Source organism: Schistocerca nitens, chromosome 9 (assembly GCF_023898315.1).
Source record: "Schistocerca nitens isolate TAMUIC-IGC-003100 chromosome 9, iqSchNite1.1, whole genome shotgun sequence".
Taxonomy (NCBI): Eukaryota; Metazoa; Arthropoda; class Insecta; order Orthoptera; family Acrididae; genus Schistocerca; species Schistocerca nitens.
In genome coordinates, this window is record NC_064622.1 from 431,616,167 (window position 1) to 431,677,114 (window position 60,948).

The 60,948-nt window shown below is 40.0% G+C and overlaps 1 protein-coding gene across 1 annotated transcript; it reads left to right on the plus strand.

Moving 5' to 3' along the window:
- Positions 1-26,251: 26,251 nt before the first annotated feature.
- LOC126203702 (cell cycle checkpoint control protein RAD9A) lies at positions 26,252-60,319 on the plus strand. The gene is made up of 6 exons (XM_049938072.1): positions 26,252-26,391; positions 27,916-28,121; positions 28,217-28,538; positions 41,850-42,021; positions 51,301-51,554; positions 59,274-60,319. Exons 1-6 carry the CDS (start codon positions 26,358-26,360, stop codon positions 59,711-59,713), a joined length of 1,428 nt encoding a protein of 475 aa, XP_049794029.1. The 5' UTR covers positions 26,252-26,357; the 3' UTR covers positions 59,714-60,319.
- The last annotated feature ends 629 nt before the right edge of the window (positions 60,320-60,948 follow it).

The window sequence follows — 60,948 nt, forward strand, 5'->3', positions numbered from 1 at the left end:
GGTTAATAATGGAAGCAAGGCTAAAGAAAAATCAAGACACTTTCATAGGATTTGTCGACCTGGAAAAAGCGTTCGACAATATAAAATGGTGCAAGCTGTTCGAGATTCTGAAAAAAGTAGGGGTAGGCTATAGAGAGAGACGGGTCATATACAAAATGTACAACAACCAAGAGGGAATAATAAGAATGGACGATCAAGAACGAAGTGCTCGTATTAAGAAGGGTGTAAGACAAGGCTGTAGCCTTTCGCCCCTACTCTTCAATCTGTACATCGAGGAAGCAATTATGGGAATAAAAGAAAGGTTCAGAAGTGGAATTAAAATACAAGGTCAAAGGATATCAATGATACGATTCGCTGATGACATTGCTATCCTGAGTGAAAGTGAAGAAGAATTAAATGATCTGCTGAACGGAATGAACAGTCTAATGAGTACACAGTATGGTTTGAGAGTAAATCGGAGAAAGACGAAGGTAATGAGAAGTAGTAGAAATGAGAACAGCGAGAAACTTAACATCAGGATTGATGGTCACGAAGTCAATGAAGTTAAGAAATTCTGCTATCTAGGCAGTAAAATAACCAATGACGGGCGGAGCAAGGAGGACATCAAAGGCAGACTCGCTATGGCAAAAAAGGCATTTCTGGCCAAGAAAAGTCTACTAATATCAAATACCGGCCTTAATTTGAGGAAGAAATTTCTGAGGATGTACGTCTGGAGTAGAGCATTGTATGGTAGTGAAACATGGACTGTGGGAAAACCGGAACAGAAGAGAATCGAAGCATTTGAGATGTGGTGCTATAGACGTATGTTGAAAATTAGGTGGACTGATAAGGTAAGGAATGAGGAGGTTCTACACAGAATCGGAGAGGAAAGGAATATGTGGAAAACACTGATAAGGAGAAGGGACAGGATGATAGGACATCTGCTAAGACATGAGGGAATGACTTCCATGGTACTAGAGGGCAAAAACTGTAGAGGAAGACAGAGATTGGAATACGTCAAGCAAATAATTGAGGACGTAGGTTGCAAGTGCTACTCTGAGATGAAGAGGTTAGCACAGGAAAGGAATTCGTGGCGGGCCGCATCAAACCAGTCAGTAACCTGATGAGGAAAAAAAAAAAAAGAATCTTCCTATGAATCTCAGTCTGGCTCACTTACTGTTTGTTTCACGTGGTCATCGCACTTGATGTCACTCTGGACGATTACCCCTAGGTATTTCCGGTAGGTACGGTTTCCAGCAGTTTGTCACAAGTAGTGAAATTGTACACCAGGGGATTTGTTCTCTTATTTATGCCCAATATGTTATTATTTACGTTCAGGGTCAAGTGCCAATCCCTGCATCAATCATCAATCCTGCATCATCTGCAAAGAGCATAATGGAGCTTCCGACGATAGTCACTAAATCCTTTATACAGTATATACTATAAATTGTAACTGTCCTATCACAGTTTCTTTGGGTATTCCTGGAATTACAATTACATCTGTCGATTTTGATCCATTATGAGCGAAGTGTTGAATCTTGAATCCACTCATAAAGCTGGTCCTATACTCGGTAGGGTGGTATTTTGTTCACTAAACGACGGTGTAGGACTCTATCAAATGTATTTCTGAAGACAAAGAATATGGCATCTACTTGACTGACATCAGACAGAATTGACTGCAAGCGGGAACTGATTGAAATCAATGGAGAAAGATGAAAATTTGCGCCGAACCATGATTCGAACGCAGGTCTCTGGCTTACTAGGCGTATGCTCTAACCACTGAGCCATCCAGACACTGTAGTCATTACATCAGCACAGATTACCTTAGCACGCCTCCCATAAGACAAATTCTTAACTTATCCACATCCTACTGAGGTAGTGCTATTGCCCCTTATCCTCATTACATGCAGCGTTTTGCCGATTCCCATAAGTGTTTGAGCCTGGTCTGCACCATCTGCGCTGAAGAGATCATTGACTGTCTCTCATTAATTTTTAGGCATATATCTCTGTGTGTGTGTTTGTGTGTGTGTGTCTATTATTTCGGACATGTCAGAAATAACAGAAACGATACAAATACATATGTATATACATAATTCCTTATCAGGCAGTCCTTTTACATTTTATCGGTGTATTTGGACTTGGGAATGTAAATTTTGCATAGCTTTGTTTATATACAACAGATCTTGACCATACCAGAATACAGACAGCTGGCAGTTCTCTGTGTAAATTCACATAAATGATTTGTTTTAAAGTGTTGAATAGAAAGAACAGAGGAGAGAAAGTGGATTTTGTGAAATTAACTGTTTCTCTCTGAATATACATAAGCAAATAGAAATTAATTTAGAGGTATTCACATAATTATCAATATGAATAGATCAGTACTACATCATAATTTGTTGTTAGTATAATGTACACAAGTAGCCAGCAGTAGCTACTTTCGTCTGTTAATTTACCCTACTAGCCTGCGTCAATAGGATGAATAGCAAATAACGAAATAATACATATTGTGTGCATACAGTATAGTATTTATAGTAGTATTTATACAGTATGTACTATAAATAGTAACTGTCCTATCACAGTTTCTTGGGGTACTCCTGGAATTACAGTTACATCTGTCGATACATGATCATATTTGTAGCTGATGTGGAGATGTACAAGATACGAAATTTTGTAAGCAGAGCCACCACCTCTGAGAGCAACGACAGGTCTAAACCACCTGGACATGCAGTCGAACTGAGTGACAGGCACAGACGAGTCATTCCCTGCTGCATCAGCTATACATCAGAGTTCATCACATGTAGTGGCTGCAGCACTTACTCATGTGCACCGCCAGCCGCCTCTCGCCTTTTCGATGTAAGTAACATTCCAGATTGGACTTCCGACTTGGTTAGACGCAGCTGTGGTGACATGTTCTGTCGCTGACTGGAGGCCAAATGGTGTAGAACAATGGAGGTGTTGTTTGCATTTAAAGGCTTTACGGGGGAGAGTTAACCTCAAGTGGAGGAATCTGTTGGTTCCAGGACAGCGAAGTGCTAAGGGCTCCAGTTGGTATTTGTTTCGATAAATAAACGTTTCTGTCCCATTCTATCCTATAACGTGCGTGCAGCGGTACTTGCTTAAACATTTTAAGTAAAGTGTTTACGATAATCTACATATATCTTCGAATGATGATGTTGTAATGTTTAAATAATGCACTAAACCATGTCAGTAATTGTTTTAGCAAACAAACTGTCTTGCATTCTTTTAAATTTATTGTGATTTTGTATGTAGCACAGCGCTGAATGTTCCTGTATAAATAGACCATGCTATCTCTCTCTCTCCTTTTTTAATCTTCCACCGTTTCTTTTTTACAGTGAGCTATGTCTACCGTAATATCATAATGCCCTACTTATTTTGTTCAACAATGTTTCATTGTGAAATCGTTGTGTGTCACAAATTATACTAACGAAGAAAAGGCTATTTTGGAAATTAGGTCCTAAGTAAATAACAGATAACAGACTAAGTGATCTACATGGAGAGAGAGAAGGGGTGGGTGGAGGGGGAGATAAGGATGACAGAAGGAGTATGTTTACATAAGGCTCATAAATCAAAGGGCTGAAACCTGATTTGTTCCACTACTGTGATATTGTTGTGCGTTTCCTTCGCTGAAATGTTACCAGTCTAATTCGGTCAATGGATTATAGCGTAATATCATCACTTAACTGGCACTACCATGAGTTATTTTTTAGAACCATCCAGCATGACACTGATATGCAAAACAAACACGTGAATGAAGTTGTGAAAACATAACAAAGTGTCTGTGTGTGTTTGTAAAATTTTTGCAGTGATAATGTGTTGCAATTAATATTCATTATGTGCGCGATAAGAAAAGAAAAAAAGAAAAATTGGCCATGTGCGAATAGAACTCGCACATCGAGGGTCCTGTAAAAAGGTAATTATGTACATACATCAAAAAAAGTTTTACATCACCTCAGTTCCCAGAACGCCTGAAGATAGACGTTGACTGTGGATATTGTATCACAGACACACTCCCTTTGACTGTTCAGAATGTCGCTAAACCCGCCCAAAGATGTAAACACCCATGCATTAGCAGCTCCCATTAGAAGGAGGGGATCCGACAGCCGATCAGTTCCAGTCATTCCACCAGGAAGAAGGTACACGGCTCGTGTTGTGTGAAGTTCAACAATACCTAGACGGTCAATACCGCGGTTCGATTACGTCCGCATTGTTACTTTGTGCCAGGAAGGGCTCTTAACAAGGGAAGTGTCCAGGCGTCTCGGAGTAAACCAAAGCGATGTTGTTCGGATGAGGAGATACAGACAGACAGGAACTGTCGATGACATGCCTCGCTCAGGCCGCCCAAGTGCTACTACTGCAGTGGATGAGCGATACCTACGGATTATGGCTCGGAGGAAACCCTGATAGCAACGCCACCATGTTGAACACTGCTTTTCGTGCAGCCACATGACGTCGCGTTACGACTCAAACCGTGCGCAATAGGCTGCATGATGGGCTACTTAACTCCCAGCGTCCATATGGAGGTCCATCTTTGCAACCACGACACCATGCAGCGTGGTACAGATGGGCCCAACAACATGCCGAATGAACCGCTCAGGATTAGCATCATGTTCTCTTCAACTATGAGTGTCGCATATGCCTTCAACCAGACAATCGTTGGGGACGTGTTTGGAGGCAATCTGGTGAGGCTGAATGCCTTAGACACACTGTCCAGTGAGTGAATCAAGGCGGAGGTTCCCTGCTGTTTTGGGGTGGCGTTATGTGGGACCGACGTACGCCGCTGGTGGTAATGGAATGTGCCATAATAGCTGTATAACACGTGAATGCCATCCTCTGATAGTGCAACCATATCGGCCGCATTTTGGTGAGGCATTCATCTTCATGGACGACAATTCGCACCCCCATTGAGCACGTCTTGTGAATGACTTTCTTCAGGATAACGACTTTGCTTGACTGGAGTGGCCAGCATGTTCTCCAGACATGAGCTCTATTGAACATGCCTGGGATAGATTGAAAAGGGCTGTTTATGGACGACGCGACCCACCTACCACTCTGCGGGATCTACGCCGAGTCGCCGTTGAGGAGTGGGACAATCTGGACCAACAGTGCCTGTCTGGACCAACTTGTGGATAGTATGCCACGACGAATACAGGCATGCATCAATGCAAGAGGACATGCTACTGGATATTAAAGGTACCGTGTGTACAGCAATCTGAACCACCACCTCTGAAGGTCTCGCTGTATGGTGGTACAACATGTAATGTGTGGTTTTTATGAGCAATAAAAAGGGCGGAAATGATGTTTATGTTGATCTCCATTCCAATTTCCGGAACTGAGGTGATGCAAAACTTTTTTTGATGTGGGTATATATACATAGTTCATCCGTCCTGGGAAATGGGAATCTCAACTATTTTTGTCTGTTATCGATATCGATACAGGCTTGATGTTGGTCCCCGGAATTCCAAAACTGTATCAAAATTTCTACAGTAGTTCCTCATTATAGCAATGACATACAGGTTCGAATCCTGCCTCGGGCATCGATGTGTGTGATGTCCTTAGGTTAGTAAGGTTTAAGTAGTTCTAAGTTCTAGGGGACTGATGACCTTAGAAGTTAAGTCCCATAGTGCTCAGAGCCATTTGAACCACTTGATTTGACATACAAAAACAAGCTAGCAAGGGACATCAGTTTCTATTTGTTGAAAGAGAAGATTTAATAAAACGGTTTTTTATTTAATTACTAAAACATGACTACAACTTTCATTTTATGTTTGCAATCAGTAATGTCCGTCTGTCACACTTTTGAATGACGATGAACGCAATGTATGTTCAGATGGCTAAACATTTTTAATGTGATATAATTACAGTTTAAGAAGTTTCAGATTTTTTTCTTGTACTGTGAAACACTGATTCTTGCCGAATTTCATGATCCTAGGTCAAAGGGAATTGCGTTATTGGTTTTGTTGGGTGAGTTTGCGATTATCAGAATATGTAACATAAATGACCGAATCTTTTGATTACATTGACTTAGAAGCTTACAATTTTTACACCATAGACTTTAGCATGTGGCATAAATCTGAACTTGAAATGCCAACCTGTTTCATAGAAAAAGGGCTATTAAAAGAGAGACGTATAAAAAAGATGACAAAAAAGTTTCTTATGATATAATTACAAATTAACAACGTTTGGATTTTTGCTTCACTTTTACTGTGAAACTTTGCTTCTTGAGAAATTTCGAGATCCTAGGTCAACGGAAAGCATCCTGTATACTTAGATGAGTGAGTTTTCGATTATCAAAATATGTGACATAAATTGCCGTATCTTTTCATTGCATTGATTTACAAGCTTACAATTTTTACGTCCATAAGGGACCATAGACCTTAGTATGTGACATAAAATTAAACTTGATACGCCGAACTGTTCCAGGGTAAAAGGGTCTTATGCATCTACAAACAGACAGACGGATAAGAAAATGACCTTAAATATTTTTTGGTATTATGTAATTACAGATTAATGAGTTTCGGATCTTTTTTCTTTACTTGAACCTTGCTTCCTGTTAAACTTCAGTATTCTAGGTGAGTGGGAAGCTCGCACAGGTTTTGATGAGTGAGTTTTCCAGTATTGAAATATGTGACGTAAACGGCCGTGTCTGTTGATTGCTTTGACTTAGGAGCTTAAAATTTTTATATCACCGAATAAGTATAGACCTTAATATTTGACATAAATTTCAACTTAATACATCTACCCGTTCCTGAGAAAAATGTTTCTTAACACTCTGACAGACAGACAGGCGGACGGGAAAGCTATCTTACAAGAGTTCCATTTTTACTGGTTGAGGCACGGAACCAAATAACGGAAAAGTCCAAGTTAAATTGAGTCCCTAATAAACTTATTGTGCAACAAGTTAGTAATCCCGCCGTGATTGACAAGACGACTACATTTTCAGTGTTATATGCGATGAAATTTTCAAATTGATTTTTTTAACTTGCATTCGTCTTATACTGTGTTGAAAAGAAACGCAAAAGTCAACAGCAAACGGTCATGAAGAGGACAATACTAAATGTGTTCTGGACTGATAAGGTAAGCGTTAAGCTACCGCAGTTTCAGACTGAGGAGCCCGACATCTGCAATTTACGATAGCTGTTTACGAAGACGACTAAATTTAACTATGTGCTCGCTCAGCTGGAGCCAAAATCTGTTGAAAGTACATGGGATCTAGTTACAAGTTATGAGAACAATGAACATTCCCTTGAGAAAAAACTACTTTTGTCGTATTGTGGTCGGGTTTTTTAGTATCATGACCCCTACGAGTCTGTGACTTGTACGTAGGAAGAGGTTTCAAAAATGGTTCAAATGGCTCTGAGCACTATGGGACTCAACTGCTGTGGTCATCAGTCCCCTAGAACTTAGAACTACTTAAACCTAACTAACCTAAGGACATCACACACACCCATGCCCGAGGCAGGATTCGAACCTGCGACCGTAGCAGCAACGCGGCTCCGGACTGGAGCGCCTAGAACCGCACGGCCACCACGGCCGGCAGGAAGAGGTTTATTGTGATGTAATTTTGCTAATGTTACGTGTCTGGCAGATCGAGCCACGGTCCTAGTATTGTATTCTGCTTCTTAATTTCCCTCTCCCCTCGATATACCAGGCATGGTTCAAGACTAGTGGGACGGCGATGTGTGTGATTGTTGCACCAGTCCCGCTCACATTTTAGGGATACTCATTATTACTGCACATATGTTTTCTTAACAAATACAGGAGTGAGCTGGCTGTCCAGCGTGCGTCTTTGGAATTGTATGGATCAGTAGGGATTGCGTACCATACACGGGTTTCCCTGTGATCAATATACACTAAAGCGCCAAAGAAACTGGTATAGGAACGCGTATTGAAATACAGATATATATGTAAGCAGGCAGAATACGGTGCTGCGTTCGGCAACGAAGACAGGTCTCTGGTGCAGTTTTTAGATCGGTTACTGCTGTTACAACGGCAGATTATCAAGATTTAAGTGAGTTTTAACGTGGTGTTATAGCGGGGCACGAGTGAAGGAATTCAGCATCTCCGAGGTAACGATGAAGTGGAGGTTTTCCCGTACGACAATTTCACGAGTGTACTATGAAAATCAGGAATCCGGTAAAACATCAAATCTCCGAATCGCTACGACCGGAAATAGATCATGCAAGGACGGGACCAACGACGACTGAAGAGAATCATTCAGCGTGACAGAAGTGCAACCCTTCCACAAATTTCAGCAGATTTCAATGCTGAGCCCTCAACAAGCGCCAGCGTGCGAACCATTCAACGAAACATCATCGATACGGGCTTTCGGAGCCGAAGGCCCACTAGTGTATCCTTGATGATTGCACTACATGAAGCTTTACGCCTCACCTGGGCCCGTCAACACTGACATTAAATTAAAAGGAGACGAGATACTGGCAGAAGTAAAGCTGTGAGTACCGGGCGTGAGTCGTACTTCGGTAGCTCAGATTGTAGAGCACTTGCCCGCGAAAGGCAAAGGTCCCGAGTTCAAGTCTCGGTCGGGCACACAGTTTTAATCTGCCAGAAAGTTTCATATCAGCGCACACTCCGCTGCAGAGTGAAAATCTCATTCTGGAAACATCCCCCAGGCTGTGGCTAAGCCATGTCTCCGCAATATCCTTTCTTTCAGGAGTGCTAGTTCTGCAAGTTTCGCAGGAGAGCTTCTGTAAAGTTTGGAATGTAGGAGACGAGATACTGGCAGAAGTAAAGCTGTGATTCCCGGGCGTGAGTCGTGCTTCGGTAGCTCAGATGGTAGAGCACTTGCCCGCGAAAGGCAAAGGTCCCGAGTTCGAGTCTCGGTCGGGCACACAGTTTTAATCTGCCAGGAAGTTTCATATCAGCGCACACTCCGCTGCAGAATGAAAATCTCATTCTGACATTAAATTGTTGATGACTGGAAACGTCCCCTCGTCGGATGAGTCTTGATTCAAGTTGAATCGTGCGGATGTACTTGTGCGGGTGTGGAGACAATCTCATGAATTCATGGACACTGTATGTCAGCAGAGGACTGTTTAAGTTGGTGGAGGCTCTGGAATAGTGTGGGGCATGTACAGTTGGAGTGATATGGGATCCCTGATACGTCTAAATACGACTCTGACAGGTGACACGTACGTAAACATCCTGTCTGATCACCTGCATCCATGTACACTGTGCATTCCGACGGACTTGGGCAATTCCAGCATGATAATGCGACACCTCTCACGTCCAGAATTGCTACAGAGTGGCTCCAGGAACATTCTTCTGAGTTTAAACACTTCCGCTGGCCACCAAACTCCCCAGACATGAACATTATTGAGCATATTTGGGATGCCTTGCAACGTGCTGTTCAATAGAGATCTCCACCCCCTCGAACCATTGCGGATTTATGAACAGCCCTGCAGGATTCATGGTGTCAGTTCCCTTCAGTACTACTTCAGACGTTATTCGAGTCCATGACACGTCCTGTTGCGGCAATTCTGCGTGCTCGCGAGGGCCCTACACGATATTAGGCTGCCGTATCAGTGTACCTGGCCTGTAGTAACGTTGCTTATACTTGTAGGTTTTATTTTGTTACGAGCCTTCATTTCACATGGGAGGCCTTCTATCTGAAAATGGACTCACCCACACCATTTTTAAAAGCAAGGCAGTTGGTTGGGAGGAGGAGGGGGCTACGTTTCTCATTGGTCCAGAGACAAAGGGGACGTTGGGAGGGATGTGCTTACGCTTAAACTATTACCAACGTTTATCCATCCGCAAAGGAGTCTGCAAGTTACGACTAGTTTATCTAGATGTTCCATAGAGAAGCCGTGTAGGGGTGGAAGGGAGTGCACGGCGCTTGCACTGTTAGCAGTGTTTTATCTGCAAGGGCGACAACAAGCTACAAAAGGTTTAGCTGTGGCGGGACGCCATCTCCCTGGACGATTGTGCGTCATTTGAGTCAGTTACTAGATCGGAGGTGATTATACACACACTGTGCAAATTTCTGTAACGCGTCTGGGAAGATGGTCTGGTACAGCGTAAGACGGATGTGAGGAACGCTCCCGTTCGCGATCTGGTGGCCAAGTTCGCACACGGAGTTCCATACCGTATCGGCGTTATCTGGCGAATACAGGTTGTATTTGCAACAGTCTTTGATATTTTCACTTACGACTTGGGATCTGTTTGCCGCTATTACAGCGAGCACGAGATCTTTCGGTCTTCGATGTTAGACACCAACTGTATCACCGGTGTTCGCGGCTATACACTCAGACGTCGGAATATGAGCGGGTGTTCTACCCTCCAGTAGGCGAGATGATTTTCGCATGGGTTGCTGCATATTCTGCTCGCCTCTCTCCATAGATGTTTTTGTAGCGCTGTGCTACAGATAAAGTATCTTTGGTGGAGGCATCTGAATTTTATTATGACGTCACATAATCTAGCAATATTGTGTGGTATTTCTTATACAATCTCTTTAACTTACAGAGTTATCTATGACGTCACTGTTACACCTGCGTGTTCGTTTCTAACACTACGACGTCACATAATAGTAATGGAGCTATGTCTTAGGAATGATACATAAATCGGGACCATGGTGAGAGCATCATGACGTCGACGCCACGCGCCGCGACGCTAAGCGACGCCACGCCACACCGTGACGTGCCGTCGTGACATGATGTGAGACGATGTTGACACATAACTCGCAGAATTGGGTGCCATGCGCAAAACTGAGGGAAATACTGGTGGGTGAGGCCTCTACTGATGCCTCGAAACATTAAATAAACAGACTTCAATGACGTAATATGTTATTAACTAACAGACTTGGCCTATCACTACGATGCCCAGCTCCAGAGTGTCCCAGTTTTAAAGATGGAGTTGTTTGTCTCAATATCAGTGGCATCTAATTCTGCATTCTGATTGCCTGAGCTCGTCATGAAGTCGACGTGACGTCGGGAACAGTCTTGCGTAATTGGGCAGAAATCCCGTAAAAAAACATAGAATTGAGGAAAATAGGAAAAAATACGTAAAACTGAGAGCGCTTACATACGTGTCTACATATAGTATCTGCTGGTGTCACGTAATTTGTTATTAACAAATAGAACTCAAGTGACGTTACTTGTTATAAACAAATAGACACAACCTCTCCCTATGCTCGATGCATCCGGTTATAAAAGAGAAAAATTGTGGAAAATACGTAAAACTGGGGAGAATAAGGAAACATATGTAAAACTGAGAGTATTGCCTGGTCGTAGTCACTGCGGGTGCCACATAACGTTGTTATTAACAAATAGACATAGAGTGACATAATTTATTATAAACATATTGACATAACATCTCCCTATGCTCCAAAGTGCCTCCACTTATAAAACAAGAAAATGGTTTAAAAACACGTAAAATTGGTAAAATTACCAAAAATATGGAAAAATACCTAAAGATGAGAGTTTTTAGATATCCGTCTGGATGCGGTCCCTGCTGGTGTCACGTAATATTGGTATTAACGAGTAGAACATACGTGACTTGACTTAACGTAATTTGTTATTAACCATTAGACACATTGAAACTTCCTGGCAGATTAAAACTGTGTGCCCGACCGAGACTCGAACTCGGGACCTTTGCCTTTCGCGGGCAAGTGCTCTACCAACTGAGCTACCGAAGCACGACTCACGCCCGGTACTCACAGCTTTACTTCTGCCAGTATCTCGTCTCCTACCTTCCAAACTTTACAGAAGCTCTCCTGTGAAACTTGCAGAACTAGCACTCCTGAAAGAAAGGATATAGCGGAGACATGGCTTAGCCACAGCCTGGGGGATGTTTCCAGAATGAGAGCACTTGCCCGCGAAAGGCAAAGGTCCCGAGTTCGAGTCTCGGTCGGGCACACAGTTTTAATCTGCCAGGAAGTTTCATATCAGCGCACACTCCGCTGCAGAGTGAAAATCTCATTCATTAGACACATTCTTTCCCTATGCTGTGCAGCTGCAAAGTAGCAACCCCTCGAAAATAAATGTCCCTATTTTCTATGTACCTTGGGTCTGCAGCGCCTCATTCACCGAAGCAACTCTGACACAGGTTTTGCAAGACGAGTACCAGGTAAACAAGGCAGTTTTGGCTCGATGATACCCGAATTCTTCCTCATCCTCAGCGTCGTCTCCTGCACGTCTGAAGCTAGCACGTTTACCGTCTTCTCATCAGTATTTCATAAAACTTCCGTGGGCACAATGCACAAGTCGAAATGCTTTGTGTTTCCGATGTGACTTATAACGTCATATCACAAGTGCTTGCGGAGCAAAAAAGACAAAGTGGCGGTCGGACCAACAGGCATACAAGGTTGCAATGGAGCGGCACCATCCAAGTGAACAACGGTTGTCTCAGTGTCATTGCTCAGTTTGCACACTTATTAGTTGCTCGGACCTCTTCCGTTAGAAGCAACCATTAACTATCATGTCTTATGGTGGCCATATCTCCCAGTTGCAGGATTGTCTTATAAAGGGGTTGTCAGGCATTGCTTATAAAAAAAGTTGAAACAGTTTCTGTCTCGATGCATTCAATGTAATCAGATTTTCTATGCAGGAATCGGCGCATGTACTGGCGTCAAACATTCCGCATCAGCCGTGCGGGATTAGCCGAGCGGTCTCAGGCGCTGCAGTCATGGGGACTGTGCGGCTGGTCCCGGCGGAGGTTCGAGTCCTCCCTCGGGCATGGGTGTGTGTGCTTGTCCTTCGGATAATTTAGGTTAAGTAGTGTGTAAGCTTAGGGACTGATGACCTTAGCAGTTAAGTCCCATAAGATTTCACACACATTTGAACATTCCGTATCGGGGCTTTGGCAACTTCAGCGCTCAGTTTGCAGGTCTGTTCTCCTCAAGTTCTGGATATGCAAGGAACACAGACCAACATAACAGGGTAGCTCATTCATAATTCAAGTTCCAGTTTCAAAACTCTGTAGAATGAGAACCACTGCTCAGAACGAGGTAAGATTTGAACAGCATGCTATTGACGCGGGGGGAAACGTCATGGAACATAAAAAAATTGAACAGCTGATGGCGCTGTAAGCGTCGGAATATGCACATCAACAGACGAAACGACCAAAGCGATTGTTTCCGAGAAGGATCGCGCGCTGAAAGTAAAGCTCTTTTTCAAGAACTGTGACCGTGCGCTAGCAATCTTGGAGAAGTTCCGGACACTCAAGGGTATGACAAAAGGCGTTGGTTCGATGTTTGGTAAAGGTCTGGAGAAAATTATCACGAAATTAGAAAACACAGATTCCTTTGAAGTGCAATGTGGCAGAGGAAGGCCAGTAATTGATCAGATGTGTGTCGAAGATGTGACCACAGCATTGCAGGAGGGAGTGTGCGTTGGTGTGCGAATATGCAGTGTACGGGGAATTGCCCGAACTTTGGACACGGCTGCGAGCCTGGTGCATAAAATTTTGTGAAACATCCTGCTTTGCTATTCATACAAAATTATACGTGTTGAGGAGTTGCTTCCTGCTGATATGTCAGCAAGGCAAACGTTCACTCTGGAGTTTGTTGCTGGCATGGAAGTGAACAGTGAATGGCCATGGAAAAATCCGCACGCATATCAGTCGTTACCTTTGTGTGGTGCGGGTTGACAGCATCGTTTATCGTAGGGCCGTATTTTTTCGAGGAGATGAGCCCAACGAGTTTTGTTACCTGTACCGTTACAGGCAAATGCTATGAGAGTCTTTTGCGCACCGACGTGTTTCTAACCATTCATTAGCGTGAAAGTGTGGGTAATTTTTTTTGGTCATTAGTCTACTGACTGGTTTGATGCGGCCCGCCCCGAATTCCTTTCCTGTGCTAACCTCTTCATCTCAGAGTAGCACTTGCAACCTACGTCCTCAATTATTTGCTTGACGTATTCCAATCTCTGTCTTCCTCTACAGTTTTTGCCCTCTACAGCTCCCTCTAGTACCATGGAAGTCATTCCCTCATGTCTTAGCAGATGTCCTATCATCCTGTCCCTTCTCCTTATCAGTGTTTTCCACATATTCCTTTCCTCTCCGATTCTGCGTAGAACCTCCTCATTCCTTACCTTATCAGACCACCTAATTTTCAACATTCGTCTATAGCACCACATCTCAAATGCTTCGATTCTCTTCTGTTCCGGTTTTCCCACAGTCCATGTTTCACTAGAGGTTTTTTTGTTTTTTATTTTGTGATTTTTTTTGTGTCATCAGTCTTCTGACTGATTTGATGCGGTCCGCAACGAATTGCTCTCCTGTGCCAATCTCTTCATCTCAGAGTACACTTGCAGCCTACGTCCTCAATTATTTGCTGGGTGTATTCCAGTCTCTGCCTTCCTCTACAGTTTTTACCTCTACTGCTACCGCTAGTACCATGGAAGTTATTCCCCATATATTCCTTTCCGATTCTGCGCAGAACCTTCTCATTCCTTACCTTATCAGTCCACCAAATTTTCAATTGTCTATAGCACAACATCTCAAATGCTTTGATTCTCTTCAGTTTCGGTTTTCCCACAGTCAGTGTTGCACTATCCAATAATGCTGCTCTTCAAACGGACATTCTCAGAAATTTCTGCCTCCGATTAAGTCCTATGTTTGATACCAGCAGATTTCTCTTGGTCATGAACGCCCTTTTTGCCAGTGCTAGTCTGCTTTTGATGTCCACCTTGCTCCGTCCGTCACTGGTTATTTTTCAGCCTATGTAGTAAAATTCCTTAACTTCATGTACTTCGTGACCATCAACCACGATGTTAAATTTCCCACTATTCTCATTTCCACTACTTCTCATTACATTCGTCTTTCTTCGACTTGCTCTCAGTCCACATTCTGTACTCATTAGACTGTTCATTCCATTCAGTGGATCATGTAATTCTTCTTCATTTTCACTGATAGAAACGTCATCAGCGAATCATATCATTGATATCCTTTCGCCTTCAATTTTAATTCTACTCCTGAACCTTTCTTTTATTTCCATCTTTGCTTCTTCGATGTATAGATTGAACAGTAGAGGCGAAAGATTACATCCCTGTCTTACACCCTTTTTAATGCTAGGACTTCGTTCTTGGTCTTCCACTCTTATTATTCCCTCTTGGTTCTTGTACATGTTGTTATGTTACCCGTCTCTCCCTACAGTTTACCCCTATTTTCCTCAGAATTTCGAACATCTTGCACCATTTGATAATGTCGAAAGCTTTTTCCTGGTTGATAAATTCTATGAATGTGTCTCGATTTTTCTTTAGTCTTCCTTCCATTATCAACCACAACGTCAGAATTGCCTCTCTCGCGGCTTTACCTTTCGTAAAGCCCAACTGATCGTCATCTAACAGATCCTAAATTTTCTGTTCCATGCTTCTGTATATTGTTCTTGACAGCAGCTTGGATTCATGAGCTGTTAAGCAATAATTCCCGCACTTGTCAGGTCTTCCAGTCTTCGGAATTGTGTGGATGATTTTTTACGAAAGTCAGAATGTATGCCGCCAGATTCATACATTTTACACATCAACATGAATAGTCGTTTTGTTGCCATTTCCCCCAATGATTTTAAAAATTCCGATGGAATGTTACCCATCCCTTCTGCCTTATTTGATCTTAAGTCTTCAAAACCTCTATTAAATTCTGATTCCACTAGTACTGGATCCCCTGTCTCTTCTAAATCATATCCTTTTTCTTCCTCTATCACATCGCCGTGTCCCGACAGGGAGCGAGATGAACACGTTGCTACAACAGGGGGGGCTTACCTCAATCGATATTCTCAGTAACTGTAAGTACGTGTGGGCTGCTTGCCGACCTCAACTGCAAAAGACAAGCTAAAGAGGTGGTGCAGAGTACGGAACTCATTGAGGATTTCTGTAGGAAGCAGGGAAATAATTCTAAGTCTCTTTACTACTGAACATTGCAGGTTACTCTGGCACTGCTACTAACCCTGGGTCACAACAGTTGCCCATCTACTTTCTCTGGTTCTGTCTCCATAGCGAGGCTAACGTCTACTTAAGACGTATAGAACTATTATGATTCAGATGTCAGGCGATGAGCGACACAGAGTCGGTGTCGACTTACAATGCTGGGTCCCACACTGACCAGAGTACTGCTGGACTCCTTTTTATATCACCAAAAGCTCATTAGGATGAGGCTTCTTTAACCTTCTGTGACACATGAGGTGGATCAAGGACATACTTAGTTCTTTTCTCCCTGCTGCGACCACGTCAGTTCTTCCTGCCGCTTGTGCAGCCTGTCCCTGATGCTGTCTGTTTAGCCAGCCCATAAGGTCGGCAGAGGCTGTGATCGCTTTCAACACACATCTCCCGAGGAAATTTTATAAGCTCTGTCCTCAGAGGTTATAAAATTTCTGTTCCTATACCCAGTGCCATTTGGATAGTCTTCCATTCATTTAATTTCAACACACTTTACACAAAGGTCATACAGATCATTTTTACAAGAATACATTATTCAACACTTCCAGTATTCTGTTTACATGAAATATGTTTTCCATTCATTGTCCATTCACCATAAAACACATTGTTGTACCTAATTGGATATACAGTTTCATATAATACATCTTTATACCGTATTTATAAAACATATTTTACAAAAATTTGCTTTACCGTTATTATACTCTTTATTAATCGCAATGAGCTTATGAAACTTTACATTTTTATCTTTTATTGGTATGTAGTTTTGGTGAACCCTTTATGGGAGTCGTAGCTGTCCCTTCTGTTTGTGGCGTTTGATCACACTCCCCCCAATGTACTTGTTTAGGAAAAGGCGAGAGTCGGATCGACTTTAATTCGTCTTCTTCGCCATATCGGTCAGAGGTATGCGTGCGCGCATATCTAACAATTTCTCTAGGTGGGCTCCTGTATACAACAGTGTTTGTTACACAAATTCGAGCACAGCATCCTCCACTGATCTCACACAACCCTTTACCACACTTTCTGCAGCACTTGCAATATACACATAAACAGCAAATGCAAATAATTGCTATTAAAGTTACAGATCGTGAGTAGCCCCACAGGGAATAGGTCTCATCGACCACCCTCGGAAAGTGGTCTGTTGCTGGTATTCTATCTCAGTTTGAAAATCTTCCGTTTCATTGCCAGCTGTACTCAGTTCACCTAAATGTTTCACTATATGCTCTAGGGGCAAAACTACTGGTACTTCGGACACTTTTAGTTTTTGGTTTCCTATCATACAACTTTCAATATTTGTATTTAAGGTGGGTACTGTATCCTTCTTACTGCTATTGGCACAGATAACGTGATCCGACAGTAACTTGATTTGTGCTCCATAGGCCTTGCATTTACTTAAAAACTTTCTCCGATCCCTCGTACAAAGAGGTCTGCGGTTGGTAGAGTATTATATACTTTCGTTCAGTATTATGTTCTTCAGATTGCAATCTGTCGGTATCACTTGGACAGGTTGAATGCGGTAGCGTTCTCGCTTCCCACGCCCGGGTTCCCGGGTTCGATTCCCGGCGGGGCCAGGGATTTTCTCTGCCTCGTGATGGCTGGGTGTTGTGTGCTGTCCTTAGGTTAGTTAGGTTTAAGTAGTTCTAAGTTCTAGGGGACTTATGACCACAGCAGTTGAGTCCCATAGTGCTCAGAGCCATTTGAACCATTTTTTGACAGGTTGAAGATGTGGGCTTCGCACCTCCCATGGCCTTAAGTAGACATTAATACGAAGTTCTGATTACATGTCTGGAGCCTTGTAGTTACAGGAGAAAATATCCTCGGACCCTTGGGTGTACTATGGTTTTGCTTCATCAATCATTAAGAACTTTTTTTTTGGAGCTATTTACGTACACAGTCTCTTTGTATCATCAAATTCTGTGGGGAGTGGCCATATCTTGTACAGTGTAGACTCATTACTGCCAGCTAGAAGTACATCTAAATCTATTATCCGTAACAAATGATAACCCTGGTCCTCGGTGAGTTCAGTCGGAAATTTTTATCTTTTAGTTCAGCCCTAATTAATTCTAGATGATTTATCACTTATACGGGATTTATTAGGTGTGGATCCAACAGACCCTTATGTGTGTTCACGATTACTGCTATTAAGAGGTCATATTCAAGCTCGAGCTCGATAGGGGTAAATTGTACTATTTGTTCCTTGATCGTCACTAATACCATTGCGTGCTGTATCTTTTTATTCGTGCCGTTTTAAAACTCTTCTATATGTTTGCTTAGCTTCCGTATTACACATGCTGTGTTTTGCTCGTTCTTTGTTACTGCTTTTATCGTTTCACTGAACTCCATCAAAGATGCCCTTACAATCGTCACTTGTTCTTCGACAACCTTCTTAGTTCTCTTTGCTGTTCCTATAGAACATTTATTTTACCTTTAAAAATGATGCATCATCTTCGTCTAATGTGCCGAATAGAAAGTTGATGACTTCCCCAATCAAATTTAAGATACCTCTCTTCGAACGGCCTCGCTCGTGTGTGGCTAACTGCCCTATTGGCTTTTTCGCATTATTAATTTTTCCTACTTGCCAGTTTATTGCTTGTCGCGCAATCTCGCACTCAACGGTACTCGGCTTTATCTGCTGTAACCTGTTCATGCAATTCGTTATTGCCCTTGTTGCGGCTTGTTGCGTGCTTTCCGACTTGTCATGCAGGTCTCTTAGATTAAAATAACTTACTATCTGCCATGTGGTACTGTGCAAACTGACAGTGCCTTGGTAATCGTAATAGCTCCCAGGGGCATTGGAAATGTTGTAGTTGTACATCTTGCGGCGATAGCCTCACTTCATCTAGACCGTTTACCACAACACTTTCGATTGCTAATATGCTCCACAGCACTTTCACTCCAGCCATCTGCAAATAAAAGAATTCTTTTAGTAAGTTTGCGTGCACTTTTACACACTTTTGCCCTCTTATTCTAATCACTACATTGGAGCCCTATCACATCTAGACTGTGAACGGACCTCTCCACTGGCTGTCAAGCTTTCTCGAAAATCCCCTTCGTACACTCTCATCAAATAACAGCACTTTGTGAAGTGTTGTTTGAAGATCTTCGGATCTGCTTTTCTCGTAGTGTGCCTTACTCCGTTCCTTATGAACCTGTGTAGGTAGCCTGTCATCCTGATGCAGTATCTACATCCTTTGACGCACTTCAATCACATACTCGTCGTACTTATAAATTAGGGGTGTACCAGGTTGTACTATGCGGAATAGTATTACCTACGAATGTTCATTATGGTACCCAACTATCCCAGTCAGTTTGATTCCTATTAATGCAGTGCCGCAACATCCCTGTTGATGTTCAATGCGTATGCTCAAGGGCTCCATTTCTTTGTGGGTGGTAACTAGTTGTTTTTATCTTGTTGATATTGAGTAGTTTACGTACACGCTTGATGGTGCCACTGAGGAAATCACTGCCCATGTCACTCAACAGTGCAGTCAGAATTCCAAATTTTAGTATTAGATTTTCTATCATCCTTGCCAACGTGTCTGTGTCCCGCCGTTCTATTGGCTCGGCCGGAACAAACTTAGAGAGTCCTGGAAAGTCAGGATATAGCGGTTTCCCGCATTCAATTGGGGTAGGTGACCTACTATATCAATATCACATCTTTTGAAGATAAATCCAAGTGTCGGCTTCAGTTCTAGTGGCTGCTTCGGTTTGGCTTGCGTAATTTTGTTCTTTTGACAGTTCTCACACGTACGTATAAACTGTTCAATAGCACCCTTCATTCCGGGCCAGCTACGGTACTGCTTTACTTATTCGTACCGTCTGCCCATTCCTTGGTGCCCTCCTATCGGTGATACATGCCTTTGCATTAAAATGGCAAACTTCTCTTCTTTCCTCAACTAGATGTCGGAACCGTCTGACGGTATCTGTACTTTCTCTGTTATTTTCTGCTGATCTTCAGCATTGGCATTGCACAATAAGCTCGGTTCTGCTGTCCCGGTCCGCACCTCTCTGGTCGCGACCTTGTCTGTGCCTTCCGCTGCCTCCTGTGCTACCTCGCGCACGTTTCTGACACGGGACAGTGCATCTGCCACTCTGTTATGCTTCCCTTCCTTGTATATGATCTGATAGTCGTACTCTTCCAATTTTAATCTAAACTTCATTAATCGAGACGAGGGATCTGATATACTTCCTAGCCCCCACCTGTGGCTGGCGATCAGTCACTATCTTAAACTTTCTGCCCAACAGACATGACGTAAAATACTTTACGGCCCACACAATCGCGAGTAACTCCGGCTCTACGGTACTAAAGTATTGCTCTGCCTTATTAAGGGTTCGTGAAATGAACGCTATGGGTAAATCCTTTAGCATCGTTCCTTGATTGAGTGAGATACGCTCCAACCGCGAAGTTACTGGCATTTGTAGTACCTATGAACTCTTTTTCGAAATCTGGATATTGTAATATCAGGAGACTGATGAATTTTTCTGTGAGTTACTGGAATGCCTCCTCTTGGTACACTCCCTGTTCATACGGAACTCCTTTCTTCAATAACTCATGCAATGATGTTGCCACTTTTCTAAAATTGCTTAAAAAACGGCGATAATATACTACGAGCCCGAAAAGGGTACCTCTTGATAGCTTCTACTTTGGCAGGGCCAGGTTGCCGTTAAGACGTGGCCCAGAAAGGTAACTTCTCTTCTTAGGAATTCGCACGTATCCAGTAGCAGCTTTAGGCTGCCTTGCATCAGGCGGTCAAATACCTCTAATGACGCGCCTACGATGGCCAAGTCATCCTAGTAAATGAAAACACGGATCCCTTGTATGCTACTGAGTACTGCATTCATTAACTTCTTAAAGGTTGAAGGCGCGGTTTTTAGCTTCATGGCCATCTTATTGTACTCGTAGTGTCCCGTGGATGTGCTAAAAGCGTTTTTCTCTCTATCTTTCTCGTCTGTTGGCACTTGATAATATCCCTTTGCCAAATTTAGCGTTGAGAAATACTTCGCTTTACCTATACTGTCTAGGATCCTGTCGATCCTCGGAAAGGGATAGACCATACTGAATGAAATATCATCGAGCTTTCGACAATTGGCTACAACTCTAAACTTTTTACGTACACTGTCGTCCATCTTTTTAGGAATAATTATCAGAGGGAATGACCAGGCACTTGTATTGGGTGAAATGATGCCATATTCTAGCATTCATTCTATTTCTGACTACAGTGCCTCTTGCTGGGTATGCAGTATTCTATATGGTCTCTGATTTACGACTGTTCCCTTGGATTCCGGTATTATGGGTACTCTGTATTTGACCAAGTTGGTATGTGTCTTTGTCACGGCCTTTGGTTCGGTTGCCACTGTCCTAACCTTGTAAATGTTGGGAAGCAGGATTGATTCGCCAGGATTAGTTCTGCAAATACTTTTGAGTTTCTAGCTGAACCTCTTCTTTCTGAGTGTTCAGTATACTAGTGAGACAGGTTCCTTCTCAGACAGTCACTAGTGGTTTTGGAATGTACACACCAGGCCTAATTTCTTGTTTCGGAATGATCATTTCCCTTTCTTGAATCTGCGCTACCTGTACTTTCACGAATCGTTCCTCCCTGGAACCAATTACTGTTTCCTTTTTCGGTATGTTCTGTCGAGTATGCTCCTCTCCAGCAGCATCTCTGCATGCTCGTCATCAAATGGCTCATGAACGACACTGGCCCTATCCTGTATCTGTAGTGGTGACGAGAAATGCTGTCCTTATGACAACATAACGAAGAGAAAGCATTGGTTGAGCCCAAAAGAAAACAGCAACTGCCCATACAAAGCTCAGCGCACATCCACAAAGGATAATGTTATGCATCTGGTGGAACAGCGACTATGTGGTGTACTGTGAACTGATTTTCCGAGGTGTAACCATCACCGCTTACATTTACTGTCAACAACTGAGACGCAATCCACGGACAACTACCAGAAAGACTGCGTGAAGTGATGCTACACAATGATAATGCCCGTCCTCATTCTGCTAGACTGACCATAAACGCTATACAGGGGTTGGTTTGGGAAGTCATTCCGCACCCACCATATTCACCTGATCTTGCACCCTCAGATTTTCACCTTTTCCACTCTCTGTCGAACAACTTTCAAGGAACTTCCTTTCCAGGTGATAATGGGCTCCGAATATGGCTCAACAAATTCTTCCCCTCAACAGTCGCTGAATCCTAAGTTACCCCAGCGTTGGCAGACTGTTATAAATAATGATGGAGCATATATTATTGATGACTATAGCGCGTTTAAAATTAGTTGCGACTTTTGACGTATGCCTTAGCGGCGGGGACGTGACGCCGTTGCTCGGGTAACACCAATAGCGAGCTGGCTTTCCCTACCATGCTGCCAGCAGTTCGGTTGGTAAAGCGCCCCTGTTGCCACGTCGTGGGTAAACAGTACGACTTGGTGTCGCGCATCAGAGTCACCTATGTTCATTAGCTCTCGTAAAGGATGTTTTCTGGCGTTGAAGTGTTCTACAATCGTCAGGTAATGTGAATGAGTGTTTCGTGTTGGTGCTGTATTAATAATAACAATAAAAGTGGATGTTCAGGAACACATTCACTGGCTGTGAAAATAATGTTCTACTGCAAAATATTCCTCCGAATTCGACAATAATGGACATTGCGTCATACCACTCTGTTGTGATGGATAAAGCTGCACCAACCCTGTGGATGAAAGTGGATACTTGGTTCTGGGTACAAAGAAATGTTCCACTGGCTAACGTTGAACGTAGAATATAGAAGGTGAAGGTAATGTAACTTGAAATGCTCTACAAGCCGAAAACCTCACGGTAACAGGTCGACAAACGGACTGATGCTAAAGGACATAGTTTAATCAGCTTTCGTCCGCATCACATTAATTTAAATCCGAATGAGAATATTCTCAGTAAAGCTAAAATGATGAAAGAAGGGGCCATTGATGGTACACCACAGGACAGGTCTGGAGTTTTCAGCCATACCAAGAAGATAGTTGAGGAGAGATGGATTCACAGTGGATTTGTTGCCATGTTAATATCTGATTCTTTTGTCAAAACACAGCATAGTTTACAAATATTCATCTCACTAACATTCTAATGTAGTTGAAATTACGGCAAAATGATAGAATAGTGTGTAATCAAACCAGTAACTGTGGGCAAGTCAGGTCAACAGTTTATGAAACAGCCATTTCTCAGAATAAAATAAAAGCATAAACTCTTCACTTTCATTCTCACAAAACCCACAGCAATTTTCATTTCACTATCTATCGATGGTCCTTCGAAATTACATTATTGTATTGAAATAAATCTGTAGTTGCTTGATTATCACGGCGGATATGAGCACTATGGGACTTAACTTCTTAGGTCATCAGTCCCCTAGAACTTAGAACTAATTAAACCAAACTAACCTAAGGACATCACACACATCCATGCCCGAGGCAGGATTCGAACCTGCGACTGTAGCAGTCACACGGTTCCAGACTGTAGCGCCTAGAACCGCTCGGCCACTCCGGCAGGCTTCGCATATTAATCATATGGCAAAATACTCTGCTCTTTGTGTGCTATCATTTGCCAAAATCATGTCTCGATACCTCGAACGATTTATGAGACACAGGGCATTTATGAATTTCTTTCTTGTCTTTTCGCTGCCACGTTCTTTCATGACGGAGTGGTTTACATACATTCCCTTTTCTCGAGACTTCAAGTTTAAAGAATAATTCAGTATGTTTTCTGCATTTCATACGGAACAACATATGGTCTAACATGCACGAAACGCAGATTCATAGCTGCCCTTATTATTCACTGCAAACTTTAAGAATTTCTTGCAGTAGTTTACCTGATATCGAAATATCACAGTAACTACGAGCATTAACACAATGCTTCACAGTTCATCATGGAGCTGAAGAATTAACCTGTAAGACTGCGAGAATCAGATGTTTTTAGCTGATAGTTTTTTTGGTAACAGTTTGAGAAAGATTGCATATCGGCCAGCTTGCGCGGCTTGCTGTCCATATGTCACCCGCTGACGCGTCCAGTTCACGCTGGCAACTTCGCTTCCCTCCTTTCCCTCCGCACTGAACTGTCAAAAGTCACAACTAATTTTAAACGCACTATAAAGTCTCTCTTATACATTTAAAACATATGCAATCAAGTGAATGGCAAATGCTACTGAGCTGTCTATCACATAATTCAAGTATGTGAACTGACCGTTTAATGCTGGAGTTAATATTAAGTAAATCAACGGAATGTTACTGACACTGAGTGACAGATCAATCTTAAACTTTCTTGAATATAGTGGTAGCAGTATTTTCTATAGTGAAGTTAGGTACTTTGTCAGTCGTAGTGGTCGTGTCGTCTGAAAATAGGAGGAAAGGTGTTTTTAGCTCATACATCACAGAAAGGTCATTGATAAAGGTTAGTACGAGGAAGTGACAAAGTATTGAGCCTTGTGGAACTCCATATTTCACTGTATCCCAACCATAGCAACCTGATTTCCAAAGTATATGAAATTCTAAAATATTGTAATATTATGGGTTTTAAATAGAAATACCAAGTAATATTGTGTAAGGGAGTCTACAAAATTATTCATATTTAATGAATCTATCTGTGGCTGATTTTCTAACATAACGAGGAAATGTATTAATTATTGGAAATTTATAAAATGATATGCGGTAGAGGTCATTCAGAGATTCAGTGGTCTTTAGTAACGATATTTCCATCTGTTTGAGTTAGTTCTATGAAATTTCGGAGGAACTTCCAGATGTTTGTAATCGGCTGCCACAATATATCGGCCCTTAATCTTCTGCATATCTTCAGGTGAATACTGGTGGAGATATACTGAGCTCCCTATGAGTTGAGTTTAATTGGTCTTGGGTACGTTTTGAAATAAAATTAATGCTGATTTGTTTGAGTAAAAATCGTGGGACATTAGATTTTGTGAATTACGTAAATATGCATTAAGATATGAAATATAGACTACTTAACACTCTTTTTTTATCACTAACAAGTGATGGGTAACTCTCGATTTTAATCAGAAATTATGTACCAGATTGTTCGCTTAGGTGGGAATGGGATGTTAACTGCTGTAATCTAGTGTTAAAAATAAGATCTGTTTCAACTGTAATGCTTGGTGACCAAGGGAGATAGCTGCAGAATCCCATTATTGTTACTCTTATAGTGTGCCCTGTGATTCAGAAATGATAAATATGGCTCTGTCTCGAAGCCATTTTAAGAGATAAGATAATCAAATGTAATTGTAAGGAAACTCATAAATTAAGTGGCTCAGTTAATGATGAATTTTGCAGTAATAGATTTCTAGGTTAATTACTATGCGAACAACTTACTACATACAATACATTTTGCTGTTTATTTTCTTGCTCTTTTGCCACAGCCACTTGTTAATACTGCTTCTTGTACCAAAGCTATGCTATAACAGTGTTATGCATGAATAACCATGTTTTGACTTTGTGAATTGCAGTGTATTCCACGTCTAGTTATCAGTACACGATAATAAAACTCTGCCGAGAAAGAACAAAACTATTTTACATACAGTCAATGGACTAGATTTGAGGCCACATTCATTGAAGACTCCGTGGAGGAAGGACAGACACATTGCACTTCGAAAGGAACTGTCTCTAAGCCACATTCACCCAAAGATAAATCACATGCGGTACAAGAGCCTACTTAACAGTGCTTCACGTCGCCAATCTATCATTCACTTTACATACATCTGCGTCACAGAGTGGAGAGCCAGTGTGGTCTTTACAGAAAACAACAATACCAGGAAACAGAAAATGATGGGAAATAGTGCATAGTCTTTTAAATACACTGAGTCAGAATGATAGACGCTTCGAAGACGTAAAGTTTGTACATCAGTTCGTTATCGTGACCAAGATTCCATGTTTAAAAATCATTAATACATTTCAACAAAAGTGTATTGTATGTAACAATAACAGAAACGCCTGTCTGTGGCAAAAACGTGAAGGAAGCGCTTCTGCGTAACCCGAAAAGTTTCGAATATAGCGGCATAAAACCAAATCTGATTAACAGCTGCCCATTGGCTAGCACATAATACCCTCCCATTGGCTGCGTCGAACTCGACACGGTAACGCATTACCAACATACGTGTAATATCATGAACAATCGCAGATCGTGGACAGAACTTTGTAACGTTTAGGGCGACAAAAAATACCATGTAAGAAAATTAGTCGTAACAAGCCTTAGTGAGAGATAAAGAGCCTATACACAGGTTTGTCTAGGGGAGGATAGAAGCAACTCTGAGTTTGTAAGTACCAGAGAGCATTGGTAGCATGGTTGTACAAACATCGCTGGTAGACACTCAATTTGCAAATAATCTTTGGTAGAGGTTGACATTTGTTTATGTTATGGGTATGGTGGTATAGTATAAACAATGTGTGATAAGTGAACCAAAAAAATATGTAAATCATGTATGTCTATATTGTCACATTATGAAGTGTATCATCCCGGGCTTGAATGTGAAAGGTTTGCGATTTATTTATTTTATGCTAGAATTTAATATTTAGTTCCATTCCATGCAGAGCCTCAAACTGCATGAATAAACATCTTCTGCTCCTCCTCCACAATCCATATATTAAGCAGCACTAATCGAGAGGGAATGTTAGAGTTGTACTGCCTTACGAACAGAAGTGCTTCGTGCAATCAAGTGCAAGAACTTGTATGATATGATACCTCAGTCATTGAGTATATAAAACACCCTGGTGTATTGCAAGTAACCTATCAATGCTGTCCCTAGCGTTTACATAAATTAGTTTTGTTGCACGCACGAGTCTTCGTAAATATGTATGTTGTATGACACTGTTTTTTTAATTTGCTCATTATTTGTAATGATATTAGGTGGTAACTGTATACATGCATGTAACGAAACAAGAGGTAATAGAGTGACGATTTTGCACTTATAAACAGCAAGCTTAAGGTGTGCAAGACCAGGACCAAAAACAACTTCCACAACGAATTCCAGGAGATAATGTTAGTACAGTAATGAGTATCATACATTGATATACATGTATTCAGCAACCTACCAGAGCACATTAAATGTCATATAGATCACAGTTTGGAATATGAGACGGAATTAATGAACTTTATATGGGGTGACTCCTCCTGCTCTAGTGAAGAATATCTTCATAGAATCTCTGAATTTAATGTTTTAAGTTAAACTACAGGCCTAATTAGTACTGTAATACTCCTTTACTATTACATTAAAGGAACATATTTAGCTTCTTTCCTCATCTGAGAGAGCACTCTCCATGGGACTCATGAAATGTGATTAATGATGTGTTACACAATCAGTGACTCCCACTAGCAGTTACTGATATTTAAGATACATTGCACATATATCAAAATTTGCAAATAATTACATTTTTACCCTTGGTAGCAGAAATGCACACCATAAATAATTTATTTCTTTTTGCAGCACAAACTTATGTAATAGCTACTAACATATACCTTTACAAGTACTTGTGATTCAGAAAAAAATATGATATAGAAGGTACGGGAAACAAATGACTCCTGATTCCTGAAATGCCCATGCATTTCTCATCTGCATTTACTGACTCCAGTGTTTATTAACACTGGGCACCTGGAAAAATAAGTAGAGTACAGAGTTGGCAGAAGTATCATTTTAGGATAAATTAAAATTATGATAAAAAAATCTTTTTTTACTCCACTTTCATATTTAAAAGTCATACCATTTTATGCCTTGAGATCTAAGTACTTACGTATATCGTTAATTCAGCCACACATAATGTTCCATGTATTCCTTCATGAGTGAGAACTTTCTGGGGTATGGAAGAAGTCTAGCTGTACACTAACAGACAGACAGGAACTATGGACCAATTCCATGTTACATCTTGAACTGTTTTTAAATATTGAAATTGGTTATAAAATTGTAATTGGTGCTTTAGTAAGATACAGGATGTTAAAATGGAAAAACATATCAAGAGCTTTTTTGAAAAATAAACTGATATACATTTTTGTTTGTTTCTGCAGTACTGGCAAGAGCAATACAATCATTAGCAAAGATTGGGGATGAACTTTATGTAGAACCACAAAAAGATGGCATTGCTTTTAGGAGTGTGAATTCTGCCCGATCAGCATATGCTACATTTACATTTTCAAAGGCTTTCTGTTCCTATTACAAAAGGGAAACCAGCGCTGATAATGAGGAAATAGTAAAATGTAAAATATCAATGAAGGTATGAGTTACTGCATTACAGTAGTTAAGTATATGTTTTCTACAGCTTTACCTTTTATTTCACTCACTTTAGGCCTACTGTGTTTTATTTTGCAGTCTTGTGCTCCAATTATTCGTTCACCAGCAAATTTAGATAAACAAGTGGAAACATGTTTGATTCATCTTGAGCGTGACGGCACAAAATTAATTTTTGAACTACGCTGCCGTCACAATGTAGTGAAAACACACTATATGCCAATACTTGAATGTGAAACATTGCAAGCTGTTTATCCAGTGGATGATGTACCTAATAAGTTATTGCTGGAAAGCAAAATACTTGCTGATGCTGTGCACAACTTCCAGTTGACACAGGAGGAAATATCACTGTCAGTTACTTCAGGGAAGGCGCTGTTGAAAAGCTATAATGATGAAGTGATAGGTACGTATTAGCATCAATGCATATTTAATTTAAAACCAGTAGCAGGCCATTTTGTACATTTATATGTAGTTAGTTTTTGGATTCCATGCCATTACATGTCTTCGTTGTTTCTACCTCATTACAGTAGGTTTAAGTGACTGCTGATTTTTAAAATTATATATAATAGGAGTTTCAGAAGGGTACCAAGAAAACAAAAAACCACATAGCTGCAGACACGTCGCAACCCCATCTTGCGGCATGTCATCCGCTGCGTGCTCCATGGGTGGCCCATTTCTTTTTGCCAAGTCCACTCTCACTGCTCTCACCCAGATTCTAGCCTTCATAGGAGTTCTCCCACACCATCATGCTGGACAATGGACCATGATCCATAGCGGCAGATTTCAAACAATTCTGCACCTCCAGTTCAAGCACCAGTCTGCCATTTCAGCCCTCCTTTAAATGTCAAAGTGAAGCATGTGGTGCATACACTTAGCAGCAGGCACCACTACAGCTCCACTCATGCTGTTTCTCAGCACAGAAAAGGGACATAGCCTGGCAGACTCCTCCATGGGCAGCTGCCATGTACTCTCCTCCACCTCCTGACCCCACAGCCCATGGAACTTAGCTGTGTGGACATGCTTGTGTGGGGCAAAACCTTCATAATGCCAACCACAGTGTTTGCTACCCATGGACTGTGCCTTTCGAGGTGGACACTGAGGCATTTGGAGTGCTGGCATGGCCATGTGCTCCATCCATGGCTACCATCTATACCATTGCTGCTGACTCAGTGCGTGGAAGCAGAGGCTTTTATGCCAGGCCTCAACCTGTGCCACCGTTTGCCCTCCCCCTCCATTGTCTCTGGCTCTTCCAGCCCTATGCATCCATTCTGGGCGAGGGATCTGGTATCCTAATGCAGTGAGTCTGTAGACCCAACAGATGGCATGAGAATCGATGATGGGCACTAGGTGGTGTGGCTGCATTTGCAGATGCCGCTGTCACAGCTGTGGGTGCCACCGAAGACATGCTGGTCTATCAGAAGCTACGGCTTTCCTTTAAAGCCAGCAACTTTGCAAGCAGTTGTGGTTTTTGAGTCGTTCCCAGTTTTGTCTGATTATTGTCACTATATTAGGGTCAGATCCACATCTGCCCCTGGAACTGTTTTGCAGTTTAAAATTGTGTTTAAATTCTCTGTCTTACCATTATGTTATCTATTTACAACCTCCCGATGTTGCATGTATAGTCGTGTGTCAAGGTTCTTAAAGCAAGCTTTTGCAATTCTAAATGTGACATTCCAGACCGAGATGCTGAAGTTGGCAGTCACGTGTGCAGGAGCTGTACTTTCTTGTATGTATGAATGGTGTGTATCTCTCTTTTACTGATGAATGCAGTGACTGAAAGCTTTGTGTAAGAGTCTTTTAATTGTGTCTATCTGTAACTTAATGTGTCTTCTTTACAGTAATTAGCAATCTGTCTTTTTCTACAGTGTTGATATTCCTACCTGCAGTTTCGATTGTTTGTTAACTTTGTGCAATATTCTACCAGGAGAGTTCCACGTTCATTCCTTTCCTTAAGTCTATATTCTCGTAATATTTTTCCTACTCATGCTTTTTGTACTGTTAAATTCCAGTTGTCCATCACAATTAATTTCTCATCTACCCAGAGAAACTGAACAATTTTTTTGTCTCATCAGACATTTTTTTCAATATCTTTATCATCTTTGGAGCTAGCAGACAGACATACTTGTTCTGTTGTGTTGGAATTTAGCTTTGTATTAATCTTGGCTTGTTCACTATGCTGTTCATAGTAGTCCACCCACAGTCATTTTTCTTATTTATTATCAGCCCTGTGCTCCAGTGTTTCCTCTGTCTGATTTTTTGTTGACAATCCTGTGCTCATATGGCCAGAAATCCTATTTTTCGTACGACCACACGTAACTATTTCATATTATATCCAACTTCAGACCATCCACTTTCTTTTTAAATTCTCTCCTACCTGCCTGGTTAAGTGAGCTAACATTCTGTGCACTTCACCTAGAACACCACATTTGTATTTTCTGATGACAATAGCGTTCCGTGGAATCTCCCCCAGAATCTGAATGGTGAACTGTTTCATCTGTGGAATGTTGTACCCAAGAGGATACCATCATTATTAAACCATACATTACTGCTGCATGTCTTTGAGAAATAATAGGGCTGCAATTTCCCCGGTACGAGCCAACTTGCAGCACTGACATAGAAGCATGTTGGCTGATGTTGCTTGGCAGGGGCAGGTTTTGCAGCGGGGTTGGTTACAGGGGTAGAAACCGCTGGGTAGAGAAGGTAGTTTGGGAATATTGTAGGGTTTAACAAGGATGTTATGGAGGTTAGGGGGGCAACGAAAGGCAAATCTGGGTGGTGTGTGGAGAATTTTGTCAAGGGATGATCTCATTTCAGGGGTTGACTTGAGAAAGTCATATCCCTGGCAGAGTAATTCATTGATGTATTCGAGGCCAGGATAATATTGGGTGACAAGGGGGATGCTTCTGTGTGGTCGGGGGGTAGGAACATTGTTGTTGGACGGGGAGGACTGTATTGCTCGGGAGATCTGTTTGTGGACAAGGTCTGCAGGATAGTTGCGGGAGAGGAAAGCACTGGTCAGGTTATTGGTGTAATTGTTGAGGGATTCGTCACTGGAGCAGATACGTTTGCCACGAATACCTAGGCTGTAGGGAAGGGAGCGTTTGATGTGGAATGGATGGCAGCTATCAAGATACTGTTGTTTGTTTGTGGGTTTGATATGGACAGAGGTGTGGATGTGGGCTTCAACAAGATGAAGGTCAACATCCTTGAAAAAAGTCCTCAGTCTTTCCTCTCCCACATCCACACCAGCTGTTCAGATCATCCTCCTACAGGCCAACCACAAATTAGAACAGCATGCCACCCTCCACCTCAAAAAACTATCCAATCTCCTGGTTTCCCACCTCCGGAAAGGCAACTCACTCACCCTTCACAACCTTTCCAACAAACCTCAACCTCCTCTCATTGCACACAAACCCATCTACTCAATCTCCCACTTCCAGCTCCACTCCCTCCAAAACCTCAAAATTCCAATCAACACAATCTGGAACCACAACACCCTAATTCAGTAGCTAACCTTTCCTCCAAACCTCTCTCCCAATCCGAAACCTCTGTCCTATCCAAAGGCCTCACCTTCAGCCCCACTCCCAGATTCAACCAAACAGCCCTTGTCAAAGATTTACTGTCCTACACTCGTACTCTCTGCTGGAAATATCACTTTGCCACGAAGAAAAATGATCCTAATCCTACTCCTAATGATCCAAATCCCCAAGACACTATCCAAATTGAACCCTGCCTGGAACAGTTCCGTCCTCCGTCACAGCGGGACCCACCTCCTCTTCCTCAAAATCACCCTCTCCAAACCTTCCAGGAATTTCTGACTTCCAGCCTTGCCTCTCAATCGTTCTTAAAAAACCTTAATCCTACTCCCAACTACTGCTGAAGCCCAGGCTATCCATGATCTGAAGGCTGACCGATCCATCGTCATTCTTCCGGCAGACAAGGGTTCCACGACCGTGGTACTTGATCGTCGGGAGTATGTGGCTGAGGGACTGCGTCAGCTTTCAGACAACACCACATACAAAGTTTGCCAAGGTAATCCCATTCCTGATGTCCAGGCGGAGCTTCAAGGAATCCTCAGAACCTTAGGCCCCCTACAAAACCTTTCACCTGACTCCATCAACCTCCTGACCCCATCGACACCCTGCACCCCTACCTTCTACCTTCTTCCTAAAATTCACAAACCCAATCATCCCGGCCACCCCATTGTAGCTGGTTACCAAGCCCCCACAGAACGTATCTCTGCCTACGTAGATCAACACCCTCAACCCATTACATGCAGTCTCCCATCCTTCATCAAAGACACCAACCACTTTCTCGAACGCCTGGAATCCTTACCCAGTCTGTTAAACCCGGAAACCATCCTTGTAACCATTGATGCCACTTCCTTATACACAAATATTCCGCACGTCCAGGGCCTCGCTGCGATGGAGCACTTCCTTTCACAATGATCACCTGCCACCCTACCTAAAACCTCTTTCCTCGTTACCTTAGCCAGCTTCATCCTGCCCCACAACTTCTTCACTTTTGAAGGCCAGACATACCAACAATTAAAGGGAACAGTCATGGGTACCAGGATGGCCCCCTCGTACGCCAACCTATTCATGGGTCGCTTAGAGGAAGCCTTCTTGGTTACCCAGGCCTGCCAACCCAAAGTTTGGTACAGATTTATTGATGACATCTTCATGATCTGCACTGACAGTGAAGAAGAACTCCAGAATTTCCTCTCCGACATCAGCTCCTTTGGTTCCATCAGATTCACCTGGTCCTACTCCAAATCCCATGCCACTTTCCTTGACGTTGACCTCCATCTGTCCAATGGCCAGCTTCACACGTCCGTCCACATCAAACCCACCAACAAGCAACAGTACCTCCATTATGACAGCTGCCACCCATTCCACATCAAACAGTCCCTTCCCTACAGCCTAGGTCTTCGTGGCGAACGAATCTGCTCCAGTCCGGAATCCCTGAACTGTTACACCAACAATCTGAAAACAGCTTTCGCATCCTGCAACTACCCTCCCGACCTGGTATAGAAGCAAATAACCAGAGCCACTTCCTCATCCCCTCAAGCCCAGAACCTCCCACAGAAGAACCACAAAAGTGCCCCACTTGTGACAGGATACTTTCCGGGACTGGACCAGACTCTGAATGTGGCTCTCCAGCAGGGATACGACTTCCTCAAATCCTGCCCTGAAATGAGATCCATCCTTCATGAAATTCTCCCCACTCCACCAAGAGAGTCTTTCCGCTGTCCACCTAACCTTCGTAACCTCTTAGTTCATCCCTATGAAATCCCCAAACCACCTTCTCTACCCTCTGGCTCCTATCCTTGTAACTGCCCCCGGTGTAAAACCTGTCCCATGCACCCTCCCACCACCACCACCTACTCCAGTCCTGTAACCCGGAAGGTGTACACGATCAAAGGCAGAGCCACGTGTGAAAGCACCCACGTGATTTACCAACTGACCTGCCTACACTGTGAAGCTTTCTATGTGGGAATGACCAGCAACAAACTGTCCATTCGCATGAATGGACACAGGCAGACAGTGTTTGTTGGTAATGAGGGTCACCCTGTGGCTAAACATGCCTTGGTGCACGGCCAGCACATCTTGGCACAGTGTTACACCATCCAGGTTATCTGGATACTTCCCACTAACACCAACCTGTCAGAACTCCGGAGATGGGAACTTGCCCCTCAGTATATCCTCTCTTCTCGTTACCCGCCAGGCCTCAACCTCCGCTAATTTCAAGTTGCCGCCGCTCATTCCTCACCTGTAATTCAACAACATCTTTGCCTTTGTACTTCCACCTCGACTGACATCTCTGCCCAAACTCTTTGCCTTTACAAATGTCTGCTTGTGTCTGTATATGTGTGGATGGATATGTGTGTGTGTGCGAGTGTATACCTGTCCTTTTTTCCCCCTAAGGTAAGTCTTTCTGCTGCCGGGATTGGAATGACTCCTTACCCTCTCCCTTAAAACCCACACCCTTTCATCTTTCCCTCTCCTTCCCTCTTTCCTGACGAAGCAACCGTGGGTTGCGAAAGCTTGAATTGTGTGTATGTTTGTGTTTGTTTGTGTGTCTATCGACGTGCCAGCGCTTTCTTTTGGTAAGTCGCATCATCTTTGTTTTTTTATATATATTTTAGGATGCAGTTTCAGGGTGGGAGTGGAGGTACTGAAATATTGAAACTTTTAATTCAGTGATGATGTTTGTGTGGAGAACTCAGTTAGAGCAATGGCTATGAAAGGACATCCTTTCTGAAGGTATTTGTCTTGAACGGAGCCCTGTGTGGAAGTGAATCGTGGATGATAAGCGGTAAGCGGTTCAGATAAGAAGAGAATAGAAGCTTTTGAAATGTGGTGCCTCAGAACAGTGCTTAAGGCTGGATGTGTAGATCAAATAACTAATGAGGGGGCACTGAGCCTACTTGGGAAAAAAGAAATATATGGCACAACTGGACTTAAAGAATGGATTGGTTGGAAAGACTCATCCTGAGTCATGAAGAATTGGTGGTAAGGTGGGGGTAAAAATTATAGACAGAGACCTAGACAAGAATACAGTAGGCAGATTAAAATGAATTTAGGTTGTGGTGGGCAGAGTAAATAACAATTCAGGCAGGCTACAAAAAAAATCTTACCCTTATAGTCTCACAAGAAGAGGTCCCCAGTGGTGGGACTGACTTTTTGAAACCAAATATGCAGTGATGTAGACTGAGATCACAGATATCACACCCTGCACCCATTCACACTGGTGGGCCCATGTTTGCGAGTCATTGACAAAAGAAACTTCAAAATTTTGCATGATTCTAATCAATATTTTAAAAAATCAAATTACATAGTCTGGTTGCATGGTGTAATGGATAGGTTAATAGCTTCACTTGGAGGAGGTTGTGAGTTTGAATCTTGTCAGGTGTAGTAAACTTTTCTTTAATTTTTGAATCTTAATTGAAATGACTTTGATAATTATTTTGATCAATAAATTGGTTTAAATCTATTTTTTTTATTTCTACTTCTTTGTCACATTATTTTAATCACTGTATGAACTTTTTCATTTGTTTAATTTTTTCTTTATATCATTCTTTTTCCAGTCGGAATTTTTGTGAATATCGATGTAATTATATTTATCTATTATAATATACATTTATTTGAAAATTCTGATCCATCAGTTAAAAAACAAAAGACCAAGTAATCTATCCTTATTGAGTGTGCAGAGGTGTGAAAAATGAATTTTTAGTTACATAATGTGCAATTTTTTTTCATGGTGATTGTCATACAGACATTCAAACATAATCTGAATATGTATTGCACCATGAACAAAACAATGCAGATGAAGGTTTAAATGAAAGAAGAATTAAAAAGTATAGCAAAATTCAAACAAAATGAGAAATAGATGTAATGATGTAGTAATGCGGACAAAAAACCAGGGTGAGAAAGTAGAAGGAATTAAATCGAAAATTAATTAAAAAGCTTGAAAATGTTACATAATGTGCAATTTTTTTTCATGTTGATTGTCATACAGACATTCAAACATGAACAAAACAATGCAGATGAAGGTTTAAATGAAAGAAGAATTAAAAAGTATAGCAAAATTCAAACAAAATGAGAAATAGATGTAATGATGTAGTAATGCGGACAAAAAACCAGGGTGAGAAAGTAGAAGGAATTAAATCGAAAATTAATTAAAAAGCTTGAAAAAAATTTCAAGTGGAAAAGAATGATAGGAAGAAAAATGAGAGCAAATGAACAAGTTGATATTATGATTATAAATGTGACAAGGGAATGGAAATAAAAAATTACATTTAAATCAGTTAATTTAATAAAAATGATCAGGGTGATTTCAATAAAAAAAAATAAAAAGGAATTTACTGCATCTGACATGATTCGATCCCACAACCTCCTGCATATGAATTTAATATCCTGTCCATTACACCATGCAGCCACACTATTTGTTGCAAGTTTTTTTTTACTGCTATTGAATGTCACACAAAATTCTGTTTTTTTTAGTTACTCACAGATGATCTGGAATTTGTTTTGTGCAAAAAAATTCCTGGCCCGAGATCCAAGTCGCCAAAGATGGCATCTCGAGCACCTTGTTGCACCCACAATTTTAAGGAAAGACTTTAAAATACTGTATTATCTGAGACAATTCTGGAATTTTTTTTTTATTTTTTGAAAGAAAATAACTTAATAATTACAAAGATATCCTTGGTTTGGAAATATGCTTCAGAAATTCTCTTGATGCATCCTTATGGACTTCTCTTTACTTTTAGAGTAAAACTTTTTTTTGAAAAATACCAATCCCAATTTTTTTTTTTTTTTTTTTTTTTTTTTTTTTCCCCTGTTGATTAGTATCCTGTAGTACTACACTCCCCGAAAAGGAGAACTTTCACTTTTCAGTTGAACAAGTTTTAGAAACAATGTTCATATTTTAACTTCCAAGGCTGATTTGTTTATTGCAGCTTTTTATTAATGTTTTCTTTGTTGCATTTGTTTCTTGCCAACTTCCTTGTTGCAGTTGTTTATTTCTGGTTATGTACTAAAGTTTTTCATAGCTTATTTCTACATTGCAGAGCCCTTTAGGAAGTCTGAGGCCATCCAGATAATTCTGTGTCTGTAAACTTTTGTAAGGATTCTGTTGGTTGAGTTGTATGGTCTTTTGTGGAATGGCGTATGTCTGAATTGTCTTCTCACTGGAGTCACACGAGAGAGAAGTGTGCTGACTATCTGCATGTCCATAAAATACTGGTATATGAGAGTAGTAAAAGAAAACAAACTCTCGTCAGGTTGGAAATATATGTGCTAATCTCAAGACTGTTTCAAAGATGAGATGTTTCCAGTGATTACGTTCTGTGTTCTAAATGCTTTGACAGAATATCAACACTGACGATAGCTGAACAAGGCGAAGTCTCACATGGTGCAGATGATGCAGATTCTGCATCTTTAGAGGAAGAATTTCATTCCCTGACTCAGTCAGCTATAGAGGTGGGTGTTAATCCTGTTAAGAAACCATGGTCAGTCAAGTCGCAAGCTGTGTGCATCAAGAAAGCATAGAAAAATTGCTGTAGCTGTGGGGGAGTACACCAAAGCAAAACTGGCCACACTCTTCAAATAGATATTCCATCTTCAGAAGAAAATTAACTAAAACAAGCTTGCACAACTTGCCAGGATTTTTTTTTTCAAACATCAGTTCAGTTGTTTAGTCATGTGCATCATTCAGTGGAAAGATGCAAGCTCTTCAAGTATTTTCCCAGAGGTTTTATAAAATAAAGCAGTTTTTCATCACATTCTATGTGCATCTGAATGCATGGCCCAGTCACATTAATGTACCCACCAGTATTCAGTAACCACTCACAGATGGCAGGTAGAAGGACTAAGAGTGGAGGGCATTAAAGCTTTTTTTTTTTGGGGGGGGGGGGGAATGGAAAACATTGCAATCATTGTCATAATGTGGAAAAGGAGTGCTCAGTCTGATGTCCAATGGGCATGATCATTGACTTTTGAGCCAGGGGTGGAAGTATTTCCAAAATGAATAAATTTATAAACTGTCCACATGCCGCATGGATAAAGTATACTGTGCATGGCAAAATGGCGCTACCCAAAACTGGCAGTGAGGCAGCTGTGGTGTACCATGGACTTTAGATGACAGGCATGAACAATGGCTGCAAAAGTGTGTGTGAACAAGTAGTTGTGCAACTGTTGAACAATTGACCACCCTGATGAACTAAGGGGCTACCAACAGTGTTTCTCAACCATCATTCAGTGAATATTGCTGCATATGGGCCCCTGCAGCAGGCACACGGTTAATGCACCCAAACTAACTGCTGTTCATTGGTGACAAAGGCTGAAATTTTCTAGCCAACACCACCACTGGACATCCACTAAGTGGCAACAGCTATCCTTTTCAGATGAATCATGTTTTATATCCATTGAACAATGGCTGTTGGCTTGTACGTTGTGAAATGCCTGAAAGCATACACCCTGTAGCAATCATCAGAAAGGTCTAGGCCAGAGGAGGAAGAAGCATTATGATCTGGGGAATGTTTTCATGGCTTTCATTGGGTAATCTTGTCATTCTGGAAGGCAAATGGATCAACACAAGTATCCATCTATCCTTGGGGACCATATTCAGGCTTGTGAGAGGTGATCACTGGACATATACATCGTGGACAAAACAAGAAATGTGACGTCTGTAAAAGGGGTGTTCAGTAGACCAGATACCTATTATAGTTATCCTGTAAAAGCTCAAGTTCAAATACCATGTCATTTTATCTGGAAGATAAGTGGGACTGTCCTCACCAAAGTTCCAACAAAAACGACACTGAAACTATAAAAAATAAAGGAGGAAAATTGGTGAAAGCGAAAAGATAAATAACTGGCAGTGTTAAAGAAACTTTTGCCATATACAAGAAGGAATATACTGGATGGTTAGGAGTAAAGTGCAGTTACTCAAGGAGATCTGGTGTGGACTATAATTATCATATGGCAGTGAAACTTAGTAGATATGCTAATATGTGAGTGTAGAACTGAATTATGCTGGAAAAATTAGTTCTAGTTTTGGCCACCAAGTGCAAATCTGGCACTGTGAATGTCAGAAAGATCATCTATACATCTCTCTTGCATGGTATGTTACAGCAACAACAACCTCATCAATAACTGCCACTAGGACAAGACATCTTTCTCTTCCAATGTGTTTTCGAATTTCAGTATTATCTTCTTTAAACCATTTAATTATGTCGGACATCTCCTCAGACCTTTCAGTCGGCGATACTGCCTCAATGTGGCAGTTATTGCTGCCATTCACAAAAAACAGTTGCACTAACAGTGCACAGTCTCTCTTCTCAGTAGCAATACTGTTTAATCACGTTATGACGTGTAAGTGACAGAGTGGATGTCATAGTCTCATACAGAGCCAGATTTGCACCTGGTAACCAAAACTGAAACTAATTTTTTTCCAGAGTAAATTGGTTCTGTGTTTACCAAGTTTTGCTACCATATGTTAGTTACAGCCTGCAGTGGAACTCCGTGAGTAGCTGCACTTTAATTATAACTACTCGGTATAATATTATACATTGGAAGATCAAACTTTTATGCACTATGACAAAATTAGATGGTTCCACACCCATGTTTATGTGTGTATTGTGCGAATTTCAAACTTAGTGTCGTAGCTTTGAAGAACTAACTTGAATACATCACATATGACACCTTTGTCAGATGTTTGAACTCGTTAGTAGTCTGTGATGTAAAGCAAGAGACCTGTTTGTTTCAGGATTGTGGTGACTGCCCTGTAAAGGGAGGATTGGCTTTACAGACACTTCGTCTGAAAGTCACAGCAGATGAGTCTACAGAAGTTAAGTATGCAACATGGGAGAAAAATAAACTAACCAAGAAAACTTTTGCCAATGACATTTTCATTGATGAACTTGAGAAATGGACACTGAAAGCAGTAATATACCAACATCTGAAGAAATTGCAAAAGTGAAGGGATGTTACAGGCTGAAGAGCTTCACTGTGGTTTTGCTGAGAAATGGTGCGCCATTCAGCCACAGCTTAGAAGTGGTGTGTCGTTCTGCCACTAGAAGTACAAGGATGCCTTTTGAGTAATGAACAAGTTTCAATTTTTGCAGAAGTCATGTAAGTTTCAAAACAACCACCTCTGTTGCAGTTGTAAGTGATGACATGGGGCATGACCCAACAGATGCATTGTTGGCAATGTGCAAAATTCATCAACAAGTTCGATCACAGGCAGTAAAGATCATCAGTTTCCAGCGGTGCTCCTCGTCACTTCAAAAATTGTTACCAACTGTTTGAATTGACTATAGACATTTGTGCCAATGGAGAGGATATACAGTGCTTCTGGTCATGGGTAAGGGCCTTGTGATGGAGTAGGAGGTTAACTGAAGCACCATGCTACATCTCTCCAGCACAACTACAACTGCAATTCAGAATGCCAAGGATTTTACAAGAGTGGTGAAATCATACATATTTGCAGCCCTGATACTTTTGTCCAAACAGGCAAGTTGAAGAATTCTACCAGCAGAAAAAGAAAAATGGTCTAGCCAAACACCCTCTGTGAAAGTAATTCAGAAAACCCATTCCTGGACTCAAAGTGTTGAGTGAACTTGCATGAACTTTAAAGAGCAAGAAAGAAGAAATTTCATTTGTCCGGCCAAGACCTCAGAAACAGCAAGAGAATATTCAGATTCACAACCTACAAATAGGGATGTTTGTGGCCTGTATGTATGACTGTGACTGGTGGATTGCAGTGATTATAGACATCAGTTATGAGTTCACCACTGCCAGTGCTCACCTCCATTTCGCAATATTTTAAAGATTATGAGTGCCTCAGTTCCTATTTGTTCAGCAGGAAGCTGTCTCTCGATGTCAAAGTAAAATAGTGTTGCAGTTGAACACATTTTTAGTTCAGTGAATAGCTAGTTTCAGTTTTAAGCAGAGTGCACAAAAGTTGATTGCTTTGTGACCTGTAACTTCTTGAAATTTTCACATAGATTTTGCAATCATCCAGTAATGTTTGAAAAATGTGCCTCTTTACTTATCTTCCAGAAGAAATAAAATTCTGTGTCGAATAAGAATAGGTTTTGATTACTTGTGACTAATACGTGACAGCATGTTAAAAGAAACTAATGTATGGCAAAATTTTCAATTGTTTATAAAACCTGTTCAGCTGAAAATAGAAGTTCCCTTTTTCAGGGACTGTAGTGTTGTGTGGTACTAATCAAAAGAAAAAAAATACAAAAATTTTTGGGATTGTCATGAAAAAAAATCTTAGGAAAGGTGGAAGAATACAGCAAGAGAACATTCTCACACATTTTCAAACAGTGGATATCGCAGTATATTATCTTTCAAGTAAAAAATAAATAAATGAAAAAATACCTAGAACTGTTCTAAAGATGTAGCATTTTAACATTTTTCTTGAAAATAACATGTGAAGTGGTGCTCGAGGCATCATCAGCAGCTTGTATCTTAGGCCAGGTTTCTTTTTTTTTTTTTTGGACAAAAAAATGAGTTTTTTACTGTGTCCTAAATTATAACATATGTTGAATTCGATGACATTTGAGACTATGAAGATAAACCCCCTGCATGAATTGATATGGATTATGTCGGTAGTTATTAAGATATGATGAGGCTTCCAGAGGATAGACTATCATTGAGAGCTTCATGAAGCCTGTCTTCAGAGTGAAGACCACAACAACAACAATTTTGCTGAGATGATGAAAAAAGATTACGTTGCTTCACAACAGCCACTTTGACTTGATGTTTTGTGTAACTATCCTGTGAGTAAAGCTCTAGCAAAGCACTAGAACCTTTAGAACTTTTGCATGAAACTGATGCTATAATTTTCAACCTCTGCTGTTTGTGTTTTATCAGAGTGGCAGGGAGTAAACCTCTGTTTTAAAGTGTTAATTTTCCCTTTTCAACCATGTTGAAAGAAGACAGTCAAATTTCATACTACTGCATTATCTTATTCAGCATATCCCTTTATCCCCCGCCCCTTTTTAAGCAAACATGGAAATTTTACTTACGAACTAAGACATTTCTGTAGTGTGACACAGCTGAAAGTGATTTAATCTCTATTGCTGGAAATTAATAAAAATGATTACTAAGAGAACAGTTACTTAGCTGCAATTGTGGAAAAATTCTGATATGAGCTGTAGTTTATCCACATTTTCAGATTTCTTGTCTTTTTATTTCAGATCGTAGCAAGGTTATCAACACGGAGTTATGTCTGGAGCCCAGAGACTTTGAGTATTTTAAAGTAGGTACTGAAACAACAATTACCTTTTGTCTGAAGGAGTTCAAATCACTAGTTGTATTTGCTGAAAGTGTTTCTGTCCCTGTGGCCATCAACTTTAAGGAATCTGGACAGTAAGTAACACCACAATGGATAGTAAAATCTTTGGTATTTGCTTGATTTGTTCTTAGCTTAATTTTTATATAGATAGAACTTCAGTGAATGATGTGTGTATTGTTTAGTTTCTGATCCTGTGGATTTTGAGTTCAGAGCTGTCATTTAGGATGTATACAGAAATGACAATGGGGCTCATAAAACCTGATTATGTTTGTAATTTGTAACACAGTCTTAGCAGAAACACAAGAAGAAAATAATTCAAAAATCACTTACTTTCAGTATAATACTTTTCTACATTAATGCACTTTGTCCAGCATGTTTTACTGACTAGGTGATTCAAGAAGGTCTGTAAATTACTAATAACTTTCTGCCATAACCTCATTATTAATGTTTTCCGTTCATAAATTTTTTTGTATGTGGAAGTCATTTGATGTCAAGTTTTTGGGGAAGGTGGATGTGTCAACGTGGATGTGCAAACGTCAGATTCATCAGGCTTCTCCATACCAAAAGACCCTAGTCAGGTGCAACATCCCTATGAAAGGTCCCATCCTCCCATCCCTCACCCACCCCCACCCTTCCTTACACAATCCAAGGCTCTTCTCTCTAGTTAGTCCTTAAACATTCGTCTGTGTAGTATTCAGCAGTTGATTTTTCATTTGTTGCAAGACAATCTATGAGTAGAATCCTTTTACAGCCCAGGAAACCCTGTGGCAATCTTTACAGCAGATGAAGTCAGTTTTGCTCCTTTCACCCACTGGTTTGATTACTGTTTCGCTTCTGGCATGAGAAATGTGTCTGTGAATGGAGGTACAAAAAATCATTGGAAGGCATCAGTAAGCAGCACAGTTTATGTCTCATCAAGTGAAGACAGAAAAAGTATTATACATCACTTTAGTGCCTGGGCTGAGTGCTACATCTGGGATGGTGAATGGCAAAGTTTATGGAAAAATCTTTAGGTCGGAGTGCCACATACTACAAATTCCGTACCAAGTGGAGTAGAAGCCCAGATGAGATTGGTCCTAGTGGTGAGGCTTTAAAGCAGCAGCAGCAGCAGTAGTGTAGTCTAGGCAAAGACTGCCTTAGTGTGGTACCTTGTGCTCTTATAGAGCCCTGGTGGGACATGAATATGCCTGCTAACCATGATTCTGCTTTGGTGTGGCACAACATGGTTGGAGCAGTGTTGACGTGTAACTGTTTCTGAGGGAATGCCAGCTAGTGTTGTTATGATACTGCAGAAGCAACTACTTGCAGGGGTTGCACCTGTTATGTTTGGTAGAGCAGTGCTGCATGAGCCAGAAATTGCTGGCTTGGGCTGCATGATGTGTGACATAGGAGAATTTTGCACATAGGAGAATTTCAAACCTTATGACGGAGGAAATTTGCTCTCCCTCCTCAAACTGGGAAAGGTCGAAGCATGTTCTGTGTTTACAGAGCATTGCAATAATGAGCTGTGTAGAAAAGATTTTGGATGGAATGCTCAGCTGTCCCCTGGTCTGAATCAGAGCACATGGGTCCTTACCTCCAGTCAGTGTAGGTTAGAAGTAACAGTGACTGTTGGATGGAATGCTCAGCTGTCCCCTGGTCTGAATCAGAGCACATGGATCCTTACCTCCAGTCAGTGTAGGTTAGCAGTAACAGTGAAATCTTGACAACTAGACCACCCTGGAGACAATTCATGAAGACAGCATTTAATTACAAACATTCGTCATATAAGAAACATGGTTGACATTAGTTGGAAGCATAATATTCTAGCACTTCACCATTGATCTGGCTTCCATGCTTGTCTATCTTTATTCATTTGTTGTTACTATGACAATACTTTCTAGACACCAAATTTGATCAGTTAGGGCACAGGTTTCACTGGTGGTGTCCTTTCAAGGAAGTTTTTAAATTTAACCCTCTTTGACAATGCCGTTAATAGTATAACATTCACGACAAGGAGGCCAGTGCGGTGCTCCTTACTTGTTGACAGTTTTGTAATTTTTTTTCCTTCTCTAATTATGCAACAGAAACTCACCCTTGCAACTCCCAGGAAAGTGGCCTGAAGAGACTAGTTGAACTGTTCTCATCTTTTGTTTAACTCATATGTCTTAGGACCACGTATTTGTTTCAAAGTTGTCATTGTTACTGCATTTAAGGGACATGTACATGCTGAACATCTTTAAGTGCTTTAGTCACAGGTCTACCCTGGGATAGACAGAGTGCATATGATTCAGTTTTATAAAGCTTTTGTGTGATCTTCAGTAGATACAGAAGCACAGTGTATGGACCGGAGTGGCCTATAGACCTCAAGGCCTTTGAAGTAGTCTGCCCTGAGAGAGTTATGCCAGCCACAGTTGCCTACAGCGCCAGTCTCATATATAGCCTCTCCAGTGAGACTGAAGGGCTGTCACTTACCTTTTAGTGGTAATGCCTTAAGTGAATATATTGTTTGCTGTTCAGAAATTACTACCGTACCAAACCTTTGCAAGTGCTGGTATAAAGTCAGTTTTCATTAATTGCTCTCAACTGCTGCCCTGCTTACTCATTCAACATGACAGCTTGTCTGGAAAGTCTAAAATTATCAGGAAAATAGAACTGACTGGAGAAATAAGTTAAACTCTCAGGAAATTCAGAAATACTTTGGTGGGGAGTTGAACAGTTCATTTACAGAAAGAAATGTACTAAGCTATTTTGCTACAAATTTCTCTGAGATTTTGCTTTGGAACCAGTTGTTTCTGGAGTCACAAAAAACAAGATGAAGAAATGTATTGAATTGTTGTAGCATTTGTTGCTCAACTGTAACTACCTCTCGAGCAATTGCTGACCAAAGGAATGTTCACTATCATTTGTGGCTTCTTGGGGACCAGATTTGTTTCCCATTGCATGATTGTGAGTGTGACAGAGTGTAACATGTGCATGAGAATTTAGCAGTGAATTCGTCATTTACCATAAGCAAAGAAGGATTGTTTGATTAAAGTAAATATATAAATATACAGGGTGATTATAATTAAAGTTCCAGTTTCAAAATTCTGTCAAAAAGAACCACTGCTCACAATGTTATCAAATTTGAATGGAATATTAATATTACTGAAAAAGGGGGAAACTTAATGGGGGGAAAAAAAACAGAAATTTTATCACTAGGTGGAACTGTAAGCAACAGAATATCCAAAATAAAAGATGTGGGATACACAGTTGTTCCACAATTTGCATCTGAGATGCTGGGATTCTCTCAATGCACATACTACTGTTAAAGCTCTTTTACAAGAGTGGTGACTGTGTGCCAGCTCTGCAGAAGTTCCAGGCATTGAAGGATATGAAAAAAGGTAGTCTGATAACTGCCAAGGGTCTGGAGAAAATGATCATGAAATTTGAAAAGACTTTTTCCTCTGAAGTGTAGAGTGGCAGAGGAAGGGAAACAATTAATCCAACATCAGTAAAAGTTGCAGCCACAGCATTGCAAGGAGGAATCGTGTGGTGGTGTACAAACATGCAGTCCTGGGGAATTGCCCAAACTGTTGACATGCAAATGAGCATGGTGCATACATTTCTATGAAGCGTCCTTCATTACTACCCATAATAAATTATCCATGTTTAGGAGTTGGTTAATTCTGACCTACCAGTAAGACACAAATGTTGTCTCAAGAATTTCTTGCTCGCATGGAAGTAGACAGTGATCCTGTGAACAGATGAACCCCATTTCCATATCCAGGGACATGTCAATATGCAGAATTTCAGAATACAGGCAACAGAAAATCCACTTGGAGATAAACCGGTACCATTTCATTCTGCACAGGTAACTGTTTTTTGCAGGCCGATGGCATTGTTTGTCGTAGGGCCATATTTTTTTAAGGAATGGGTCCTGCAAGTCGTATTACTATACCATTTCTGGTATGTACTATGAGAGGCTTATGTGCACCAGCATCATTCCAACCCTTCAACAGTGTGGATGTGCGGTTAGGATCATTATGCAAGATGCAGCTCATCTGCATATTGCACAGCCTGTGAAGCAGCTGCTGTAGAGGCATTTTGGAAAGGATAGAATTATCAGCCATCATTATACTGCCTGGCTGTCCAGATCACACAGTATTAATCTATATGACTTCTGGGTGTGAGATTATCTGAAAGATGCAGCGTCTTCAGTGCTCCAATTACAAACATTGTGCAGTGCATTCGAAACGTGATCCCTGAGGCACTCCGATCTGTTGTGAAACATACTTTTGTGGTGGAAAACAGTGGACACCATCTTGAACAAGTCGTACACCAGTCTTGTAACAATTAGAAACCAGTACCAGATTGATTTATTTATGGCTTTTGGCACCAAGGCAATTAAAAATCAATGTCATTTCTGCTACTTATTGGTTTTGACCTTGGGACAATTAAAAACTGATTTTTTCCATCCAGTGTGATACAATCTTCATTGGTGGAATGGCTTACCTTATTAACAGTGCCATAGGTATTGAATGCCAAACTTGTGCAATCATGCACATTACCAGTACAGTGCGCAGCTCACACCATAACTGTCATATTGCAATTCATCTGTCACTTGTAGATGAACCCATTTATGTTGTGATATTTAGAAAGCCATCTAATGGTAAAATTTTTCATTAAATTTTTTCATTTCCATAAACTTTCCCCATCTTTGATAATATCCTGTTCAAATTTGACATTATTCTTATGGCATTTTGAAACTGGATCTTTAATTATAATCACCCTGTATGTCCATTTTGGAACATACATCTTGTGAAGATTGAATAGTCAGGCTTCTGTTCTTTTTTACTACTTTTAGAGCAAAATAATACTTTGCCAAGTTTCTTGCAGTGTCAAACTTCAAGTTAACAATGACCATAGTGGGAAGTGTGTCCAGTTTGAAACATGATGAATTGTTACCATCAAAGTTTATTAATATTACACCTTCCTGTGACAGCACTTGCAATGTGAGCATTTCTCATATACTTGAGATTACCATACAGGGTCATGGCATAGTGTACTTTGTTGCCAGATAATGGTAACAGTTAAATTTCCAGGGGCAGGAAAAGATTGCAGTTTTGAGAGTTGTTGATGAAACTGAAAAGTAAACTGTTGCTCATTGTCACTGTTTTAGTATGTAGCTAATGGTTTAGCTATAAATCTCCCGATCAGTACAATCACAACATCAAAAGTAATTTTTTTTTTCTGTTCTGTTTGTGGACTCTCATTAGTTTTATCAATTATGCTGAAAAATTCCTGCAGCCTTCAGTTCTGTCTGAACTTGGAGCAATGACTAATATGAGATATCTCAAAAAACTTCATTTGCAGCCATAAAAACTGGTAAATGTTGAATATGCATTCACAAACACCAAAAATTAGCCCAGAAAAATTTGAAATGTCAATCTGGAAAAACTTGAAAATCTCATGGAAGGCTCTGGATGAAACAAAGTCACTAACTTTGAAGAGGCTGAAAATATTCAAATTTTATTGATTACAGGAGAGATTGCTTTCTTGTATATGTTTTCAGCTGTGATTTATAATTTTTTTAAATTAATGCTGGAGCTGCATCTCAGTATTCACAAGTGGATACTCTTAGCTACTATGTGCTTTATATTGGTCATTTATTCAAGATCTATGTACCAAATAAGTTTACTATATTTTGTAGAGAGTTATATGCAACCATGTGCGCACCTGGTTCAAGTCACCTCCAGACTATACAGGGCATGTGCTGATCAGTGCAGACTACCTAGGTGAGCCTTCTTCATCTACAAACTATGGGGAAGAGTGTTGTACTGAGTACTGGGTACATAGTATTTAGGGAAGTGATTTGGCAGTGATTTATGGCCAAGGAAGCAGGTGCTGGGAATCATATGCTTCCCTACAGTCTATAATCTTATTTGTGTAGAGCCATGTATCAGCAAGAATACCAGAAGCCACAGCAGATGGTGTCAGCTCTTCGGCCTTGGCCTTCCATTCACTTAGATGAGAGAAGTTGTCCTTCCTTGTCTCTGGATACAATACACACAGCTTCTGTTCCAGAAAGAGGACTGTCTAACATGTGATGCTCTTGGGGGTAGTTTTCATGTGTAACATTTTAAATGATAGCTCTTTATGTTCAGACAAGACATCAGCAATTAGTTTACCACCCATTTTCACAGACATAGAGATGATTGTGGAGTAAATTTCAAGATTTTTTGAAATGTCTCTTGTGCTCCATAATTTACTAGAGAGTATATCTTAGTGTATTAAGAGAATGTGGAACATATCTTTTTGAATACCTCGGGTGTAAACGGTGGTAAGAGACAGTCAATGAAAAACAGAGCTATTGCATATAAAACATGATACGTGAATGCACTAATGGCAACTTTTGCGCGTAAATAGTGGTAACTGCCAGAAACGTAGGTGCTGGCTGTACAAGGGCTATCCAGAAAATGACAGATTTTGAAATTAAACAATTAACAATATGGGAAAATCAAATTTTATTATATATGTTTTGAAGGTGCACTCTTAAACTATTTTTCTGCTTAATTGCCATTCAAACTGAGGCACTTATCATACTGTGGCACAAGTTTTTCAGTACCATCTCTGTAGAAATCTGCTGCCTGCAATCACAACCACTGGTTTATACCAGCATGCAGTTTGTCATCAGTATCAAAACACTGTGTTGCAAGACATGTCTTTATTCTGGGAAGAGATGGTAGTTGCTTGGCGCCAAATCTTGGCTGTGTGGTGGACAATCAAACCCCTCTCATCCAAAATCCCGTAGGAGATCATAGGTATGACTGACTGTGTGTAGATGTGCATTGTGAAAAAAAAAATGTACTACTTTTCTCTGACATTTGTTTTGTATTGCCCATCTTAACTTTGTCATTGTTGGACAATACCTCTCTGAGGTAAATGTCATGCCTTATTCAAGGAAATAAATGAGAATCACTCCCTTGAGTTCCAAAACGCAGTAGCCATGATGTTTCTTGCTGTCATCATTTGCAAGAAACATCTTGGGAGAATTTGTGTGTCCCCATTCCATCAACTTAACTTTTTGTTCCACAACTGACATGCTTTGGTCGAGTCTCATTTCCAATTACCATATGATCAATAACTTTGTTACCATTTTTCTCATAATCTTTGAAGAAGATCAGCACTTCAGCCAGTGTGTGGTCTTCCACTAGGATTTTGGGAACCCACCTGGCACAAAATTTGTTGTGACCAAACTTCTCCTCCACAGTTTCATGCACCAATCTCTGTGAAATCTGGGGAAATGTTGCAAAAGTGATGACACGATGTTTTTCATGAACTTTTTTGATGATTCTCATCACCAGTTCGTTGTTCACAAGACTAGGCCTACCGCTGCGATCCTCATCATGAACATTGTTACAGCCATTTTTAAAATCGATGCACCATTTCCTCACCCAGCTTTCACTCGTTATTTCTTTTCTGTACGCATCACAAGGGTTGTGATAAATTTCAATTGGTTTGCAGTTTTTTGCCAACAAAAACCTAATCACAGGATGCACCTCACAAGTGGTGGGATTTTCTGTTGTAGTGCACATTTGAACATGTCACAGAAAGCAAAGTAGCAGAGGAACAGACGATATGCTACCACCACTGGATGCATACTGAGTATAGGAACATTATGGCATAAACATGGCAGCTGTAGCCCTGCCCACTACAGCTATAGACCAAAATGTCTGTCACTTTCTGGATAGCCCTTGTAGTAATGTGTGTGGTTTCGTGCTAGGAAAATGTATTTCAGGGTCGATTTGTACAAATCTGAGGAGGATAACTATGACTCAGATAAAGATCCTGAACACAAATGCACTTCGAAAGCCATTGGTATTCAGGTAAGGGTGAATAATCCTTTAAGCAAGTAAACCATGTTAAGCTGTGTCCCTTAACATTGTTTAAATGAATTTATTTGACAGTGTTATGGCTGCAGTTACAAGGATCATCCTTAATGTCATAGATTACATTTTGAGGTTGTTATACGTCATTATTTCAAAACTTGGTAATGCAAATCTTAGAATCATAAAGTGAAACAATTTAGACCTTTTAAATTTGTATTTTGGAGAGGTTTCACAGTAATGTTTTGATAAGTGGCCCAGCAAGTAAACAGTGATAAGTCAATGGTAATTCTTGTTAAGTGCAGTCAGTTTGCAAGTGAACAATGTTAAGCAACCATTGAGATATTTTTAAGAATAAAATTTTGAATATATTTATGATTTTAAAGCTATGTCATTACTCAAGAATTACTTGACAATAGTGACTTATCTGAATTAAAAAATCACAATGGCTGTCGTTGATATATCTTATGTATGACATTTTATTGAAACTTTGCTGTGCAATTTCTCAACACAACCAACTTGTCCCTTACCTTGTTTACAGCTAAGGTCTTCATTTGTGCATTTGCTCTGTTATGTGTTCAAGTTCTAATAATATTTTGGAAAGATGACCATGTTTACAATTTTAACAGTTTAAGTGAGGCAATGAAAAAGATTGAATGCAGTTTTAACTGAATTACTATTTTATGCACTTTAAAATGTCATGTGCTTTAACCACATTCTTACCCCCCACCCCAACAATTGAAAGTTTAAAGGAACTGAAGGAGAAGAAGAAGAAGAAGAAGAAGAAGAACCACAACCACATTCTTCTCAGAATATTTGAGGCAAGCTTGCTAACAAGCTTGCCATTGAGGTAGCTCCCTAAATCCTAAAAAGAGAGGAGAGGGCAGTGCGAATGAGAGGGTGAACATTGTAATGCAGACTTTAGACTATAGCACAGATTGAATTTCTGCCTCGTTGTATTAAGGTCATTCAAACTGAACATCTACAGACTTGTCACAGAACAGAAGGGAACATCACCATAACATCACATTGCCCTGTTTATATAACTGTAAGTGTGAGGTTATGAGATAGTATACATCTTGTAAAAAGTTTGGTGAGTTGCAACTGCCTGAATAGCTCAGTCAGTAAGAGCATTGCACATGATAGGTAAAATTTTGGGTTTGACTCCCAGTCCAGAATAGAGTTTTAACCTGTTAGGAAGTTTCAAAACAGCACACACTCCATTAAAGAGTAAAAGATTCATTTTGGAAATAATAATTTGGATGACTTTTTTGCTACAACACTTCTGCCAGTCAGCTATACATACAGGATTGGCTAACTGCAATTTTTTCTCCCTTCAAACATTCATAGTTGGATTTCATCAAGGAAGTGTTGCCATGTTAAATTTATATTAAAATGATGTTAATTAATTCAGAACTGAGTTTTGGTATAAGTAATTGGATGCTTTCTGTTTAAAATTGTGTCTGTCAGAAGGTAATGTAACATTTCTTCATTTTTTTCCCTCAGGCCAGTTGTGTTTATGATAAGCAATAAACCAACATTTGAGGCTCATTTTGTTCTTGCAACTTTATCAACTGACAGTGACTCACAAAGCCAGACATCACAAAAATCGAAAAGTTCTGTGAAAGAAGACAAGAAACAAGACAATGCTGCTGCAAAAGCTAAAACAACACAACCCAGTAGCAATCAAAACAGCACTCAAGAAGTGCTGCTCAAGCAGAGTGCCATGGTGGATCCTGTTGTGGCACCAATTGAAAATGGTATTGCATTTATTTTTTCTTGCAACATTGTTTCAGATGGTTCAAATGGCTCTGAGCACTATGGGACTTAACATCTGAGGTCATCAGTCCCCTAGAACTTAGAACTACTTAAACCTAACAAACCTAAGGACATCACACATATCCATGCCCAAGGCAGGATTTGAACCTGTGACCGTAGTGGTCGCGGAGTTCCAGACTGAAGCGCCTAAAACCGCTCGGCCACAACGGCCGGCACAACTTTGTTTATTAGAAGGCAATCACAACCTTAAATTTCTTTGAGTGGTAAATGTAATTTATTGTAGCGACAATAGGAAACAAAGAGGATACTAAGTCATTAAAAATGGTGTCACTGTGGTTGTCATGGAAGATCTAATATAGAAAAATTGTTAGGGAGGAATAGGTTACTTATGAATGCAAAAATAAGGTTGGGAATCCATTGGGCTAATCTTTGCAATTTATGCGTCTTTTGTTTGTTTTGCTATTCAGTTGATTATAGATGTTTTTTTGCATGTTTATCAAATATAACAAAAACATGGATATCTATAGATGTCACCTGCTACTTGCCAGATTAATATGTGTAGTACAAATGTTTAGGGTAGTGCGGGCTAGTCTTACATCAGTGCAGTGCATGTTGAAGAAAAATAATCAATTCAGGTGTGCGGCTGGTCCCGGCGGAGGTTTGAGTCCTCCCTCGGGAATGGGTGTGTGTGTTTGTCCTTAGAATAAGTTAGGTTAAGTAGTGTGTAAGCATAGCGACTGATGACCATAGCAGTTAAGTTCACACACATTTGAACATTTTAATCAATTCAGGGTTGTATTAAAAATAAAAATGAGGATTAGTTTTTTGTAGTTATTTCTTTTGGTATCTGTTAATTGCTTTAAAAAGTATCTTTATGGCATTCCGGTCTAAGATGCTGGAGTTGGTGGTCTTTTGCTTGTGTGTGTGAATGGTGTGTCTGTCTCTCTTTTACTGATGAAGACTAAGGCTGAAAGCTTTATGTAAGTCTCTTTTAATTGTGCCTGTTTGCAACTTGTGTGTCCTTTTTAAGGTATGTAGCAATCTGTCTTTTTCTACATTGTTGATATTCCTACCTGGAGTTTCCATTGTTTGATATGATTATGGCATAATTTCAGGCTTCAAGAAACATTTACTTTTTTCGCCGCAGGTGGTGAGAACTCCTATGAACGTTATGCTGTGGAGATGTACAATAGATGTTAAGCAATTAACTGAAAAGAAATTTAAAAATATTCTTATATTTATAATGGCTAATGAACTTTTACATGAATATTTGGAAACCCAGACACTTGTGGGAGCAATACTGGCTGAGATATAGTCACTTGTTTGCCTCCATGCCTGACGTGGTGCAGAGTGAGTGTGAATTTCTGGTGACTTTGAGCTGTTATGTCTTGGGCAATGTTTTGTTGAAAGAAATGAGATTTAACCATCTTGTGCAATTTTATGCATTCTCTTAAGAATAATAATGAAAGGAATTTTATGAGCCATATTCAGCCAAAAAATTTGAGACAAAATCATCTGAAAAAATAGGTGCCAGAGAAAGTTCAGAATTTGGTTTTTTCTGTCTCATGGGCTAAAGGTATGGGGAACATGAAACTTGACATGTAGTAATCTTAGAACACAGGGGTTCTCAAATATAAAGTTTTGTTTATGTACCACTTTCCAGTAGTGAATGAATGAAGTGCAAAGTTGAAGATTGTGTAAAAAGATAAAAATTCAGTCTCTTTGAGCTCATTTTGCAAAAAATTTTGTTCTATAAAACTTTCAAAACTGGACTCATTAGGAAGAGCATACTTTTGATTATCCAATGTAAGCTAACAATGCTAGACATTTTGAATCAAAGTTGGGCACAAAAATTGCAGCATGAAAAAAATCTGAACTTCGGATTCTTATATCTCACAGAGTAAATGCATACTGATCATAAAGCTTTATATATAATAGGTCGGTATCACCAGGTTGTAGAATACAAAATTTCATTCACCTACTATTTTACAATAATCTACAAATTTGACAAAAATATGAGAAATTTTGTGAGAAAGAGGAAATAGGGTATATGCGACACTTCTTTTACAAATACTGTTTTCTATTAAAGCTTCAAAACTGGTCTCATGGTCTCATTCGGAAAAAAAAAAAAAAAAAAAAAAAAAAAAAAAAGAAAAAGAAAAAAAAAAACAGAGCAGTGGGTTTAATTTCCAACAGGGGCTAACAATGCTGCATACATTGAAACAAACTGACGAAAAATCTCACTGTGAATAAATTTTTTATTTTGGCCTGTCATATCTCGTAGATTAAAGGTGTGGTAAACATGAAACTGTGGCCACAAAAGCTTAGGTTTTCCATTGTAAAATATCATTCTCATACCACTTTCTAAATTTCTACAAAATCAGTTGAAACCTGATTTTCATAAAAATTGCTGAAATATATAACACTGAATTAGGATTTCCATAATTAATATGAAACAATTTAATGCTGGAAAGAGTATGTTTTCAGGCATTCAGAAAATCATATTCAGTCGGCACTAACAGTACTTGACAATGACGGACAAATTCGGTGACATGTACAATGGAGACAGGTTGCGTTACAGCAATCTGTTGCCCATGTTTAATTGTGTGTGGTTTTGTTTTCAAATTGACAACTAATATCTCACTGTGTTGCATTGGACCACAGTGACAGTGTCACTGCCAATTCAAGAACATGAATCCCATCACCATAGGGGCCATGCCTAGTAGCTGTACAGTACTAGCTACAGGTAGGTTTCTTTATCCAGGTTCCCAAGCTGGTAATCCGGTTTCCAAATTTAGGTTTCAAAGTCTTGTTATGGTACCTGTCTGCTTACAAAGCCATTTGCTAAGTACTTATCTCCGATTCTCAAATATATGGGCATATGTCATATAGGCGGTGATCAAAAAATAATATCAATTTTGATTTTAAACTTCTCAACATTGCAACATTATTGACATATTAACAGAACAAAATGACACACTAATAAAATACATGCCTCCTCGAGCCCAAGCTCATTCATTTTATTGACCTAAAAGCTAGGATACATTTTGCATACAAATACACCTCATTTCGAAGCTTCCCATTTCTTTAATATCAACATCTGGCCGAGAGTATGTTTCCAGAAATTGGACCGCAGAAAGTGGCTCAAAAAGTTTGAAAAATGTAAGTTTTAAAGGAAACAGTATTTGTAAAACAAGTGTTGAATATACCCTATTTGTAGTTTACTGGAAAATAATAGGTGAATGAAGTTCAGTCTACCATCCTACCGTATATAAAGTTTCATGTTTAGCATTGGTTTTTGCACCCAATTTTGATTCAAATTGTCTAGCATTGTTAGCCCGTGAACCTAACCTAACCTAACCTAACCTAACCTAACCTAAATGGCAATCAAGTATGCATTTTTTTGTGGTTAAAACCATTATCTTTCTAATGACCCAAAAGTTTTATAGATCATAGTTTTTTTGCAAAATCAGGTCAAAGATACAGCATTTTTGATCTTTTTACAAAATCTTTCTCTTTGCATTTCATTAATTGGAAAGTGGCACGTAAACAAAACTTTGTAGTTGAGAATCTTGTGTTGTTAGATTAGAACATACAAAGTTTCATGTTCATCATACATTTAGTCTCTGAGATATGAGAAGGCAAACTTCTCCTTTGTTACTTTATTATAAATTAGCTGTCAGGGCTGAACCAGAAGCTTTAGGATATTCTTCAGAAGTCTACAGTCTGTAAAGAAAATTTTATTGTAGACTCATCAATGTGTGATAAATGTGGAAGGATGACATTTCTTTTGCCAAATTTTTCTTTCATTTTCCATGACCAAATCCCTTCTCTTTCTATCTCCTTGGTTGTATCGCTAAAAGTCTGAATCATTGTCAGCAGTATTTCTGAATCAGAAAGAGAAACAGACACAATGTAGAAATAGGCCTCATTCATTTACCAGTGGGTGCTGATTTTGTCATTGTTTAAGGGAGGAAATGTACACATGTAGTCTTCTTGCCATGCAAGCTTTCATATAGCCCACACTTTCTTTTGCATCTTTGTGAGTTTAGATCAAAAATAATTGTTGATATGTGTAGTATTTTTGATAAAGATAAGTAAAGTCAAGTAGGTCATCATATTTTGATGTTCTTTTTTTTAAATATGTACTGTTCAGTCTTAACCTGCAAAGAATTTTATTTCATGCATTCACAGATGGCTACTTTTGAATGTTGGCTCTTCTTGCTCCATCCCCACATATATCATTTGATGTGAAATATCTAGTTGTAAAATATGTTATGCATGGACTACATGTAACTGCAGACTTACAATACACCATGCACAGGGTGCAAGCCTACAGACGAATGCAGTCTGTACACACCTGCATCTTAATGCATACTTTATTTTATGGTGTGATAGTTCATATTATATGGACAAATAGTCATTTGTAAAGACAAAAAATAAAAAAATGGATAAAACAACTTTGTGATTAATCGGTTACAGTGCCAGGGCGCAATGCTATCATTGTGCAGTTAGTCATACTAAACCAGGCTGTACATACATGAAATGCATTTGCAGTTGTGAATACAAACAACCATCAGCTGCATAAGGGAATGATGACAAGGAAAATTTGTGCCGGCCCGGGACTGGAGCACAGATTTCTCGCTTTATGCGAGTGGTCACCTTCACCACTTTGGCTATCCATGCTCGATTCATGGCCAGAACCAAACTTCCATATGTCATTGTTCCTGTGCCATAACATGTATGTGTACACACATTATGTAATTCCTGTACAGGGGAGAACATTTTGATTGAAAGTTAGTGCCTGGTATCAGTGGATAAATGTGATATTCTATCATTCTTCTTAACAACATGGGCATTGCTGCATCAAAGCTCTACATGTGCATACAAAACAAGAAACTGAGCTTGCATGTTCTGCTAAAAGAAGAACTACAATTGCCTGGCAGTTATGTCAATAGAAATGTAGACTGGACAGTATAAGAAAGTCTTGTACTTACCTCATAGAGGAGACATTGAGTTACAGAGAAGCACAATGAGCAACTGCTAAAATATTTAACCTTTCAGACAAAAGTCCTTCTTCTGAATTAGAAATCGTACAACACACATACGTGTGTGTGTGAGTTGTGTTTATGTGAAGAGAGTGTGTGTGTGTGTGTGTGTGTGTGTGTGTGTGTGTGTGTGTGTGTGTGTGTTTTTTTCTATTTTGAAAAAATGTTATCTGAAAGCTTAAATATTTTAGCAACCTTTTTTGATTGTGCTTGTCTGTGACTCCAACACTTCCTCTATTTGTTGAGTAGCAATTTGTTGTTGTTGTTTTCATCATCTTCAGCCCAAAGACTGATTTGATAGCGCTCTCCTTCCTACTCTATCCTGTGCAAGCCTCTACATCTCTGAATACCCAATGACACCTACGTCCTTCTTAATCTGCGTACTGTATTCATCTCTTGGTCTCCCCTTAAGATTTTTACACCCCGCACTTCACTCCAATACTATGTTGGCGATCCCTTGACATCTAAGAATGTGTCCAGTCAGCTGATGTCTTTTTCTAGTCAGGTTATGGTACAAATTCCTTTTCTCCCCAATTCTGTTCAGTACCTCCTCATTAGTTACATGATCTACCCACCTAATCTTCAGCATTCTTCTGTAGCATCTATTCTCTCCTTGTCTCAACTGTTTATCATCCACATTCCATGCACGGCCACACTCGGTACAAATACTTCTGGAAAAATCTCCCAAACACTTAAATCTATGTTTGACATTGACAAATTTATTTTCTTCAGAAACAATTTTCTTCCCATTGCTAGTCTACATTTTATATCCTCTCTACTTCGGCTGTCATCAGTTATTCTGCTGCCCAAATAACAAAACTCATGTCCTGTTTTAAGTGTCTCATTTTCTAATATGATTCCTTCAGCATCACCTGATTTAATTTGACTAGATTCCATTATCCTTGTTTTGCTTTTGTTGATGTTCATGTTATACCCTTCTTTCAAGACGCTGTCCATTCCATTCAACTGCTCTTCCAAAACCTTTGTTGTGTCTGACAGAATCACAGTGTCATCGGCAAACTTCAAAGTTTTTATTCCTTCTCCCTGAACTTTAATTCCTGCTCCAAATTTTTCTTTTGTTTCCTTTGCTGTTTGGTCATTGTACAGATTGAATAACATTGGCAATAAGCTACAACCTTGTCATACTCCCTTCGTAACCACTGCTTCCTTTTCATGCCCTTCAACTCTTCTAACTGCTGTCTTGTTGTAAATAGCCTTTCACTCCCTGTATTTTACCTCATCTACCTTCAGTATTTAAAATAGAGTATTCCAGTCAACATTGTCAAAACCTTTCTCTCTGTCTAGAAACATAGGTTTGCCAATCCTTAACCTATATTCTAAGACATAGGGTCAGTATTGCCTCACCTGTTCCTACATTTCCCCAGAATCCAAACTGATTTTCACTGAGGTCATTCTACTGCAAAGAATTTGTGGTAGTATTTTGCAACTATGACTTATTTAACAAGTAATTTATAGGTCATCACCCATTTCTGTAATATTCTATAATATTTCCTTCAAGTTCATCTCCTTTGTATGGACACTCTGTAGTAATATTCATACTTTGGAATTGTAATTATTACATTCTTCATGAAGTCTGAGGTTATGTCTTGGCTGGCTCTCCTAAGACTTTCTGTAGTTCGGATGGAATGTCGTCTACTCCCGGAGCCTTGTTTCAACTTTAGTCTTTCAGTTCTCTGTTGAATTCTTCTTGCAGTATCATATCTCCCTTCTCATCTTTATCTGTGTCCTCTTTCTTTTCTATAATATTACCTTCAAGCTTATCTCCATAATATAGACCCTCTGTATACTTCTTCCACCTTTCAGCTTTCCCATCTTTGCTTAGGACTGGTTTTCCATCTGAGCTCTTGATATTCATACATCTGCTTCTAGTTTCTCCATAGGCCTCTTTAATTTTCCTGTAGGGGGTATCTGTTTTTCCCCTAGTGAAATATGCTTTTAAATCCTTACATTTGTCCTCTAGCCATACCTGCTTAGCCATTTTTCAGTTCCTGTCAATCTCATGTATTAAACGTTGGTGTTTCCTTTTGCCTGCTTCATTTGCTTTATCCTTTCTTCAATAAAATTCAATATCTCTTGTTTTGTCCAAGGATTTCTATCACACCTTGTATTTTACCCTGTTTGATCCCCTGCTGCCTTCGGTATTTCATCTCTCAGAACCACCCATTCGTCTTCTACTGTATTCCTTTCCCCTGTTCTAGTCAACCACTTCCTAATGTTCTCTCTGAAACACTCAACCTGGATAGATTGAAAACCAGGTTATTGATTAGCAATATATCCTCTTCAGATTGTTGTTACTCCGTCCTGGACTTTCCATGGTTCAGATGTGTTGTACTGTTATATGTGTAAAGTAGAAGAGCAATATATTGTATATTTGAAGGAAAATACTGGACCATAGTTGTGATTTTTAACATCCGTTTGCATCAAAGTAATTTTAAGCAGCTTTAGGAAAACACTGAAAATCTGTTTAAGGATTGGAAGTCAAGGCCTTCCGAATAGGAACAATCTTGTTTTAGTTTTGCAGCTTCTCCCTTTGTCTATGATTCATTAATACTTTCTCAAACATATTTTAATATGTGTACTCCCTATTCTCTCTTCTGCAGATTCATTACTTAAAAAGACTCTTTATTACAGGACGAACAGCACGTGATGAAGCACTGGGAGCTGAAGAAATTTTTGAAATGTTCTGTGATGACACAGAACCAGCAGAGGGCTGCTCACAGGTGTACACTGCAAATAACCAAAGATCGAAAGATGTTCCATCTTCCAGCAAAACAGCTATGAAAAGGGACATAGCTAACAGAGATTGTGAAATGGATGTCGACGAAAACATGGATGTTCTTGACAATCATGAAAGTTGTGATACCTTCTACAGTAGAAATAGCTGTACTTATCAGACTAGTAGACTACCGACAAGATTGTCTGATTGTGAAGATGATATGGTGCCCAGTTCCCCACCTAGTAAAAAAGCACGTTATGTTTTCAAAAAGTGCTTTGAAGCTACATTTGACCCACAAAATATTCCAGGGCATGATATTGTTCTTGCAGATGATTCTGCTGGTGAAAGTGACTGATTTTGTGTCAGTAAGACTGCAAAGGTGCCTGAGACGTGATAATTTATCTCAGGTTGACAGTCAAACATGCTGTATTTTTGTATTATAATTGTGAATATAATTTGTTTCTTTTACAAATTGTTGAAATTGTGAACACTCTTTGTACCATTTTTCAGTTATTTAGTTCAAAGTCAATTTTTAAATGAAATGTCTGTAATAGTGACTTTCAAATTAGTTTAGTTTGACACAGTGAACATTCTTTGAGAATGTAGTCTTCCTTGGCAAATTTGATTGATGAAATCTTCTTGGCCTATCAGTCGAGTTGTAGCATCATTTCACCTCAAGATGACAAATTTGAAACTTGTCAAAATGTTGTGGCAACATGACATCACAACTCGGCAGATAAACCTGGAAGATTTCATCGAAAAACATTAATTTTGTTAAAGGTAAGGTTGATATATACCATGAGCGCAAAATTATTTTGTTGTTGTTGGTTTCTCTCATCTTTAAGTTTTCATGTGCCCCATCATGAAATGCTATTGCATAATTTGGATACTGAGTATTTGTGAGTGAAGTGTTTCTGAAATAAGATACTTTTTACTTCAATATGAACCTTCTTTAACTATATTTACTGTGTTGTTTTTCATAACCTCTTAACCATTTAAAATATGTTTCCCTAAACCTTATAAAGGTCCATTAGGGGGACTTGTAGGTGAGTAACTGTCAAATTCTCTGTAGTTTACTGAACGAGAAAAAGTTTACTTCCATGAAAATGGACCACAGAAAGTACCAAAATTAGAGGAATGTAAAAGTGCCTGCACGCACCACAATGTCCCCATGGCACACAGTCAGCTCCGTTAAAAATAAAGTTTTACTCTCATTTCTTTCATTTTTATGACTTTTTAGTCTGTAAGTAGGATAACCTGCAAAGGTTTTACAGTTGCTTATCTTTTGTTTATGTAGAGAGTTGTTTGCTGTTGTTTTGGCGCAAATATTTTGTTTACAGCAAAGCAATTGTATGCGTGAGTTTCTTATTGTGTGCATGAGTTTCTTAATTCACTTGAAAGCAATGGGAAGAATTAAGAAGTTCAGTGTAAAACAACATAAATTTTATGGAAATCGGTTCATCAAATGGATTAACTCTGCTAATACTGAAATACAATGTAACACAACACTTGAATCCCCTTCAATTACTCCACATGCTTCGAAGCGAAAACTGAAGTATGTGGACAATGGGCTTGACAGTATTAATGTTG

Coding starts and splice junctions, on each gene's coding strand:
- LOC126203702 (XM_049938072.1), top strand. CDS start 26,358: ATGAAGTGTATCATCCCGGGCTTGAATGTGAAAG. Junction 42,022..51,300: donor AACTTTAAGGAATCTGGACA/GTAAGTAACACC, acceptor TTTTTCCCTCAG/GCCAGTTGTGTTTATGATAA. Junction 51,555..59,273: donor TGTGGCACCAATTGAAAATG/GTATTGCATTTA, acceptor TCTTTATTACAG/GACGAACAGCACGTGATGAA.